Here is a 72,089-nt window from a genome sequence, read left to right as displayed (position 1 = left end):
ATGTTGAATGGAACTCTTTAAACCCCCACCCCTCTTGAGATGAGATGGTAATACAGATATTCCTATACTGGTATGGGACTTGCTATCTAAAATGCTCTGGACCTGGGAAAACATATCTTTCTGTAATTTGAATGTTCATTAAGTCTTATGTCTACTAGAAATTTATATAAACATTAAATAAACCCAATAAGCTGGTTTTTCTTCCAATAAGAATTAATTATAAGTTAGTTTGGAATAAGTATAGGAGTATAAGTATAAGGAGCTGCTTTATTATTACAGAAAAAATTAAATTTGGAGCTTTCTGGATGATAGGTTTCTGGATAATGGTGTGAGAAAAGTAACTCACCCTGGTGGTCCAGTGGTGCGGCGGGGACGCCTGCCGCGCCACTCCTCTTCGGCCGCCATTACGGCTACTTAGGGAGCGTGCGCCCGCGTCTTGGTGTTAATATTGACATCATCATGCGCTTAAATACATCATCATGCAAAAGCGCGCAATGGCGCAAAAATTTTAAAGTATAAATAGCTTATTAAAGCTACAGGACCTTGCCTGTGATAGGCTCTGCTTCCTGTGGTTCCTGAGCTTATTGCTATCTGATATTCAGTTTGATTCCTTCTTAGTGATGGGCGAATTTATTCGCCAGGCGCGAATTCGTGGCGAATTTGCGAGATTCGCCACCAGCGAATAAATTTGCAAAACGCCGCGAAAATTCGCCCGAAAAAAATCAAAAACGGCCGCCGGCGTCAAAAAAACGCTGTTTTGCGAATTTCCCCGCGAATCGAAACGGCGCAAATTCGCCCATCACTATTCCTGTTGTGACCCCTGCCTGGCTTTTGACTATTCTGACCTCTGGATCCTGACCCTTGCCTGAATACCGACTACCTCTTCTGCTCAACCCCTCTGATGGACTTCCTGGTTTGACCCCTCGTCTGCCTACGTTTATTCTCTGCCTTCTCCGACCCGGCCTGATCTGACTACTCTATTGACTAACGTCTTGTACCGCGACCTTCAGCCTAAGACTCTAGCTAAGTCGTGCCCCTCTGCCTATCCAGAACCTCTAGCCTTGCACCTCTCGTTTAAGTCCTGGTGGCATCCAAGTAGCCGAGGGCTCCTCCCGAGGCCAAAGGCGGTCACACTACAGGTGAAGCACGAGCCAAGACCAGGGTGCTTGGCATTTGTTCTGGTGTTGGGTGCCGACCGTGACAAATGGATCCCATACCTGTAATTAAATCTATAGGCAGTTGAAAGGTCTGGATAAGGTCAAGGCAGGACATACATTCATTCACAGGGACACAGGACATCAAAGACATCACCATTAATTACAAGACTGAACCCACACGGCCTCCTGTGTCTCAACACATATTACCCCACATGTGAATTTGAGGGTTGCTGAATCACTTGCACAACTGGAAAGGTCTATGTTTACCCCTTGCAATAACTTCTTCTTAGAACCTTATTAAAGTGCCAATTAATTGCATCCAGGTTTTGCTTCTCACTACTCTTACTGCGGAGACAATGGAGAAATGTGTATTACAATAATGTCTGCTAACATCTCAATCCTTAATGCTTTTCAAACGGGGAGTCATACATGTTGACTGTGTTGACCTTCTGAAACTACGATGAAAAAATATAAACTTGGTAAAGTCCACACTAGAAAAAAGTTAGTGGAACACTTGGATAGGGGTTGTGAAAATTGATTGATACAATTTCAAAGTCTGCCCCTTTGATGAACCGCGTTGTGTGCTTCATGTTAAATCATTTTATGATATTACTTGGTGGAATAAACATGTATGGAATGGAGCAAGTGGTGCCATGGAATTTAAGATACAACATATGGTTTTGATGACCTTTCTAAGCTTATTATATCACACCACAAACTATTAAATGTAGTATATAAATAAATACAAGATATTTTTTTATTTGTAAACTATACTGTACATTGTCTTCTGTACAGAGGTGTGTAACTAATCTAATAAAACTATACATTAAAGAAGAGATGGAGAACATTGGTCTTATTATTTTCAGGTTATGGAAGTACCCCCCCCCCAGTAAAAGTGGTCACATGCTTGTTTGAAAAAAAAAAAAAAAAAAAACAAGTTGATTACCCAAAAACAGAAGCTTATCTCCTGATGGTCATCATCTGCTCAGTCCTTGTTAGAGTAAATTTATATATATTGATATTATTTATATATTTTTGGTTTAAAATCCAACCTTTTCAAATAATTGAAGTTTTGAAGAACAGTTTTCGTTGTTTTAAAATGGCATTCGTCTTTAAGGTGTTTTAAAAATGCATTTTTTATTTGAACAGATGAGTATCTGCAGAGCATTCAATAGGGCCCATTTATCAACAGTAGGCAAATTTTCACATGGGCAGTAACTAGTGATAGGCGAATTTGTCCCATTTTGCTTCTTTGAATTTAGCAGGAAATTCACAAAACGGTGAAAAATAAGCAAAACACAAATTTTGATCACGTCTGAAAAATTTTGACGCGCGATGGTTTTGCCACTAACAACTTTTCCGACGTGTGTCCAAAATTTTTTGAAACGCGGAAATTGGCTGCAAATTTATTCATCCATCACTAGCAGTAACCCATAGCAACCATTAAATCATTGCCTTTTTTCAGCCAGCTGCAGGTAGAACAACGAATGATCAATTTGAATGTTTAGTGTAATACTTTTCTTTGCACAAAATATTAATTGAGTAAATATGTAAGCGCCTTTGCTTTCATTTATCCTTACAACATCAAGGTCTCTTTGTCAACAGATTTCCAGTAATCTCAACTTCCATTGAAACCTGAGAAAACATGTCAGGGCATAGGAGCAAATAACTAGACAGAGCTTTCCACATTCACAGTCATCTTATATTACACAGATAAATCCAGGCACTGCGTAACCTGCATAGACAATGGGGGTCATTTATCAACACTGGGTAAATTTGCTCATGGGCAGTAACCCATGGCAACCAATCGAATTGCTGCATTCATTGTTTGGCTATTTAAAGCCACTTGCAGCTGGCTTTAAAAACGTATTCACTGATTGGTTGCTTTGGGTAACTGCCATGGGCAAGTTTGTCCAGTGTTGATAAATGAGCCCCAATGTTTCTAAGAATCTTTTGTGACTTAAGGAAACGAGGGTTCATTTACTTAAAGGAGAAGGAAAGCTACTAGGGATGCACCGAATCCACTATTTTGGATTCGGCCGAACCCCCGAATCCTTTGTGAAAGATTCGGCCGAATACTGAATCGAATCCGAACCCTAATTTGCATATGCAAATTAGGGGTGGGAAGGAGAAAAACATTTTACTTCCTTGTTTTGTGACCAAAAGTCATGCAATTTCCCTCCCCACCCCTAACTTGCATATGCAAATTAGGATTCAGATTCGGTTCGGCTGGAAAGAAGGATTCGGCCAAATCCGAACTCTGCTGAAAAAGGCCGAATCCTGGCCGAATCCCGAACCGAATCCTGGATTTGGTGCATCCCTAAAAGCTACCAAAGCAGTTTATTGCCAATAGATTAGCCACAATAGTACAAGCTATAACACTATATTTTTCTGCAGAATGCTTTACCATAGCTGAGTAAACAGCACAAGAATCTCTCTCTGTTTGTTTAGGATAGCAGCTGCCATAGTAGATTGGTGTGACATCACTTCCTGCCTGAATTTCTCCCTGCTCGCTCACATCTCTGGGCTCTGATTGCAGAAGGGAGGGGGGTAAAGGGAGGGGAGAGAGGAGCAAACTGAGCATGCTCAAGCCCTAGCCCTGGAGGTTTAAGCTGAAAACAGGAAGTCTGATACAGAAGCCCATGAGTACACAATAGAAGGAAAGAAATGTGCTGTTTCTTTTGACAGAGGACTCAGAGCAGCATTACTTTGAGGGGTTACTGGTGTATTTATATAGACCTTTCTGATAAAGCTTACTTACTTTTAGTATTTCTTTCTCCTTTAATTTGCTAGTTGCAAATGCTGAAAAAGATCCATATTTCTTGCCTACAAAACACCTTTACCAAACATTGTGGTTACTGAGAAATTACTGGTGCACCCTTCCTTCCTTTGGAGGATTCATTAAATAAATTTTTAGGTTTTCCAAATTCAAATTATGAAAGAAAACTATGTAAGAAATAAAGAAAAGAAATATATTTGGCATAGGGTCAGGGAAATCACAGATGCCAGATTTATTTCCAAAAAACGCAGGAGAAGTCAAGAAGGCTGTTAATTATATTGAGTTGGCAGGAGGAGTCTTTGGAAAAGTAGAGTCTTGGGAAAAGTAGGAAATTATTTCTGAATGCAGAAAAGAGAGGTTGCAACTACCAGAGGTTGTCGTGAGGTTTTCGGCCCCCGTGTGACCCTAGTCTTGGAGACCTGTGCAGCTTGGACAGCCATTAACTACATATGCCTGACAATGGGATCAGTGGCTCACCATTTATTTTTGCCTGACCCAAGGCAAAGCTGTTATCGGGTCATTTATCAAGGTCCGAATATCCGAACCTCAAATAATTAATTAAAATTAAAAAAAAACTAACTACGAATTATTTGAGATTTATTTAAGTTCGATGATCTAAAAACTCTGAATCCGAAATCCCAGCATCTAAAAGCTCTCGAGGTCCTGTATAAGTCAATGGGGTAGGTCGCACTGTCTGCGCTGATGTCCGTACCGATATCCGATAAATTCGGGGCTGTAGAGCAAAAAAACTCCAAAAACTCTGAAAAGTGGAAGTGATGTCAGGACAGGAAATTCTCATAATTAAAGCATACTGATGCCAATGTTCCAGTCTGAAACAAATCTTAGTTTTTGTGGAAAACTACGAACAATTCTGAGTTTTGCCCTATTTTTTCAGTCTCTTTTTTTGCTCGGAGTTGGATATTAGAAATACTGAGATAAATTCAGACCTTGATAAATAACCCCCTTAATGTGTCTGCTTACATCATGAATATAGGTACATTTGTACAAACAGGTTCCTCCTTTCCCCCACTTGCTACCTGGCTTACAGATAAGCAGGAGCTGTCATACAAGGAGATTTAACTGGAATAGATTTGCCCCTTCATACAATTGTGTTGAAGAACCAAAGCGGTAGCATCAAAGTTAAAATGAAAGTGCTTTCAATCACGCAAAACAGAATTCATTTTCATCACAAGTTCTACTTATTGGGCTCACACTGAGAACACATTGAGAACAGTTGTATATTGCCCCTTTAACAAAACAAATGTGACCTTGGTTCATTGGGCTTTAGCTTTGAACATCTGTTGCATCTCACAGAGCTGGTGCATTGGAGTGACATTATTTACCTCCAAATATGACATTGTGAAACATTGGAAACATATTCAGTTTCCTCAGCATGCCTTTCTTCCATTCCTTGTTTTGGAAATCAAGTTTCAGGGCTGGAGCGGAAAATACATTATACTCTCAAAAGGACACCGGTGGCAGGATATCATTCATAATAACTGGTTTCAACACTTCTCCCATTTCAACGGGTTCTCATAATTAAGGCTTTATCACAAAACCTATTGTAATTGAATTAGTTCACCGTGAAACATTGATTGACTGACAAAAGGCTTTCATTCCTATGGAAATATTTTATTAGAAAGTGGCAAATTTGGATCTATTACAGGCTCAGTTAGTTTAGTTTTTTTCTCACATTCAAAGACAAATTATTGAATTGAATAAATAAGCATATATATTGTTTAATATATGGATTATATATTTTTTAAATACTTTTAGATGTACAACATACATGGTCACCTCTTCTGCTTTGCAAATTTGCAGTAAACAAGCACCAAGGTATTGCCCCCAAACTTACAATTATTAACCACTGGGTATTTGTAGTTGATCATGTGTATTTTGAATAAGTCTTAATGATTGAAACACTGAGGGCTCAGTTTTGGCCACATAAAACTTAAGGGATTCTTCTTTTGTAATCCAAGAAGACCAGAAGATACCTACAGACATACAGAAGAAAGATCCCTGCCCTTGTCCTAAGGAGATCATATTCTAAATGTAAAGAGGTGGTTGTTTAATTCTATTTCCTACTTTGTATTTAATAGCTTTTATGCATTATTTGGAAGGGTCTGTGATATATCCACCGGTCCGTGACTGTGAGCTCAGATTCATGGCATCAGTGCCGATATGCCACATGCCCCATAGACTCTAGGGCAGGGTCCACAACTTTTTCTACCTGTGAGCAACATTCAGATGTAAAAGGAGTTGAGGAGCAACACAAGCATGAAAAAAAGTCCTTGGGGTGCCAAATAAGGGCTATGATTGACTATGTGCTATATGAACTGACCAGACTTTTTATGGCAGTGTAGCTGGTTTTATGCAACCAGATCTGAAATTCAAAAATAAGCTCCTGCTTTGAGGCCACTGTGAGGAACATTCAGAAAAGGAGTTGGGGAGCAACACAAGCATGACAAATCTTCCTGGAGGTACGAAATAAGTGCTGTGATTGACCATTTATGAAGACTAACAGTCTACGGGGCCCGCTGTTTGGAAGTACATCTGGTTTTCATTCAACCAAAATTCACCTCCAAGCCTGGAATTCAAAAATAAGCACCTGCTTTGAGGCCATGGGGAGCAACATACAAGGGGTGGGAGAGCAACATGTTACTCAGGAGCCACTGGTTGGGGACCACTGCTCTAGGGATTTCCCAGGGATCATGAAAATGATGTCAGGAAAGGAAATTCTCATAATTAAAGCATACTGATGCCACTGTTCCATTTTGTTGATTCCATTCCCCTCTGGTGATTCTGCCCATGACAGGTGCTCCCTTACTTTTCTGTTCCTGCATTGACCCTTACCAGCCCAGACCTGTTACTTAAACAATTAACTTTGTTCTGTGGTGGGCCTTGGACTTTCTCATTGCCTTGCTTTGTTGTGCTCTAATTCAAGTTCCTACTTATCTTAGTCCTTTCTGTTCTGCTGAATAAAATCTAATTTCTGTCGGCAAAATTCCTGCCAACCTGCCTGCCTATTTCCCTGCCAGTCTCTACTCCAGTTATTGTAACCAGTGGCTCCTAAGACCCTGCTGAAGCCTCCTAGTGCTCATGTTAGTTTTATTTGGCCACTGGTCATGGCAGTCTTCTATTTCTCTCTATCTGGGTAACCACTACCTTCATTATGCCCTCCCCTAGTCCTCCTGTAGTGTTATAATATTATCACAGGAGGTCAGTAATCATGGGGTCCAGTAAAGCATAGCCTGCATTCGACTGGGGAATCGACAACGAAAAAGGATCAGTTATGAAAAACTTGGAGCCATAGCACAGAAGAGCCCTGTTCACTTGCTCAAAGCCTTTACTGACGGATGCTAAAAAACTCAAGAATTCTTGATGACTCTTGAGAATTCTTGAGAAAGTGCAGTGATAAAAATATTTCCATTAAAACAAAGATGATGGGTCTATTAGTTTAAATTGTTTGTGACATGTTTAAGCTACCAAATGTTTTAGACAAAAAACACAGACAAGAAAAAAACTTTAAAAATTGATAAATAGTATTATATATAGCAATATATGTTTTTATGCTGATAATTTCCATTCTGGAAAGTATCTCAATTGAACAATTTTTCCCTCTTAGGAGCATCTGTTCCACTTGGAGCCACTGGAGAGAGATTACAGTTGTAGCTATATACGGATGCCTGAGAGATTTGATAGAATGACATTGTTAAAACAAGTCTTAAGATTTGTCATATTGTTAGGAATACGGGGATCTATAGAGAACTCCCTATAACGGTCTACTGGATTAGTAGTATCCCTCAGTATGTTCACAAGTACTGTAATAAAAAGAGAGCTGATGGATCAGTTTAGTTGAACGTGAAAGGAACATACAACATTTGTTATATGAGATATATGGAATGCAAGATTATGACTACAAATCTACCATATGTGATATGGTAGAATTGTAGAATGTTACATGTAGTCTATCTGGGCACGTATGTCTGTGGGGCTTAATATGTGAGCAACTCCAAAGCAAGTTTCTAAAATAATTATGGTACATATGAATGGATTAATAAAGGATGGTGAACAATATCAACACTAAAAAAGCACATCCTAGAAAAACTTCAAGGTTCTATGGGGAAAATTCACTAAGCGCCGAAGCGCCGAACGCTAGCGTTAATTCGCTAGCGTTTGGCATTTTCGTTACTGCGCAAATTCACTAACGAACGCTGGCGTAGTTTCGCTAGTGTTACTTCGCACCCTTACGCCAGGCGAATTTTCGCTAGCAACGTAACTACGCAAATTCACTAACTTGCGCAGTGTACTGAACGCTACCTTTTACGCTAGACTTCCTTCGCCACCTCAGACCTGGCGAAGCGCAATAGAGTAGATAGGGATTGTTTCAAAAAAAGTCAAAATTTTTTCTAAGTCCCAAAAAACGCTGGCGTGTTTTCTACATGATGGGTGATAGGCTGAAAAAGATCGGAAAATTTTTTGGGGCTCCCCTCCTTCCCCCCTACATTTCCTGACTCATGGCAACTTACCTAGACAGTGGGCACATGTGTAGGGCAAAATAAAAATTTTATTTGATGATTTGAAGCTTTTCTTGGCATTTGTAGTGCTGATACGTATTCCTCCATTGAAATTTGAAATTGGCACCCTATGCAAATTAGCCTTCGCTAGCGTAACTTCGCTTTACATAGCGAATCAACGCTAGCGCAACTTCGCAACCTTACGCTACCCCTGTGCGCAACTTCGGATTTAAGTGAATTTGCGGAGCGCTGGCGAAACTACGCCTGGCGAAGTGCGGCGAAGTGCGGCGAAGTGCGGCGAAGTTGCGCCTGGCGCAACTTCGCATCTTAGTGAATTTGCCCCTATGTGTGTAACTAAGTCATATTGTTACCTAATATACAGAAATGCAGTATGGTAGGTCTCTTGTGAGATGGGTGGCCTACTGAATGTTTAAATAGGGATTTAGAAAATAGAACGGGAAAATTATAATAACGACAACAATGTGGTTTGATTTTTTTTAGAATTTTCTTTTTATTTTATGTCACACCTATGCAGTTGTGAGGGTATCGACAGAACATGCATTGTTGGTGAGATCTTTGGGAAGGCTTAGAACCTAAGTTTTTAAGAGACATTTCAAATGTAAGGGACAAATACCTATTTTTTCAGAAAGGCAGTTCCTAAATAATTGTAACATTTTGAGCTAAGTTTGAGCATATATAAGACCAGAAAGGCAAGTTTGAGCACAAAAAGTATTTTCTGATACTTTCACTGGTTCAACGAGCTATCTATTCTTTGATACTTTTATGTTAAAATGTCAGATTAGATCAGGGATCCCCAATCTTTTTTTTACCCTTGAGCCACATTCAAATGTAAAACAAAAGTTGAAGATCAAGACAAGCATGAAAAAAGTTCCTGGGGGTGCAAAATATGAGCCGTGTTTGACTATTGGCAACTCTTATGTGGACTGGCAGCCTACAGGAGGCTCTGTTGGACCAACAATCTGTTTTTTTATGCAACCAAAACATGCTTCCAAGCCTGGAATTAAAAATTAAGCACCTGATTTGAGGTCACTGGGAGCGACATCCAAGGGGTTGGTGAGCAACATGTTGGTTGCTCAAGAGCCACTGGTTGGGACCATTGGATTAGACTAACATGATAATGTAATTCAGAATTTTCATTTAAACCCTTAGAAGGCTGGGAATGGAGTTCCCTTTCAAGCTACATTTGTATTATTTGACTTTTTTTCTGACTGTGCAGTCAAAATTAGTGATGGGCGAATTTATTCACCAGGCGCGATTCGTGGCGAATTTGCGCAATTTGTTGCCGGCAAAAAAATTTGTGAAATGCCCAAAAAATCGCTGGCGAAAATTCGCCTGCGTCAAAACAATTTCGGAAAATTGCCGGCGCTGAAAAAAACGGACGCCGGCATCAAAAATGGACGCCAACATCAAAAACAAGACACCGGCGCCGTTTCGAGGATTTTGTGGAAAATTCACAAATTTTTCGGCGAAGCAAAACAGCGCAAATTCGCCCATCACTAGTCAAAATGTATAATATTGAGATCGACCCAATTTTAAGGTGGCCATGGGTGGAATCAGCAGCTTATCTGCCCTTGTATAGGACCCTCCAAAGGCCTGTCTGATAGATATCTACCCAAAATCACCATGTGTTGATCAGCAGGTTTTTAAAGTCAGGTTGGGATGAGGACTGCATCAACGAGCCAACCTCAAAGTGGGTATATTGGGGAGAGGTCTATATAATTAGCAATCTCACCAAACATGTGAATCTTTCAGTGTATGGGCAACTATAAAACAAACTATTTCAATTGGAACCACTGATAAATAACTATTGTTTTAATGTAAATCCCTTAGTCTAAAGACAGTGAATGCTGATGTAGCAATGTTCTATCAGCCTAGGAAGTCTGGCTGCTGTTCCAATGTGGTTGGATCACTTATTTCCTGGAAGCCACGGTTTCCTTCCCACACTGTGAAAGATTAATGGTACAGACAATGAGCCACGTTTCTCTTGGTTCCAGTGAAAAGGGGTTTAGTTTACGCTTCAAAGTACAGCACAAATAAATGAAAAATAATGCATAGTAACAGATTTTGGAACACATATCCTATGTGATCGATTAATATGTTTATAATTAATATTTTCAATATGTGGTGTTTCATTGAGTTGTTTTGGATGCTGTCATCAAAATTCTATGTATGGGTAAAGTAAAGCTAACACTTACAAATAAAGGTATGGGAAACCCATTTTGCAGAAAGCTCCGAATTATGGGAAGGCCATCTTATATAGACTCTATTTTTATCAAATAATTAGAATGTTGAAAAATGATTTCCTTTTTTCTCTGTAATAATAAAACAATAACTTGTTCTTGATCCCAACTAAAATAATAGTAATTGGGTTTAAATGATTTTAAATTATTTTTTTTAATAGACTTACGTTATGGAGATCCAAATTACAGTATGATACAGTAACGAGATCCAAACTATGGAAAGATCCCTTAACCCAGGCCCCAAGCATTGTGGATAAGTGGTCCCCTGTGATAATAACAAAACAATTACGTTCTGTCCAACTGGAAGACGAATGCAGGCCACTAGGGATGTTTATATCCTTCTGGCCAAGAGCTTCATAGACATCTTTGACTTAATAATCTATAGTAAGGAGCTTAAATACCTGAAGCACAGGGGCGATTCTAGCCATTATGCCGCCTGAGGCAGCCTTCTTTTGCCGCCCACGGCACTCACCTTTAGAGCGCCGGAGAGGGCAGGGGCGGTCCATGTCGCTTAGTGCAGAGAGCGCAATTGCGCTCTCTGCACTAGAAGAGCCGAATGTCCGGGTTGAAAACCGGAAATTCGGCTCTTAGTTACCAGGAGCGGCATTTTTGCTGCCCCTGGCAAACAGGGGGGCGCTGCCACCTGAGGCGAGTAGCTCAACTCGCCTCATTGGTGGAGAGCTCCTGCTTAAGTAACAAACATCTATGGTAATTAAAGAGGATTGGTTACTTTGCTCTCATTTCTCTTAAAGGAAAACTAAAGCGTAACTAAAGAAGTAGGTTAGAAACCACAGCCCTTTAGCAGGGAAGTTATTTGCCCCAAAGATGCCCCAGTAGCTCCCCATCTTCTGATTCACTGCACGTGCTCTGTGCTGCTGTCACTTACTGAGCTTAGGGAGCCACTCACAATATACAGTACACATAGAATAGAAATGTCACAATATAAGGCTGATTAGTAATTAATACACATAATTACTACATGGCAGCACAGAAACCAGTGCAATTAGCATCAGAATTTAATAATCAGCAAACCTGTAGCATCAGCTTATATTACAGCCAGGGAAGCTCATTTTCTGCTGGATAATTAGTGACGAGCCCTAAGCTTAGCTTCTCAACAGCCAATCAGAGCCCACTGAGCATGTGAGTGTCACAGACACTTTCCAAGATGGTGACCCCCTGTGACAAGTTTGAAGTCCTGGATCATTGCTGCTATTGACAAGCTCAAACTTTAGCCTCGTGCAATAAGTTCAGTATATAAAATATGTCAATTTTAGCCACATTCATTTTTAGGGTTTAGTTCTCCTTAAGGGTCAGGGCACATGGATTCAGGGAGATTTGTCAACAAATCTCCTCTTCTTCGGGGTGACTGATTTCCCAGAGTGCCATCGCCGGTGGGATGGCACTCGGAGTGCATCGTTTTACGAAGTCGCCCCAAAGTTACGGAAAACAAAGCGATCCGAGTAGCATCCCGCCAGCGATTTACATTCTAGCCAGGGGAGGCAGTTCGGGGAGATTAGTCACCCCAAAGAAGAGGAGATTTGTCGCCGGGCCACTGATCTCCCCGAATCTAAGCATGTGCCCTGACCCTTAAGAAGGTTATTGAATGGATTATAGGACCACTGGGTGTAACATAGTCTTTCGAAAGAAACTTCTCTCTGTATTTTATCCCATTGGGCATCTTTAGATTAATATAACCAAGAGGGGGCGCAATTTTAGCCTCAATATTTGATTTCTGCTTTTGGTACAGGAGATATTGTACTTTTCTAAAACATGTGCTTCATTTATCTCAGCCGTGCATCTGTTGCTACTTAAATCGTATTTAAGACCATTTTCCGACTGAAATAGAATTTTTCTCCCCCCTTTGTTTTCTCACTTTTAGATAAACTAAGACAATTTTCTCTCATTGGGGGCAAACTTTGTTTATTTATATTCCAATTGTTTGAGAGACATCCGTCATTGCTTGACACTAGTGTTTATCTGTTGGCAGGGAACAAAATACCGACATCACCATTTGTTTACAGAGTTTTTTTTCCCTTTTTTCAGAAGCAACAGGGAAATGGCAAGCGAGTTACTGTTCACAAAGGCCAAACAAAAGGCAGCCTGATCCATTCATTGTGCAGAAGGTATTCATTTACCTTTTAGAGCCGTAATGTTAATCTGTCGTGAGATTTGTTCCATTCGTTCCCCTTAATTGTTACACTTCTTAAAAAAACAATGGCCATCAATGAGCAGTCAACAGGTCTCAGCAGCTGGTTTTAAGTTACCTTCTAATTTCTCCAAAATGATACATAATGAGCTGGATGATTTAATAACCTAAGCATAAATCCAATTTAATATCTATTAGTAAAGTCTGTAGCATTTATCGCTTGTTGGTGGAAAGAGGAATACCATTGGCCAACATAACAGAGGAATTGAGTGTAAATATCTATTGTAATCATTTGTTTGTTGCTTGTTTGTAGCTAGCTGTGCAGTAAGATGTGCTTGAGTATATAAGGGGATCATATAATAATCTCTCTAATGCTTTATTTACCAGTAGGTCTTTCCAGCTGACACAAGGTCACCCATTCCAATTAGAAGAAAAGAGGTTCCAGCTAAATATTGGGAAGGGGTTTGTTACAGTGAGAGCTGTGAAGATGTGGAATTGTCTCCCTGAATCAGTGGTACAGGCTGATACATTAGATAGGTACAAGGAAGGGTCGGATGCTTTATTCACCAGTAGCTCCTCCCAGCAGACAGGAGGGAGCCAATGAAATTAGAGGAGGGAACGGGGTGTTACAGGGAGAGCTGGGAAGTGAATCAGTGGTACAGGCTGATACATTAGATAGGTATAAGAAGGGGTTGGATAGTGTTAAGCAAGTGAGGGAATACAGGGATATGGGAGATAGCTCATAGTACAAGTTGATCCAGGGACTGGTCCCATTGCCATTTTGGAGTCAGGAAGGAATTTTTTCCCCTCTGAGGCAAATTGGAGAGACTTCAAATGGGTTTTTTTTTGCCTTCCTCTGGATCAACTAACAGTTAGACAGGTTATATATAGACTTAAGGTTGAACTTGATGGGCATGTGTCTTTTTTCAACCTAACTTACTATGTTACTATGTTACTATGTTACTATGTTAGTTGATGTTTTGTCCATTAAAACATAAAACAAATATATATTACATGGCTAAAACAACACTTAGCCATTAGAGCTTTCACAGTTCCATGTAACAACCGTCTACAACTTGCAGCTACATCATAAAGTTTAGAGGAAAACTGTTAGAAATCCAATTCCAACATGCACCGAATGAATAAGCATCACTTGATAAACAGGGATCTGAGGAATTGAGTTCTCATGTCTAGTCTACACTGAATGGCTTAACTGTTGTATTGTTGCACTAGGGTTTCAACAGGTCTGGTTTTCTTTCTAACTCCACAGTTGTCCCTTCTCATGGTATATCATCCTAGGGCCATTATTGCTGGGGCCCCATGCACATCATATGGAAAGATAGATGGCAGGATCTACTTAACAACCTTACACAACTTTACTCAGTCCTTTACTCAGTGCCAGTTCCCAGTTCAGGTGTTTTGCAGGTGCTCCAAGAGGGAGTCTTTGAGTTTACTTCTAAGACATTGATAAAATCTAAGATATCCTAGATAGTTTAAAGGAAAAGACACATGGTCAGATTCGGGGAGCGAATAAATCTCCTCTTCTTCTGGGCGACTAATCTCCCCGACCTGCCTCCCACCGGCTAGAATGTAAATCGCCAGTGGGCTGGCAGTAGGTGTTTGTTTTGTTTTCCGAAGTCGCCAAAAGTTGCCTCACAAGGAAACTTCGGGCAACTTCAGAAAACAAAGTTCTCCAAGTGCCATCCCACCGGCGATTTACATTCTAGCCGGCGGGAGGCAGTTTGGGGAGATTAGGCTACTAAATCTCCCCAAATCTGAGCATTTGTCTCTGTCCTAAAGCATTACTTACTCCAATGTGGTATTGTGCACTTTTTACTCTTTCTATGGTGATGAGCATGAGTTTGAAGAACAATTGACGAAGAGTCCTGGTCCACCTGAACTTTAACAGATTATCCAACAAAAACCAGTGCAGATCACAATCTCAAGGAACATCTTCAAGGACACCTGCCTTTGACTTCTACATGACCTGCACAGGTTTGAGAAAGAGTATTTTCAGATTCAGATTTTTAGCAGCTTTGGGGTATAATGCATCTCAAATAATTTGAATTTAAAAACTGGAACAGAAAATCCAAACTTTAATAAATAGGTCCCATAAATTTGCAGCTTTACAGAGCATTTTTTATTTTTTACATGGGGGTCAGTGACTCCCATTTGAAAACTGATAGGAGTCAGAAGAAGAAGTCAAATAATCAAAACAATATAAAATTTAAATAATAAAGACCATTTGAAAAGTTGTTTAGAATTGGCCATTCTATAATATACTAAGGGGCAAATTCATCAAGGGTCGAATTTCGAGGGGTTAAATCCCTCGAAATTTGACTGGCGAATAGAATCGAATAGAATCGAATAGGCAATTCGGGCGAATTTAAGCGCTGGCGAATAGTCGAATTGGTGAATATTCGTGAGGCGAATAGGCGCTCGATCGAATATTCGCTCGAAGGATTTTCATTCGATCGAATGCCTTTTTATTTGATCAAAAACTTGGAAAACAAGACTATGGGACTTTCCCATAGGCTTTTAAAGCAATTCGGTAGGTTTTAGGTGGCGAAGTAGGCAGTCGAAGTATTTTTAAAAGAGACAGTACTTTGACTATCGAATGGGCGAATAGTTGCAGCGTTTTTGCGCTCGATCTATTCGAATCATTCTACTCAGGCGAATTTACGCCAATTCGATAGTCGAGGAGCACAAAAAACTACTCGAAATTCGAAGTTTTTTTACTTCAAATCCTTCACCCGAGCTTGGTGAATTGGCCCCTAAGAGTGAACTTAAAAGTGAACCACCGATTTAATCCGTGGCATCTACCGAACTGTTGCAGAGAAAGAAGTGAGGACAATATAAACTGTCAGACAGATGATGCTTTCAATAGCAATTTAGAATTATTAATAGCTTTAAAACCACTGAAAAACTTGCAAATTGGAAAGTATATTGGAATTCCATTTTCTTTTATTGTGCAAGAAACAGGTTTTGGGAGGAGACACATATAATAAATATAATGGCCATGACTCAATTTCCAGTCATTTCCTGAGGCACAATAAATCATTTGGTGTGTTTGCTAAAAATATTAGAGAATTGCATATCTAACAAATGTGTCAGATGCAGAGCGAAAACACCATCATCTGGTTTCCATTATCTGTGCATATGTTTTCTTATTATTCATATAAGAAGGTATTTCAGATTTTATAGTAGTAGTTACCCAACAGCCAAGGTCTGATCAGGTATCGTTTAGCAAATGCCGCTCTGGACTCACCCTCCCTTCGCCGAAAACTTGCGAAGCGGCAAAAATTTCCCTAAAATCCCTAAAGTCTGTGGGCGACAACATTATATTTGACGCACAGCAATTTTTTTCACGCATTGGAGTCTATGAGCGTCAATTTTGCGGCTAAACTTGGCGAAAAATTCAGCTCATCATTATTCGCTGATTCAATCGCTTTTGCCGCAGTCCGGATGCACATCTCCCAGCATTTCCACTGTCACAACATTGGAGCCTATGATTAAGGGCATGGCACCTGAAATGCGTTAGGTCCCTTTCTACCAAATAAATATGCCATTCTTTTTCACCGGAATTTTGCCAATTTTCCAATCTGATCACGTATACTCTGTGCACATTCAGTGGGTTATTTATTAAAGTCCGAATGCTAAAACTCTAAAGATGCAAGTTTTTTTTATTATAAAATCAGAATTTTTAGTGGAAAAAAAATTTAATTTTTCAAGATTTATTATACCCCGATGCTGCAAAAAGTACAAATCTGAAAATCCGCCATCTCAGACCTGCTAAGGTTGTATATAAGTCAATGGGAGAGGCCCCTATTCTATTTGGAAGTTTCTGTGGTCTGCGCAGGAATTAGCCCGAAAAAAAAATATATATAAATTGTATGATTCAGATTTTCTCTCGATTTTGTTGAGTTTTTCCAGATACGATTAATTTCAGCTTTTTTTAATAATAAATATGCATGATTCAGATTTTCTCTTGATTTTATAGAGTTTTTCCTGATACGATTAATTTCAGCTTTTTTTAATAATAAATAAGGTCAAATCGTTCAAAATATTTCCTACTGATTGACCCTAGTGTGTGTGTCTAAGGGCTCTTACACACGGCCGTTCCGACCTGCGCTCCCCTGCGTTCCGTTTGTTGGCGTTCAGCCGCAGGGGAGCGCAGGAATAGACGCAAGTAATGATTTGAAATGGGGCTGTACTCACTCAGGCGCGTGTAGGCGCCGAACGCAGGTTCAGACGCAACATGCTGCATTTTTCCTGCGTTCGGCGCCTACACGCGCCTGAGTGAGTACAGCCCCATTTCAAATCATTACTTGCGTCTATTCCTGCGCTCCCCTGCGGCTGAACGCCAACAAACGGAACGCAGGGGAGCGCAGGTCGGAACGGCCGTGTGTAAGAGCCCTAATAAGGGTCTTAGATTGTAAGCTCCGCTAGGGCAGGGACTTATGGGAACAATGTATAACCCAAGTGTTACAGAATATGTTGGCGCTGTACAGATATGGGACCTGTTATTCGGAATACCTGGGGCTTTCCAAATAATGGATATTTCCGTAATTGGGATGTTCAAACCTTAAGTCTACTAGAAGATCATATATATATATAAGTAAATAAATAAACCCAATAGGCTGGTTCGGCTTCCAATAAGGATTAATTATATCTCAGTTGGAATCAAGTACAAGTTACTGTTTTATTATTACAGGGAAAAAGGAAATACTTGTTTACATTTTGGATTATTTGGATAAAATGCAGTCTATGGGAGATGGCCTTTTCGTAATTCGGAGCTTCCAGATAATGGGATTCCAGATAACCGATCCCATACCTGTATAAGAAACGATAATAACAACGGAAGATATGGATAATATTGGCACAGTTGTAAAACAAGGAATGTCCCTTTGTTCCTCTAAACATTCCAGTGATGGTCAATGGCTGGTTTTCTGATCTCCAGAGAACACAATAGTCCTTTCTATGCCATCTCAGATTTATTATTCCTTGAGGATATTGAACTGAAGACATATTGTTGTCTGTAGGGCCTGCTTTAAAAAATCAGGGAGCCAAGAATCACTCAGCATCGTCTGGTAGTTTCCCTAAATCTTCTTACGTCAAACCAGGTGCAGACGGAGTGATGAAGATTTTTCTCAAAGGCAGCTTGGGTTCAGTCGCCCGCAGAAGCAGGTGTCCTGTTGAGTAACAGGATCAACGTTACAGAGGCCAATTAGAAGCTCCATGTAAAATTAGCATTCATTTGTATACAGTTTTTTTGTGCCTGACGAATTAAGTCGCCCATCGCTAACCACCATAGATCTCAGTGATAGCAATAACTCCATTGCATACCCTGGTGGAAATATTTACCACCATTAGTAATGGGCAAATATGTCCTGTTTCGCTTCAGCATGAATTTCCCCCGAAATTAGAAACTAGTCGCATCAAAATTGACACTGGCGCCAAAACCGTCGCCAGCGTCAGAAAAGCTTTGACGCTGGCATCAAAAGCAACACCAGTAAATTCTCAAATTTATTGGGTGGCGCAAAATGGGCAAATTTGTCGCAAATTCTCACCTGCCGAATTAATTCGCCCATCACTAACCACCATAGATCTCAGTTATGGTGATAATTCAATTTTTTTGCCTTCCTTGGCTCACACCTGTTAATCACCTGATCCAGCTGCAGGTAATTTACCAATTAAAGGGCTGTTTAAGCAAGCACATTCCTGCTCTCTTGGCTGGATGATTAAACTATTTGTGGTGCTCAAGTCAACACATCGGGACTATCCTGTCTGAGTATCCAAGTATTCTGTCTGAGTGCCTGAGTATCTTGTCTAAGTTTCTGAGTATTATATCTGGATATCCAAGTAACCTGTCTGAGTATCCGAGTATTCTGTCTGCGTATATGAGTATCCTGTCTGAGTATGCAAGTATCCTGTCTTACTATCTGAGTATCCTGTCTAAGTTTCTGAGTATCCTGTCTGAGTATGCAAGTATCCTGAGTATCCTATCCTGCTCCCATTTAGTGAGTGTTTGCCCTGTTTAATGCCTGCATATGGGCTTGTGTTTCAGCTTGCATTCCTGGCTTACTTGCTCATTTTTCCTTTGAAGTTTTTATTAAAATCTTTATGCACTTCAGTTAATTCCTGCTTTTATCTGGTTACCTAGGACAGCTAGGACTACAACTCTGCTTAATCCTGATAGCAACCCGGACACCTAAACAAGACAAGTTATATAGTGAATAAAGTACCCCCTCTTGTAAAATATATAAATATTATAAGTTACCGAGGAGTTTCATGACCGTATAAAAACACGGGGCCGAGTGTTTTTATACAGGTCATGGAACGCTGAGGTAACTTCTAATATCCTTATATATTGCACTGGGGGTACTTTATTTATTATAATACACAAGTTTCAGTGAGTCATGTGACAGAAATGACAAAACTGATGACATCAGAACCATTTATAAGGATATCATTTACAAGATATTCATGGCTTTTGTGTATTATATAGTATTATACCACTCATGGATCATATATAGTATTATGATCGTTCACTGGTTGATAAATGCTGCCATCTCAGCCTCTTCAGATCCAGCCAGCAGCTTATTGGTCCATGTATGGTGCTCATGGGAGGTTCTGCAAAAATCATGCAGATGTTGACTTTTGGGTGCGGGCTACAGTGGTGATTTGACACACTCTTCTCCTGACCAGTCTCTGTAGGCCATCACTATGATCTGATTGTTGGCTTGGGGTGGATCAAATGTTTCTCTTATATAATTAAGCATTAAAGAAGTGTACTCTATTAAATTATCAGCTATCACAGACTAGTGGCATGATAATAATGTAGAACACTGGCAAACACCTTCCCGATGTGTCTATCTCCACAAAGAATTAAAATAATTTATTAGCATATTTTCCGGACAGAGGAACATACATACTTGGTGCATTGCCACATGCCTTCATGATTACTGACAATCCATATTGCTACATATATTTAAAGAGAACGTGTTACCAAAAGAAAAAAAGAAGTCTGCATATTACAGTGATTGATTAGCACTATGCAAAGCTTTGACAGGAGTTTTCATCAGCCATATCCACTGCTAAACATTCCTTTCCTTGAAAAATCACTATCTTAACTGTGGCTGGTCTTGACTGTGTGACATCATATAAATAGAAAAATATAAATAGAAGCTCACCCAAGATGAAAACGTATGTAAAGTAGGTGCAACTGAAAGCTCCAGCATTTTGGAGTCCAGATACAACATCCCTAGAAGTCTTATGTTCTTAAGGCCTACAAAACTCCATAGTGAAGATCTTAAGTGCCTCGAAACACACTGTCTACACAGTTTTGGTCTCTCTGTTCATGCCATTTATTAAGTTGTCAAGAAGTCATGTAAAGTCACTGAGGTCATGACACCATCTGGCATCTCTAGAGATTTTTTAAAACAAAGCAAGTGCACATATTCAAAGCTCAAATAGCTTCATCCTTGTACTGATTATGAACATATTTCATGGTGGGGGCAGCAGTTAGCATTGCTATCTCACTGGGGAGTTTGGTCATGGGCTTGACGTGGCATTTGTACACTACAATTGAGTTTGGTGGCTTTCCACTAAGTGCTCTTGTTTTCTTTCACACTTAAAAACATCATGGTGGGTTGACTAGCTTCCGAGGAACTTGACCTTAGCATGTATATTGCCATGGAAGTAAAATTACTCTTTAAGACCCAATGGAGGGGGACTGAGGTGAATGTGTATTGCTATGTATGGATGATATTAAGGATAATTATAAGACAAAAATATGAAAATTTATTATATGTGAGTATTCTGTGTTTAATCATGGCTCAGGATCTCAGTAGAGGCATCAGACCAGGTAAATTATATGTACGGTTAAGGTAAAAGTAAGATAAGGTCAAGGCAAAACACATACTGTACACACGTCCCTTGATATCCCACCTTGACTATCTCTCTTAACTATCATTGCCCTTCCTACCATTTCATATCTGGACCTCACTGCACCCAATATAAAAAAACAATTGTTTTTTTTTCAAGGCTCTTGACAGTGAAACCCTTCCTACACCTCAACTTGCATCTCCAAATAAATTCTTTTCTATTCATATTCTTATTCCATTCTCACCTGAAAAGCTTCCTTCAACCATATGCTTTTCACTGGAATTCCATGTGACCTTAAATCAGATTATTCCCTTTTCGTCCTCCTAATGCTCTTCTTTCATGCTGCAACCTGTTTAGATATTTAATGATTATTATATATTATGATAAAGCTCTGTGTAACTTGTAGCCTCTAAATCATTGATGAAGGTGGACGATATTACTTACAACAGTATATTAAAAAGAAAATCCAAAAACTCCTGCAATGAGAGGTGTGCATTAGTAGGTCATGGATAATGTATCTTCTACCCACATAGATTTGTGTTGAACTTTCATGACCTTCTCAGCTTAGCATGTAGCGTCCACTCTTCCATCTAGGGTTTGTGCTTTATTGCTGAAATGATTTAGACTCAGGGATAGGCACTTCCCCTAGGGCCAAAGTAACTACCAAGACCAGCTGGGAAAGAATTGATCAAAAGGAAATACAGAACATGTAATCTGATGTAGCTGGGTCAAGGGTCACAGAGGTCATCATATCTGGAAACAGCCCAAAACATGGTGACTATATGTAAAGGAGGACAGATTGCTCTAAACACATATGTTTTTGAGATCTGCTTTGTTTTTAAAGAAGTTGGCAAAGTCCTGGAGAGAGTGTGTAGAGAATTGATTCTGTTGGGAAGAATAAGGATGTTGGATTTGTTATTTCTCAGAAGTATAATACAGTAGTCTTGTTTGGCCTTGCAGAGGGCAGAATTGAGGCACTACATGAGAAATTTATGTTCGAGAATGTCATCTTTTGTTCAATATTTCCTCCAAATGCATTCTGCAGATCACGTATAAAAAAACAGGAATAGTACCAGGCCAAAAGGTAAGGACACCCAAGGGCCCCATGAGGCCATTATTGATATAAGGGATGCACCAAATCCACTATTTTGGATTTGGCCGAACCCCCGAATCCTTTACGAAAGATTCAGCCGAATACCGAACCAAATCCGAATCCTAATTTGCGTATGCAGATTAGGGGTGGGAAGGGGAAAACCAGAGGTGGGCCAGGCAACCCGGGGGCCCAAGGCAACCCAGCTGCTAGCTCGCCGCCCTCCCTTCCCCGTCACACGTGCATGCTCAGTAACGACGCTGGCGCGCATGCGCAATAACGATGCAGGATTGATCTATAACAACGCTCACACATGCGCAATATCATTCAGGGGGACATAGCCTACACTAAATTCCAGGTGAGTCCGGTCTAGGGGTAGGCAGAAGAGGTATCTGCCCAGCGCCCCCTAATCATTGCGCCCTAGACAGCTGCCTCTTCTGCCTACCCCTAGTTCCGGCCCTGGGGAAAACATTTTTTTTTCCTTGTTTTGTGACAAAAAGTTGCGCATATGCAAATTAGGATTTGGATTCGATTTGGCCGGGCAGAAGCATTCGGTCGAATCCGAATCCTGCTGAAAAAAGGCTGAATCCTGGCCGAATCCCGAACCAAATCCTGGATTCGGTGCATCCCTAATTGATATCCAACTTAAAGAAATATTGGTAAAATATGTCAACCTCTAGACATTTTGGGGGTCTGAGACATAATTAGCTGGGAGGCCCAGTAATATCTGGTTATGCCACTGCCCCCCCACCTTTGCACCCTAGGCATGTTCCTCTTCTGTCTACCCCCAGCCCTACTTTGAAGGTTGCAGGCTGTCTATTAAATATTAAAATATCCAGGGTCAGACTGGGGGGCCCTGGGCCCACCGGGACTGCTGTCCAGGGCCCCCCTGGCCCCACTATAATAGTGGCGTGGATGTCCCAACGGAGTGGTTCCCATGTGGCGCCGGTGCGACAGCATACATGTGCAGCCGGAGCCGCACAGCACGCATTCGCGAAGTGCGCTGTACAGCGCCGCATAATGATGATTTTGAGGAAGGCCCAGGAGATTGGCAGAGGGGTCTGGCCCGGCGGGGGCCCATTAGGGCCGGGGCCCACCGGGTTTTTTCCTGGTCTCTCTCCAGTCCAGTCCGACCCTGAAAATATCATAAGGGATATTTATTCATGTTAGCAAACTTTTCCTAGCCCATCAATAAAATAAGCATTGCTATAAATATTCAAGATTCTTTCTTTTCGTTTTTCAACATTCTCGCTTTGTATTGTCCACTATTTATGTATGTATTCATATATTTAAACACATATTTATATGTTTATTCAATCTTGAAATTAGAGTAGAGAAAATAACCACACATCTGTAATAATTTGCATTGTCTTTTGTGCACAGGACAAAGGGGTTTGTGTTGTAAAAAAGAAAATTACCAGAGAAAGAATGTTGAGCTTTCAGCAGAGGGAGTCATTGACACACAGACATCTTGATGTTGCAAGGATCTGATGCCAAAAATGCTTTGAAATCATTCTCTGATCCTGATAGAACATCGACTGCTAAATTGCTAATTACAGGACCTTTATGTGAATGCAAATCTGATACAATCCCAGGGAATTACTTGTCCCACAAAAGTAACTTGTGTATTGAAGGCATAATGTGGCAGCAGCACGCAACAGGAGTATTGCATAAAAATGTCCTATGTTTGGCAATTGCAAAACTATCTTTGGTATGCACTGCACACAGCAGGTGCCCATATACAGTATGTAGTGAACAAAGTACCCCATATTATAAAAGATAAGGATATTATAAGTCATCAAGCACAAGTGCTTTTAGAAAGGTCATCAAAAAAGGTGACATCTATGGGATTACTTAATAAAATAATGAAAAAAAAATGGAGAGCCTTCCAGTGTGAATAAATGTAGTATTTATTGACGCACTACTATGATACTACTGTGGATGTGGCTACTCCACTAACCTGTTGATGAGCCTGACCATAAGTCATCTGGATCGGTTGGGAATTAATTGAATACATTGGATTACTTAATAAACTCCAGTTGAGCTTTTTTTGGGCATTTTTTTTATTTATAACTTGATTTTTTTCGAGACTTATTGAAGCTGGATGCAGCAAAAAGTCTAAATCCAAAAATCTTCCATCTCAGACCTGCCTAGGTTGTGTATAAGTCAACGGCAGAGGTCCCTATCCTATTTTGAAGTATCTATGGTCTGAGCTTGAATTAGCCAGAAAATCCAACCGTTTCGGGCTTTCCGAGAAAAGCCTGAAGAAATCGACACATTAAATCAAGCTTTTATAATAATAAATACGGTAAAATCGGGTATGGGAGTTTGGTTGTGGTTTTTTAATAAAAAAATTAGATAAATTAGGATTTTAGTAAAAAAAAAAACCTCCTAATATCCTAATTTTTTACTACAGGGGGGTATTTTATTTATTATAATACACGTTTAAGTGACTCACATGACAGAAATTACATCACTAAGCACTGATTATAACTGATGACATCACTAAGCACCATTTACAGGATAATTATGGCTCTTGTGTCTTGTGTATTAGAATACATTAATTAGAAGTAAGGCAAACAAATTGGTCCTGTTAGGCTACATACCCTCAGGGGTTTGCACAGAGTTACCATTATGGACATGAAAATAAGGACGACTGCCCATAGATGGTAACTCCCACCATAAAAAAGAATTTGAAGGTAGATTGGGTAGGGAATATAGGATAAAGAAGAGCAAGGTGGTATCAGAAGGGAAAAAATATGCAAAAATAACACTAGGGGCATATTTATCAAGGGTCGAATTTCGAATTGAAAAAACTTCAAAATTCAAATTCAAAAAGACCACCTGAAATTAAGGTTTTTTTGGTCGAATAGGTCAGTTTTCGATCGAATAGGTCTGTATTGATGGAATTAGAATCCTAGGAATCGAAGGAATAGCGCATTTGATCGAATTCGATTCAAAGTTTTTCCCAAAAAAACTTAGAGTTTTCAAAGTCCACCAATTGACTCCAAATAGGTTCTAGGAGGTCCCCCATAGGCTAAAACAGCAATTCGGCAGGTTTTAGATGGCAAATAGTAAACAACAGATGGCAAATGTTGCAGGAGGTGGGCTGGGGAGTGGTGGGGGGTACGATCAGCAACGGGACCTAAGGTTGCACAATTGTAAAGCCCAGCCTTGGCCACAGGTACTGTATAGGTTGTGGTTTCAGTTTGATATATTCCACATGTAAAGGGTGCCCACTGTTGCACATATTAATCAGTTCTATTCAGCCATTAACCTCTGTATCCACAGGGATAGGGACAAATTCTAAAATCAGGAATTTTATGCAAAATGCCCAGGATGGTGAATTGTCCCGGTGATGGTAAGAAAGAAGTAGGTAGAATATCTTTTATCACGCTGTACCATGCTAATAGTGACAGGGTATTGCAAAAACTCTGGTATATTTTGAAATCTGCCTACCCCCCAAGTGGAAGAGTTCAAACTCGCACCCCCGGGTAAAACTATGGATTCAATGGTACATTCCTCTGATTTAAAAGTGAAAGGCAAAAGAATGAAGAAATTCTTGGGTTGTACCAACCAACAGATGCAAGCTTCAAACACATCCTATTTAGTACACAGCTCCTCTTCCTCTTTGACTAAAGGTAGTTGTCAATCCAGTTAGAGTCCTACGCGGAACCAATTTCTAAGACCCGGACCGGACTCGAACCCGCAACCCGCATCCCACAAACCAGACCCACAACCTGCCGACCACCATCAAACAGGAAGTGGTGTTGCTGCAAACCAGAAGTGACATGATCAAAAGTGGATGGGGAGCGAAACAAGTTTTGTAAAACTTTAAAAGGAGTAAAATATAGACAATATAACAAAGATAAGAAATTTAGATGAGACCCACAGCCCACTTTTTTTGTGGGTAACCGCGGGTACCCGACCCGCTGCAGGACTCTAAATCCAATCATTTTCTCCTCAACCTCCATTTCCCACCATCCATTATTAATTATTAATAATCCATTCAATTAATTATTGAATGGACTGCCACAAGTATACATGCCCAACTCCCTAAAATGCATTGACCATTCAATTCATTGAATCAGAACTTTACATATGTAACTATGGGCAGTCTCTAGGTGAAGAGAATGAGTTTTAGCCAGAGGGTTCCTGGAGTGCCTGTAGTGAGAACACAGATGCCAGACCCAGTGGAAGGATGAGTATAAGAGAAGCAGCAGATTTAGAGCTAACATATCCAAACCTATTATTATCTTTGTCAAAACCTGCTATTTATTATATGTAGTTTCAATATTGTTTTGTAATTGTTATAGCACATAAAATGCAGGTCTGGGACCTGTTATACAGAATGCTTTGGACCTGGGGCTTTCCAGATAATGGATCTGTCTGTAATTTTGATCTCCATACCTTGTCTACTAAAAAATTATTTTAACATGAATTAATCCCAATTGAATTTTTTTTCAGGATAAATTATATCTTAGCTGGTCTCAAGTACAAGCTACTGTTTTATTATTACACAGAAAAAGGAAATTATTTTAAATTTTTAATAAATTGTAATTATTTAATTAAAATCAAGTCTATGGACAATGGCCTTCCCGTAATTCAGAGCTTTCTGGATAACGATAAAGTCCCCTCGGAGTTACATGACCCATATAAAAGCATTCAGCCTTTAGCCTTCTGCTTTTATATGGTCATAGAACTCCTCTGTGACTTATATATATATATAATATCCTTATATTTTACAATAGTGGCAGGGCTGTAACTACAGAGAAAGCAGACCCTGTGGTCACAGGGGGGCTCAGGAGTGTAGGGGGCCCAGTCAGACTTTAATTAATGAGCAATTTCAAAATATCTTGGTGAAAAAGGTCAACTTACCAATACGTTGGGGCCCTAAGATTAATTTGCTGTGGTGCCCAGTAAAAACGAGTTCTGCCACTGATTGTGATTAGTGAATCTGTCCCGTTTCGCTTCTCTAAAAAATTCACAAAACTGCAGAAAAATTTGTGAAACTCATTGAAATCAAAAGGCAACAATTTTTTTTGACACGCGCAACATTTTTTTCTCAATTCACTCAATGGACTATTTCTTGTGCTGACTTTTTTGTCTTGGTGACATTTTGTCCAAATGCATTAATGTCAATGGGAGCTTTTTCTTGCGGCAACTTTTTCTGCAACGTTTTTGTTTTGTGGCAGATTGTATGCACGACAAGTTTTTGCCTCAGTTTCACGCAAGAATTCACAGATGGCAAAATGCTGAATTTCGCCATGAATCCATGGAGAAAAAAAGCCACTGAATACGGGGTACATTATTCCCTATATATACCTATATACAGTATAATAGACATTTTACAATAGGGGGTACATTATTCACTGTATAAAGATCAATTACTTCAGACCTTTTGCCTGCACGTCTCAACTTCAAAAATGACACCGACCTACAGTTCTTCTCTTCTCAGCCGAGTGCCACCATACTTTTCTGGTGCCCAAACACCCTTTATGCTGGCGTGAATAAGCACATGTGACTCTTACCCCCTAATAATACTACATTTCCTTGTCCTTTAATATCTGCATTGTTGTTTGAACCTCAAGTGCATCTTTTTTATTCCCTCTACTGTGTTTACAGAAATTTGCAAGCTCATTTGCTCATTTGCTTTGTTACAATAAACACCAAACCTCCGTTAAAATGACACAGAGATCTTTAAAGATGCTGCACATGCCCCAACCCACATGTACAGGAACACAAAGTTCCGTATCCCCCGGCTTTAGCATTTTTGCAGCTACCTGTGAGAAAATATCTGATGCAAATGTCAAACCGCAGATCCTGTGCAACCATCCCTACATCTGACAGTTGCCACCTCCTGGGTTTATTGACGTAATGCAGCATTTACCACAAATGCAAAAAGGCGCTGTGTTTGTTCTTGAGTATTTCTTTGTGTGGTTGGTGCCATTGGTCCCCTATGTAGAAGGATTAATAATACATTGTTGATATTGGTACAATGAAGGTCTCAGCTGAGCGATGTAGGTCATCGGAATAAACATGACAAATGTGGAAGTGGGACGGCACAGCGACAGATTAGAAACAACCGGAGCATTTACACTTCTCTTTTTTTTCTATGCACTTTTCCTGTTCAGTCTTGCCAATATGGACTCATTTACTAAAGAAGTATACAGAAGTATATATATATATATATATATATATATATATATATATATATATATATATATATATATATTACGTATGTATGGCTAATGCAAGTTTTATTTTGTTAATTGAAAAATAAACTGAAACAGAAAAGCAACCAAAAAAATAATAAACTTCTTGTAAATCTCACTATACAAAATGCATAGTGTGCAGGGTATGAATGAACTGCCTGCCATTGCTGAGTTCTGGGTAAAAGTTTTAATACATGCATGGGATCTGTTATCCAGAAACCAATTATGCAGAATTATGGGACGACCGTCTCCTGTACGCTCTGTTTTATCCAAATTTTTCAAATTTTTAAAAAGATTATCTGCTACTTTTTCCAGATACAGCACTGTGTATATTCCCAACAGAGATGCTTTATCAAGAAAGGATTCCCATGATCACTATGGCTTGTGCAAGCAATATATAACACCATTCAGTGAATATTCCTTTAAGGAATTGTGACTCTTGGGTAGATCAGTAAGTCCAGCATGATTTCTTCTGCAAAATACATTAGTCATTCAAGCTGTTAGCGTTTGGGGAAAGAAAGAACATTTTTTGTTGCTGTTCCACATGTAAAAGAATATTATCACATACGTCATACTCCAGCGCTCCAGAAGGAAAATATCCTTTTGTACTAATTCCATAATGGACTTTCAAACTCTCTAGCCACTACTGAAAAATAAATACAAAAAAAAAATATGTTGATTCAGTTGCTGAGGTCACCCTATTAGAATCCATAATTTACTCTTCCCCAAAGTATCTATGTTGCATCTGTCCAGTCGACTTTACTGCACTGTTTGTGATGCCAGCATTTTGCTCATTAGTATTCAGTCCAAACAAGACTGAGACTTATTACAATGCACTCGAGAGCTCCTTCCGCCCAAAGGAGCTAGAGTAAGGCCAATTCCTCACTAAGTCCAGCTGCAAGAATTATGATATCTGGGTTAATTTTTACTGCCAATATTGCAGTGCTTAGCAAACCATTATGGAAACCAAAAGGCTGGTGGTCTTTGATACACGATGACCATATTTCTGACCCATGGCTCCCCAAGCCATTTCAACATTTTCAAATGTAAGGGTTAAAGCATCCTGGGACTTGTATTCCATTAACATCTGGAGACCCAAGGTTTAAAAATAGCTCAATGTAGTCTTCTGTAAAGGATAAAAAGAATCAATGGGTACTGTTGAAAGCTTAAAACCAGTTAAATATTTGGACTTATTTACTTTGCTCAAAATGCTATTATTTTCCCAGCTTCACCCCCATGATGGTATTCCACCACCATGGAACGTTCTACTTTGCACCCAAATCAGTGGCATAACTAGATGCTACTGGGCCCCACAGCACGTTCAATAAGGGCCCCCCAAAAATTGATAAGTTGGTCTATTTGTCTAAGATATATTAAAATTGCTAAATAATTATGGCTTGACTGGGTCTCATACACTCCTAGGCCCCTTTGCAACAGCAATATGTGCTTCCTCTGTAGTTACACCGCTGCACCCAGTTACAGAGACATAATGATTTGTGTCAGATTGTAAATAGCAAGTATTTGCAGCAATTCAGCATCACTTTGGAAGGCAAATAGTAAATAGTAAGTATGTGCAGCAATTAAGCAGCACTGGATGGTTTGAGGTGCCAAAAAGTGTGTTATTGGCTCACAGTGGCAGACAGTCAACATTTTGGGCCTCACAGGGACCTTGATTACAAAAGCATATTTCATGATGCTTTCATAAAGATAAATTACTCTTGTTCATGATATATTATATTATGAAATCTTTATTTTAATTCATTGGTAAGCAAAGTGTCACCCAGTAAATATTGCCAGGAATAACCATACAATGGCAAACTGGCCCTTTAATTCTCATCCATCATCTCTCTCAAATGCATTTAAGTGCTCAGCATAATATTTATCTCCAGTCTCTCACCTAGGATATTAAGTAATTTTCCATATTCTTTCTGAAGGCCATTGCCTCCTGCACTGTTTTACTGATATTTCAGCTTTTTATTATGTGGCGACGTACGTGGGCAATACTTTTCTTTCACTTGAGTTCCAAAAAAAAAAGGTGTTTGTTTCAGCTTATTCAGGAAGCAGAGATTTTTGCCTGACAGCTGCAGCAGAAGCAGATCCAAAGACTATTTTCTCTCCAAACTCACACAGCTAAGCTAATGCTGTGGAGGACACAGCTGGCCATCCTGGGGTTGTAGCCAGTGTTTCTTCTTCCCTTGTGTTACCTCACCAGCAGAAGTTTATACAGTTACATCTTTGATGATAGTGCATGAAATGTAGGGGGTTGAGATCATTTCCTATTTCATGATATATCCTCTTCTTTATACGCTTGGGGACCTTAGGGAAGGGTAAGTGTTATTAGAAGAGAGTTTTGGCATGGAGACACACTCTGACACACTTTTGGAATATCAAAGATTGAGTTTCTCAGCATTGGATAAATATTTATGCTTTCATTCCTTATGCAGATAGTAAATTCAAATGAAAGATCCCATGTGTGGGAACACATACATCTGTCGGTATTAACATTTTGAGTCCCGAAGGTGAGGATATAGACAATCTACCCTACCTAAGAGCACAGTGCTTTACACAATAAAATATGGTAAAAGAAGTGTATTGGTGAAGAAAATGTTGGATCAACATATAGATATATGAAACTGTTTTATTATTACATATTAATTAGATTAATAAAGAACCAATAAAGTGCATTGTACAATGAATTATGGGAGAAGTTCATATGGGGTTGGTGGGTGTACTGTTTAATTAGTTCAGAAATATGCCATGCATCAGTTTCTAACATGATGGAACATACAATAGTGGACCACAAGGTCCACTTCCTCTATAGTTCTGAAGAATCCCTTCTGGGGAGGGAGGATGCAGAGAGGTATCTGAATTGACAGGAGAGGCAAGGGGCGTGAGAGGGCTGGTGGTGGGTGGGGAGTATATGGGCAACCCCTGTGGACTTGCAGCCTACAGGAAGCTCTGTTTGCAATACACATGGTTTTTATACCACCAAACTTGCCTCCAAGCCTGGAATTCAAAAATAAGAACCTGCTTTGAGGTCAATTGGAGCAACATCCAAGGGGTTGATGAGCAAAATGTTGTTCACGAGTCACGGTTGGGGATCACTGGTCTAAGAGCATTTACCTTAGACAAAGCATTGTTTATTATTATTTGCCTCACTCACTTAGGGCAATGGTACATGGAGGATTTTGATAGTGGATCCCTTAGATTGCTCCCAAATCTACAATTAGATATTGTAGTCACTTGTCAACCCCCCTTTGAGATAATAGAGGATGTTTCATAAATATAACTTTATTTTTTCTTACAAATCAAGGTAATATTTTTGTATGTGTATGTACATATTCCAAAATGTCCTCTTTTTGTGCATAATCACATTCAAAATTATCTTTTACCATAATTTGCATAGATGAACCTCTTCCACATCTATAGTGGTCTTCATTTTGTAAAAAGGTGTCTCTACTTTCTGTTTACATTAAAATATTGACATTAATGATGTTTTATGTATATTTCTAAATCCAGCATAAACATAATAGCAGGAGATAAAGTAAAATTTAAACCTGTATAAATCATTTTCGAAACTTTAACCATAAAAACAGAAGGAAAAAAGTTTTAACTAGCAGATTTTTGAATAGCAAAAACATTTTTTTAAAAAAAGTTTTATGATTCTTTAATGAATCTCAAGATTTTTTTCTTGATTGCTAGCAAGCTATTTACAAAAAAACTCAAATTAATCAAATTAATTTGTGGAATATTTGGAACAAAAATTGTGTGGTTCCATAATTTTTTATGAGAAAGAATCAACAAAAAAAGATAGCTTGAACGTTGAAAATATACCTTCCACTATGCTATAGAATGCTACAGAGCTGGAAAAAAAATAATTTTTTTGAAAATTTGAGCTAACTCTAATTTGAAAAAATTGAGATTGCTTTTTCTCAAATTGTGGAAATAAATATGATCTTAAATATTAACAAATAGGCTCCAAAGTGTTTGTGTTTGTTTGGGTACTAATAAAAAAACATATCTTAAATTATAAACTACAGCTACTTTAGTTATTTTCCTGGTTCCTTCAGATTTCAACATTTCTCTTTAAAGGAGAAGGAAAGGTTAAAACTAAGTAAGTCTTATCAGAAAGGTCTATATAAACAAACCAGTAAACCCCCAAAGTAGTGTTGCTCTGAGTCCCCTTTCAAAAGAAACACTGCATTTCTTTCCTTCTATTGTGTACACATGGGCTTCTGTATCAGACTTCCTGCCTTCAGCTTAAACCTCATTGCCCTGGGCAAGAGCATGCTCAGTTTGCTCCTCTTCCCCACCCCCCTCCCTATTCTACTGTAATCTGAGCCCAGAGCAGGGAGAGACTCAGGCAGGAAGTGATGTCACACCACATTAATACTGCAGCTCCTATACTAAACAAACAGAGAGTTTCTAGAGCTTTTTACTCAGGTATGGTAAAGCATTCTACAGAATAAATATAGCATTCTAGCTTGCACTATTGCAGCTAATCTATTGGCAATAAAATGCCTCTGTAGCTTTCCTTCTCCTTTAAAAGACAGCTGTTTTTCTGTTTTACTCTATTTCTCTGTAACCCTAATATCCCAATTCAGCATACACGCACCGATTTGCACAGCTTATTCCTCAGTTACATGTGGCTTCTTGCTTAATCTTACCAACACATTGCTTAGATTGCACTTTGTCATATCTTAGCTAAAAATACTAGGGTTAGACTTCCTTCTTTGTTCATTTACTAGAACCTAAATATGTGCTTAACAGAATTGTTTGCTTCAAACAGTGTTGACTGTTAAAGAGAATTATTCACATTCTTTTAAAACAGTTATACAAGATGCAGATGGTTTCACAGAATTGTCCAACTTAGTAATCTTACTACTACCTTCTAACCATAAATCAGCTACCTCTTAGTAGTTAGTTCCTATTAATATAGAGAACACTCCCTAAGGCTAATTGTTAGAAGACTGGTCTATAAGGTTGTTTTAGGAATTATGTTAAGATGTTTATGGGGTAATTTTTATTTCTGCTGGGGGGAAAAGGAGAAGTGATATCACTCCAACTAATTTAGGGGCACATTTATCAAGGGTTGAATTGAAAATTCGAACTTCGAGTTTATTTTAGTTTGATTCGACCAGGGAATAGTCCAAATTCGATTTACATTTCAAAAAAAATTAGAAATTTGAATTTCAAAATGTATCAGATACTGTCCCTTTAAGAGTTTGAATTGAACTATTCACCATCTAAATTCTGCCAAATTGGTGTTTTAGTCTATGGGGGACCTCCTAGAATCTGAATTCTTTTGGTGGACTTTTGAAAAAAATTTGAATTTTTTTTTTTTTTAAAAGCTCGAATCGAATTCAATCAAACTCAATTCAGATCTGATTAAAGTTTGTGGGTCAATCCTATTCACCCAAATTTAAAAAATTAGATTTTACATTTCGATAATTTTGGTCGTTTTTTTCGAATTTTAAGTTTATGGGAGTTTATTGGAGTTTTTATAAACTGAGTTGAAAGTTTGTGTAATACCCCTGGTCCAACTTTATAAACTGCCATAAACTCTAAATTCGACCCTTGATAAATAGGCCCCTTAATCTACTTATTTTTCCTATCCATCTCATTATTTCTTCACTTTTCATGAAACATCTGGCTTGCACACATATAATAACATATTGAATGCATGTATATGAATGCTATTGCTGGCATTATGGGGCATATTTATCAAGGGTCGAATTTTCAAATTGAAAAAACTTCGAAATTTGAATTAAAAAAAAAACAACCGAAATTAAGTCGTTTTTTTTTGGTCGAATAAGTCCGCTTTCGATCAAATAGGTCCGTATTTGAATCGTACAAATCAAAGGAATATCCATGCGATCGAATTTGTTTCAAAGTTTTTCCCCAAAAAAAGTTGATTTTTCAAAGTCCACCAATTGACTCCAAATAGGTTCTAGGAGGTCCCCCATGGGCTAAAACAGCAATTTGCTAGGTTTTAGATGCTGAATGGTCAAATTTAAAATTTTAAAGAGACAGCACATGATAAATTTTGATCGAAGTACAAAAAAGTACAAAAAAAATATCTTGAAATTCTAATTTTTTTCATTCGAAAATTCACCTTGACCTTTAAAAAAATCTGCCCCTATCTGTTATGCTATAAAAGGCACTTTTCTTTAGCTACAGCTGTAAACTGTGCTGAAATGAAATATTTGTCACTTAATATGGGGGTAACTTCGACTGTCTTTGAAAATATCTTCTCTGTGGCTCAGTCTCATCACTGCCTACTGATTGCTTAGAAAGGGCTCACACACTGGCTAAACAGTACTGCTCAAGGGTTTTTTGGGGAAGAATGTTTGTTTTTTGTTTTTTTTTTTGCATTCCAAATACTTTGGTAGATGAACAAAGCAGATTAGATTATCCATTATAAATATTTGCTTGGAGGTATTAGTAGATTATCACAGACTTGGAGGCCAGAAGAATGTTCTCTCGTTCTTTAACATGTAATTTGTTTCGTCAATATGACTGAATTTTCCTGGAAGCGTCAGCTAGCATTTGTCATATAAGTATTTAGTGTCAGTAGGTTGAAAGAAAGTAGATGACAAAGAGAATATGAGATGGTATATTATAGAATGCTGCTTACCTGGAATTGACTTTCAGTTATAAAGAAGCAATAAATTACAGCAACTCTATGAAACCTACAGGCAGGTGTGTAGTAGTATAGTTTTCAGCACATGGTTGTCTAAAACTAATTTTAAATTGAAAAAACATCGAAATTCGAATTCAAAAAGACCAACCGAAATTAAGGCGAAGTTTTTTTTGGTCAAATAGGTCCATTTTTGATCGAATAGGTAGAATCATTTGAATCAAAGGAGTAGCGCATTAGATCGAATTTGATTCGTCGTTTTTCCCATAAAAAAACGTTGATTTTTCAAAGTCCACCAATTGACTCCAAATGGGTTCCAGGAGGTCCCCATAGGCTAAAACAGCAATTCTGCAGGTTATAGATGGAGAATGGTCAAAGTAAAATTTTTAAAGAGACAGTAAATGATAAAGTTCGATATTCAAATTTTTGCATTTTTTAAAAAAAAAATAGCTTGAAATTCGAATTTTTTGCATTTGAAAATTCACCTCCACCTTTGATAAATCTGCCCCTAGGTGCCTTAATATACATAAAACTACATCTAGTCACAGAGACCGTGGTTGACTACTGGTTGGGCGGGTTTGGGCTGAAATTTGGCCAACCATTGAAAGTTAGGTTTGGAAGTGGGTCAGACTGGGAAATTATACTCCTCCACTGCTCCCGAAGATTCCCTGTCTTGACACCAGACGAAGTAACGTACAGAGCAGGAAGACACGGATACAGGTTGGGTGCGGGTCCTACAATGGCAAAATTTTGTGGGCTAGGGTTGGGTGTGTGCTGAGTTTTTCCTGACCCGCACATCACTACCTCCTATTACACATGGGGATTTGTATCTTACACATTTCAATGAGTCATGTAACTAGTTTGTGCAGACAAAATTCAAATGTCCAATTAAAAGTCCAAAGTTCTCTTAATTTATTAGCCTGAATCATCTGAATCAATAGTTGGCAAACAAGAGCCTGGGCAACATGTAATAAGGTTTGTGTTTTGTTATATATTATCACCCATGGTTATGAAATGATTATTTTCAATTTATTGTCAAAATCAAATACACAGAGCATTTATTGGTCGGCGAAAAGGCAAAGTTCAGAATTCAGATTATGCAAATCTGGCCTAAGCCTAATGTCTGTAAACATTGGGAAAAACATTCTTTTTCTCTTTCAGCTTTTTTTTGGTTTGAAGAGCAAACTTGATATTTTATTTGGTTAGCAGGGTTGCAGCTAATTCTATAGGAATACTTATAAAAGCGGAACTGTTGTTGATATAGACGTGGACCCATACTGTGTTGGATACTTATTCATTCTTTTTCCCAAATACAATTTATATATATATTTTTTTTTAAAGAGATAAATAGTGATGGGCGAAACGCATTGAAGTCAATGGGCGTCAAAATAATTTTGATGCGAGCGACAATTTTGCCGCAAGTAACAATCTAAATAGGCGCGACTATTTGATCCAAATGCATTAAAGCCAATGGACTTCCGAATAATTCTGACAATTTTAATGCATTTTTCATGCCAATTTTGACTAGCGTCACTAATGACAAGAATTAGTGTACCCCTTATTCCCACTTTGCACCCCTACTCAATAATTGAACCATGACAGAAAGTGGGAAGAGAAGTCCACAGTCATTTTTTAACAGTGATACATAACACAAGTTGACGTATAAAACCAACTATCCAGAGTAGTCAATATTGTTTGTACTTCAACCACCTTATTTAACCTTGTGCGACGGGTGCAAAGCGGTCCAGATGCCCCTGGCAGGGGTTACATAGACATACAACCAGGCAACGTTTCAGGATTACTTGAAAAAGAGAGAGAGGAAGCCTGAAACGTTGCCTGGTTGTCTGACCATATAAAATAAATGTTTCACTTTTTGCAACAAAGAGGTGCTGCAGCGGTAATTTTTTTCTTGGATATAGCTAACTATAACATTGTTACAGGACTGTGGACATTAAACAGTAGTAAAACAATGCCACATATCCTCCAGTAGGAATGATCCTCCACCAACTGTCAGACTGACCTCCACGATCACATAGCGAAAAAGAGTTGCTGCTTTATTTCTGGTCTTCCTACACCTCTCACCTTATGTCCCTCACTCAAAAAACCCATAAAGACCAATCGCAACCCAAAAGAAAAGAAATGAAGGCCTACCCTCCTAGCACTCTCATGTCCTGCTTTGCTCTGCTATTCACCTGGTCATTGGGCACCTGAATACCTAGAGCAGTGGTCCCCAATGTTTTTTTTACCTGTAAGCCACATTCAAATGTAAAAAGAGTAGGAGAGCAACACAAGCATGAAAAAAGTCCTTGGGGTGTCAAATAAGAGTTCTGATTAGCCATCTGATAGCCCCTATGTGGTCTGGCAACCTACAAGAGGCTCTATTTGGCAGTACACATGGTCTTTATGCAACTAAAACTTGTCTCCAAGCCAGGAATTCAAAAATAAGCACCTGCTTTGAGGCCACTGGGAGCAACAGCCAAGGGGTCGGTGAGCAGCATGTTGCTTGTGAGCTACTGGTTGGGGATCACTGACCTAGTGGAACCCTACGCAAGTATGGGGAGAACATACTGTACAAACATCTTAAAGAGATACTATCATGGGAAAAAAACATTTTTTCAAAATGAATCAGTTAATAGTGCTACTTCAGCAGAATTCTGCACTGAAATCCATTTCTCAAAAGAGCAAACAGATTTTTTTACATTCAATTTTGAAATCTGACATGGGACTAGACATTTTGTCAATTTCCCAGCTGCCCCTGGTCATGTGACTTGTGCCTGCACTTTAGGAGAGAAATGCTTTCTGGCAGGCTGCTGTTTTTCCTTCTCAATGTAACTGAATGTGTCTCAGTGGGACATGGGTTTTTACTATTGAGTGTTGTTCTTAGATCTACCAGGCAGCTGTTATCTTGTGTTAGGGAGCTGTTATCTGGTTACCTTCCTATTGTTCTTTTGTTTGGCTGCTGGGGGGGAAAGGGAGGGGGTTGATATCACTCCAACTTGCAGTACAGCAGTAAAGAGTGATTGAAGTTTATCAGAGCACAAGTCACATGACTTGGGGCAGCTGGGAAATTGACAATATGTCTAGCCCCATGTCAGATTTCAAAATTGAATATAAAATCTGTTTGCTCTTTTGAGAAACCGATTTCAGTGCAGAATTCTGCTGGAGCAGCACTATTAACTGATGAATTTTGAAAAAAATGTTTTTTTCCCATGACAGTATCCCTTTAACTAAAATGCCTTGGCTGAAATAGGACCCCAGCCCTGCAAAGCTACCTGCTGATTGGTTAATACCTGGACAAATCAAGGTAAGTTTTATTACAACCCCATGGAAAAAAAATATAAGAAACATAAGGGAATAAATATAACTAAATGCATTTATTATAGAAGATAGATAAAAATTTAAATAAAAATCCATAAGATTCACACTGCCAACCCTTGTAGATTCTTATAACATCCTGTCTTACTGGCTTTATATTCGAGTGAGTTCCTAAATTTCAGAGTAAATAAACAGTGGGGTTTGAATACAATACAGCACTAATAATAACAGGATAAAATAATTAAACACATACAAGCGCAAGCTCAACCCACTGCATTTCTAGGCTCAACTGTTTGGTTTCAGTGGAGGCCAATGGCTGGTTTTCATTTTTTCTATATTTGTTTTTATACCAAGTAATCTTAATGCTTAAAATGTGTTTATTTCTTTCTTCCTCTCAATAAAGTTATTGTGTATCTTAGCCCAGGAATTAAATTAACAGAATGCTCTCTGGGTCATTTCAGAAAAAAGTTCTCCTTTTTCGTTGTGTGTTAACTTGTGGTTTTGATGAGCAAGCAAAATATCTTAGCAGGTAGGGATGGGCGAATTTTTTCGCCTTGTTTCGACAAAAAATGACGCCCATAGAGTTGTATGGCGGCGTGCGTCAAAATAAAAAGACGCGCATCTTTTTTGGACGCCCAATGGCCAAATTTTTTGCGAAACAAAGCGGGTCAAATTCGTCCATCGCTATTAGCAAGTTTACTCTTTCCCTCTTTATCTCATCACATATTGCAACAAATTATATCAGTTACTTTACAACTAGGGGCACATTTACTATTGGTCGAATATTGAGGGTTAATTAACCCTCGATATTCGACCCTCGAAGTAAAATCCTTCGAATATTGAAGTCTAAGGATTTACCGCAAATGCTTCGATCGAACGATCGAAGGAAAAATCGTTCGATCGAACGATTAAATCCTTCGAATCAAACGATTCGAAGGATTTTAATCCATCGATCGAAGGATTTTCCTTCGATCAAAAAAAGCTTAGAAAGCTTATGGGGAAGGTCCCCATAGGGCATAGGCTAACATTCGTGCTCGGTAGGTTTTAGGTGGCGAAGAAGGTAGTCGAAGTTTTTGTTAAAGAGACAGTACTTTGACTATGGAATGGTCGAATAGTCGAACGATTTTTAGTTTAAAACGTTCGATTCGAAGTAGCCAATTCTATGGTCAAAGTAGCCAAAAAACAAACTTTCATTCTAATCCTTCACTCGAGCTAAGTAAAGGTGCCCCCCTAGTGTCTATTGCCTCATATCAACAGTAAGCAAACATAAACACATCACTAAAAAACAATTATTTTTAATAAAGCCTTCAGCCCTTCACTAAGTTTCCCATCTATAGATCTACAATGGAGACATCCCACTGTAAGTCATTCTCACCTGCACAACATTGGGTAATCTATGCACATCTTGAGTTTGTGTATGATGTAAAATAAAGTTTAAAACAAGGTTCAGCCCCTCTATACATTGGAGGTCTTGTCCCATCTTTATAACTACAGTCTAGACTGCAGCTGCCAAGATGTTTAAAACCTGATGCATAATGGGGAATATTTACTAGTGTGAATTTTCTCCTCGTCTAGCTTCAACAAAGTTCCTCTCAATGGACAAGAAAATGTTAGTACATGTATGAGATCTGATATCCAGAATGCTCGGGACTGATCTTTCGGTAATTTGGATCTCCATACCTTAAGGGGCCAATTCATTAACTTAGAGTGAAGGATTCGAAGTAAAAAAACTTCGAATTTCGAAGTGTTTTTTTTGGCTACTTCGACCATCGAATGGGCTACTTCGACCTTCGACTACGACTTCGACTTTGAATCGAAGGATTCGAACTAAAAATCGTTCGACTATACGACCATTCGATAGTCGAAGTACTGTCTCTTTAAGAAAAATCTTCGACCCCCTAGTTCGCCACCTAAAACCTACCGAACCCAATGTTAGCCTATGGGGAAGGTCCCCATAGGCTTGGCTAAGTTTTTTTGGTCGAAGGATAATCCTTCGATTTTTGGATTAAAATCCTTCGAATAGTTCGATTCGAAGGATTTAATCGTTCGATCGAAGGATTATTCCTTCGATAGTTCGATCACAGTTTTTGCGCAAAATCCTTCGATATTCAAAGTCGAAGGATTTTCATTCCCAGTCGAATATCGAGGGTTAATTAACCCTCGATATTCGACCCTTGATGCATCTGCCCCTAAGTCTACTAGAAAATCAAATAAACATGAAATAAACCCAATAGGCTGGTTTTGCTTCCAATAAGGATTAATTATATCTTAGTTGGGATCAAGTACAAGCGACTGTTTTATTATTACACAGAAAAAGGAAATCTTTTTTACAATTGGTACTATTTGGATAAAATGAAGTCTATGGGAGATGTCCTTTCCATAATTCAGAACTTTCTGGATAATGAGTTTCTGGATAACGGATCCCTGTAATTGGATGCAAAAGTGGCTATTGCTCTATCTTTATATTGACAAAACGACCAAAAATTAGTTCAATAGTAATGAAAACTTTAGGGGGGTTACTTAAGAATACTAACATTTGCATTTCCTTTTTTCACGATTCATGTTTTTTTCTTTAAAAATGTGTGTTTTCTTATTTCTCGAAAAATTTGAGATTTATGAAGTGTAAAAACCACAAGAAACTCTAATACAAAACTTCTCCAAGTAAAAGCAGTAGTCAATGGGAGCTGCAAATGTCCTTTTGGAACTTTTTTTAACCATTCAGACTTTTAGCGTTTTTTGGATATTTTTTCACTTGTTATTCTCCAAACAACTCGAATATTTAGAGGTTTTTGGGGGTTTTTTTTGGATCGCTCTGCACGTTTTTCCTTCGTACTTTTTATATTCGGATCTTTTAATAACATTTATGGCATTTGTGGTTTCCGAGTAATAGAGTTTAATCGTGGTTTCAAAAATCTCTAATTCCATACATTTTCGACCTTTAATAAATGGGCCTCTAGGTGTTTTGCAACTCCATTTTAATGAGAGAGGTTTTTATCAGTGGCACCAAGTAATACTTTCATGAGGGTTTTGTGCAAAACAGCCTTGTAGGAAGGGCTGCTGAACCCTACATAATATAATACTAACCCAATATCTTGTATAATACAGCTTTGTAGGAAAGGAACTACTGAACTCAATACTCAATGATCTAATATGTTTGTGACTTCTATTAGTTCCTAATATGTTTATGAATGCTGGAAGTTCTCATATTATAGCCAGGGACAGAATATGTACTCAAATACTAATGACCGATAAGATCTCTGCTTCGGGTGTGCTTGTTGGAAGCCTGGCCAGCCCTTGATGAGAGCATGGGAAGTAAGATCTGTTGTTGGCCAAGTGGTTTATGTATGAGTTCATTGTTTTTTCGAGCATATAAAAACCGTGATTCCTATTTTGTTGGCTGAGACCTCTCCTGTGGGGTAAGAGCACATACTGCCCAGGAACCTTGGTGCACCGTTTGAGGATTCTCTGCCAACTAAGGTTTCTTCCCCTGAATCCGGATCTCCCAGTCTTGTTGCAGATGAAGGTGCTTGCTTTGTTTGCTCAAATGGTAATGGTGTGTATCTTACTTTCTTACAAACTTTGTCTGTAGTAAAGTTTTGCTCATATGCTATATATGCATAGATATATAGGGGCAGATTCACTAACGGGCGAATTTTCGCCGTCAGCTTCAGACCCCTCACACCACTTCGCCAGGCACAAATGCGCTACGAATACAGTAGCTGGCGACTTTTCGCTAGTGTTACTTTGGCTGTGCGAGCATTTTATATCGAAGATGCCCTAGCGTTCATTTGTGCCTAACAAAACGTGATCTTGCCCTTAGGTCAATTTGCATACGGCGGGTATTGTTGAAAGTTGTATAGAGGTCTTTATTATAAATGTTGGTGCAAATGCTTGAAGTTACCACTTTTTGAAATATATGTCCAGGGATCCTTAATAAAGACAAGAGAGTTAATATAATGCCCTACACATGAGCCCACTATAAAATTAATGTTCCATATGTTAGGAAATGTCTGGAGAAACCCGGTTACCCAAAAAAAGTTCAAGTCAGGACTTTTGCAGGCAATTATGCTTCAAAAAGGGAAAAGTCGCCAGCATTTTTGGAACTTTAATGCATTTTCAGCACACAGGATATGATGTAAGTGACAGAAGATTGAGGAAGATCTGGCTTCTTTTAAGCACGTTGCCTGGTCTGAGGTGACAAAGTCAACTCTGGCGAAAGAGGTAACGTTCAGTAAAATCCGCACTTTAGTGAATTTGCTGAGTAACGATCGTTCGCCAGAGCGAAAAGTCGCCTGCCGATAGAGTGCGAATGAACGCTAGTGACGGCCCAGTTCGCTAGCGAATTGGCGCCTGCGTCTGTTAGTAAATCGGTGATGTCCCAGTGGGTGGCAACACTGGGGATAAATCGCTAGCCTTAGCCACTTCACCCTTTAGTGAATCTGCCCCTTAGGTGTTGTGTGTCAATTATTTCTGAGAGACTCATAGAACTATAAGTAAAACATGCATTTAAAGCCAGGGAGATCAGTAAAACCCTATCAGATTTCTTGTACCACTGACCTTAGAATCAGAGCCTTATCGTCCTCTACATTATTATATGCATATACTGTATGTATGCTACTGAGGTAATAATACTTGCACCGCAATAAATATAGGAAAGAACTGATGATGATGCTCTTTTTTTACCCCAGACTGTTTTTATAGGCACTATAATACATTTTACATCAGTGGCCTTCACCTATTTTACATTTCTGTGAATTATTTACTTCTATTTAACCTTTATATCTTATTATACGTTTGTATTGATCAAAGTGTAATTAGGTAAGTAGTAAGTCGGTCATTTCCCTCTATACATGTAAAGCTGTAGAACACACACTAATATCCATCTCCAGGTCTGAATCATGGACTACAGAGAATTTATTAGTCTATTATCTATTTATTAGTCTGTTATCTATTTCCCCTCTCTTGTTCTCCTCTCTTCCCACACAAGGTGTTTCATAACCTATGGTTTTCATGGGATTTTCTAGGTTCTTAATAAATCCCTTCAATGCATTTATTGCAAAAGACCATGACAATGACAATTGTATAATGGATTCTAAAGCAAAATTTGGAAATGTTAAAATAAATGTTAAAGGGGTGGTTCACCTTCAAGTTAACTTTAGTATGTTATAGAAGGGCTAATTCTAAGCAACATTTAGGGGCTAAAGTAAAATTCGAAGTAAACATTTCTTAATTTTGAGCTATTTTTTTGTACTTCGACTATCAAATAGGCCAAAATTAGATTCAAATTTGAAAAAAAATGTGACTATTTGAATATCAAAATGTATCATGTACTGTCTCTTTAAAACATCAACTTCCACAATTCTCCTCTAAAACCTGCCGAATTACTATTTTAGCCTATGGGGGACCTTCAAGAACCTATTTGGAGTCATTTTAATCTAAGTTTTTGGGGTAAATGCTTTGATTCGAATCCGATCAAATGCACTAAAACTTCAATTTGAATGATTCAAATACAGCCTATTCGCCTGAAGTTAAAAATTTTGTTATTTTTAATACATTTCATTTTTTTTTTTATTTGAATTTCGAAGGAGTTCAAAAAAAACTCCCATTACTTCGAAATTCAACCCTTGATAAATCTGCCCCTTAAATTTTAATTGATTTTTTTCTATTTTTGAATTATTTGCCTTCTTCTTCTCTTTCCAACCCCTTTAAGAAACTAAATGCTATGTAAAAGAAATTTTTAAATTACAAACATTTGCAGGCACATGTGTAAAGCATTAGATTGTATTAAACCATAGGGTTCCTACATAGGAATATGTAGAACGTGTTGGCTTAGGCATGGCGGGAGAAGGTTGTCAAATTTGTCATTTAATAATGTATACACAACAAAATTGTTGTGATCAATTACCTCTATAGGCTCTGATTGGCCATATAAATCTGCTAATTGGTATATATACCAGCAGATACTGGTATTACTACAATAACATAGTTTTGCATAGCACACTCTTCTTGAATCCAGTTGTTAAAATGTGGAAGCATTTAAATCAAATGTCCACACAAAAAGTTATTTTATACTTAATACCACCATTTCCATTGAACTTTGCTTGGACATAATCATCAATTTCTCAACCAAAATCTACGTAATGGTGATTATCAAAATAAAAGAGATTTGAGTCATTGTTTATCATTTTAGGCATTCACTGGACCTAAGTGAATCACAGAAGAACATCATTGTGGTGGATCAAAACAGAAATTTATAGCACATAAATTATTGTGTTGTATATCACAATTTGTAAGGCGTCTAAACCTCTAGTTTATCCAGATCAGAACCTTGGGAATAAATATTGCCAGAGGTGTCCAAATATTTTCAATTAAGGCCAGATGGACATTAAAGCAATAAATGATAAGCCAAATACTAATGTTAAATGCCATTACCACAATACTGTGATAAAAATTGGATTTGGAAAATAGAATAGCTGATTCTGTCAAGGGGTTAGGCAGCAATATTTTCTTCTGCTAGAAAGATGTTTAACCCATTGGCAGTCAGATCATTCATTGCTATAATTTTGGGACTCACCGTTAATTATTTTTTTATAACATACTCGAGGGAAAAGTTGCCTAATGTGTGGGTTGTATATGATGACTCTAGGTTGTATATTCATAATTTAGGAAGACAATTGTGCAGAAAAAGCTCATTGAAGTTTCACAAACTGTGGGGCTGAACTCAGAGAGATTCTATGGGGCAAATGTATTAAAATTCGAGCAATTCACAGTTCAAGAAAATCACAGCTTAGCCTTTAGCCACATCTGAGGAAGGACCTCTCAAAAGTTGAAGATTCCTAAGGCTTTGCACCTATAATAATGGACATAGTCCACGTTAGTGATGGGCGAATTAATTCAACAGGCATGGATTTGCGGCGAATTTCCACGTTTCACAGCCGCAAATTTTTTCCCTCTTTCGTGAAGGTTAGTAGTCACCCAAAGTCTTAAATTGGCCATTCATTATACTAAAGGAGAGCTAAACAATTTGATTACAATGACCAGAATAGGGGATGTCGGGACAAGGACTACATTTATAAGTTGACGTGGTTCTCAATCTAATGTGAAATCCAACCGAGCCCAATCGATATCTGGCCAATATTTGGCCAAATACTGGTCAGGTAGCCCTGTTGAAGGACCCCATACATGCAGATAATTTAACCATCGACTCGGTCTAGACTAAAATCGGCAGTTTAATTCTGCCCATGTATGCCCACCTTAAGACCACTTCATTTCAACAAATGATGGATTAAATAGCTATAAATAGTGTTGGGCGAATTTGGGCCATTTCGCTGAAAAATTTGCGAATTTCCCGTGAAATTTGCGAAATGGCGAAAAATTTGTGAAATGGTGCCGGCGTCTCATTTTTGATGCCAGCGTCTCGTTTTTTATGCCGGCGTCCGTTTTTTATGCCGGCGTCCTTTTTTTGGACGCCGGCATCCATTTTTTCGCTGGTGAATTTTTACTGCTGTCTCGCGAATTTATTCGCCGGCGGCGAATCGTGGGAATTCACAGCGAATTTGCAACTGGCGAATAAATTCACCCATCACTAGTATAAACAAATTTTCTCATTGCAGTTGCATGAATGCATTGCAGACTTGTGATTTAAGCCGTCTTCCAACCACTGGCAAATTTAGCATATTCTGTTTTTAAATTTTTTTAATATAAATATAAAATGAACAGATTAAAAATAACTTGATGTCAAGGAGTGTTCCAAGGACGGAGTCAGTTCTAGAAATGCTAAAGCAAGTACGTAGTTAGAGAAAGTTAATTTTGACATTCAATTTGTATTCAATACAAATGCCCAAAGCTTCGAGCAAAACAGAGTTCTGTCTTCTAACTTTTAGAACAAGCACTTTAACCCAAGGCATGAATGAAGCACATAATGTACTTGTAGTAATTGGTTGAGGAACCATTCACAAAATAGGAGATTAGTAATTTTCCCCATAACAAAACAACCAATTAGCACTGTAAAAACTTCACAAAAGAGTGAAAGATCCAGCCTGTGTTTTCCAGTTAAACATGTGCTCTTTTCATTTAAAAATTCAAAAAACATAAAAATTACAATGGGCACATTAACTAAGCTAGACTTCCTGTTCTGAAACTCAAGAAACATTTAAATGGACGAGGATGTAACGAAAATAAGCAACAAGCGATTAAATGAGGTAAGGAAATTCCATTCTTAGTACTTAATAATAAATTAAATTGAACCATCAGCCATCAGACTGTATTCTAAGAAAACCAACTGTCACGGCAGGCACCCAATACCAGAACAAGTGGCAAGCACCCTGGTCTCGGCTCGGCTTCACCAGTAGTGTGACCACTGTTGGGCTTCAGGAGGAGCTCTCAGCTTACTTGGGTGCCATCTGGACTTTACGAGGGGTGCAAGGCGAGATGTTCTGGCTGGCGAAGGGGCACGGCTGTTAGCAAAGTCTTTTGGGCCGAAGGTCACGGTACTAAAGGATTAGGCAGAAGGATGGTCAGACAGGCTGGGTCGAGGCAGGCGGATATCAGAATCGTCAGGCAGGCAAGGGTCAAACCAGGTTGTCAATCAAGGGGTTAAGCAGGAGAGTTGTCGTAGGCAGGCTAAGGTCAGGATACAGAGTTCAGAGTAGTCAGGATACAGGCAGGGTCAAACACAGATCAGATGCACTAGGCTTAGGAAACCAAGAAACAAGTTCTATCACGGGCAAGGAACAGTACACTGAATGGGCCTTAAATAGTATTCAAAATTCGCGCCAAAACGTGTGCAAAAACGCGCTGGCGCAAACACGCCAGCGCCTTTAAGAGGCGCGCAGGCGCGCCGCGCGCGCCCTAATAACAAAGATGGCGCCTAGGAGACACACAGCGGGCGTCCCCGTCAGTGGAGCGGCGGCCGACCTCGCCGTGCAGGTAATTTTATTACACCAACAAAGGCAGACCATCTTAAGATGAAAGCTCATTTCTTCTCATCTGAATGGATGACCTCTTGTCAACCGGTGAATACAGTATCAGAGGGTTTATAGAACAGTCCCCTTTTATATTTATACATATTTATCCTACCTCCCCTTAAAGGGGTTACTCACCTTTAAATTAACTTTTAGTATGACGTAGAGAGTGATATTCTGAGACAATTTGCAATCAGTTTTAATTTTTCATTATTTGTGTTTTTTTAGTTATTTAGCTTTTTATTCAGCAGCTCTCCAGTTTGCAATTTCAGCAATCTGGTTGCCCAAATTACCCTAGCAACCATGCAGTGATTTGAATGAGAGACTGGAATATGAATAGGAGAAAAATGTGAGTAACAAAAAGTAGCAATAACAATATATTTGTAGCCTTACAGAGCATTTGTTATTTAGATGAGGTCAGTGACCCCCATTTGAAAGCTGGATAAAGTAAAAATAATTCAAAAACTATAAAAAAAGAAAACAATGAAGACCAATTGAAAAGTTGCTTACAATTAGCCATTCTATAACATGCTGAAAATGAATTTAAAGATGAACTATCTCTTCTCCATTGTAAACAATTGTGAGGAGTTTCCAATGGTGCTCCTCTACTCTTCAGCACCTCATCCAAGATGGCAGTGCCCATGAGTCATGTGCATTGTGATGTGGCGTAGTGACATCATCGAGCAGACATGTGACATCATCACATTGCAGTTTGGCACTTAATTCTAAATTAAAGGATACCAAGGACCTGGGTTCAATGTCCAAATATAGGTTCTACTCCTAAGTGTTCATGGTGTTCTACGATTCCTTATTGACTGATTCCTGGATCCTGACTTTCAAGCTTCGACTCTTGACTTCGCTATACGCTGCCTGCCATGATCTTTTGCCTGAATATGACTTTCAGCATACAGCTTCCTCCTTGGTCCAAACTCCAACCTTACAAGAGCTGCTAGACAGTGACAACAATCCCAACCTGAGACCTTCCATAACTAACCAGCTTGGTCAGTCTTCTTTGAACTTTATCTTTCATTAATATTACTTTGAAGCGCCTTGAAAACTGATACATCTCAATACAAAGAATAACTGATGCAGAAAATTGTTCCTCTTTGTACTGGTTATCTGTTGTATCTTTGTATGTAATATCTATGTTCAGTGTATACAGTACATCAATTTATCGTACAATATTGAGGGATATGTTGCTCATTTATAAATACATGTTAATAATAATTATAAAAAACACAAAAATATTCAATATTATTATAGGCCCCTAGTATTTCTAATTATTGAATGTTTTAAAGGAGAAGGAAAGGTTAAAACTAAGTAAGCCTTATCAGAAAGGTCCATCTAAATATACCAGTAACCCCTCAAAGTAATGCTGCTCTGAGTCCCCTGTCAAAAGAAACACTGCATTTCTTTCCTTCTATTGTGTACTCATGGGCTTCTGTATCAGACTTCCTGTTTTCAGCTTAAACCTCATTGCCCTGGGCAAGAGCATGCTCAGTTTGCTCCTCTCCCCCCACCCCTCCCTTCTCTACTGTAATCTGAGCCCAGAGCAGGGAGAGACTCATGCAGGAAGTGATGTCACACCATGTTAATACTGCAGCTCCTATTCTAAACAAATAGAGAGTTTCTAGAGCTTTTTACTCAGGTATGGTAAAACATTCTACAGAATAAATATAGCATTCTAGCTTGCACTATTGCAGCTAATCTATTGGCAATAAAATGCCTCCGTAGCTTTCCTTCTCCTTTAACAGTTGACATTTTCAACATATATGCATTATAAATATGAGGAGGGCATCTAAAGGCCTGGTGCCTTGGGGTTATCCTAGATTCTGCCCTGTCATTCACTCCTCATATCCAGTCACTTATTAAATCATGTCACTTCCATCTAAGGAACATATCCAAAATACGATCATTTATCACCCAAGATGCTGGCAAAATTCTTATTCACTCTCTCGTCATATCACGTCTAGACTACTGTAACTCTCTCTTAATTGGCCTACCCCTCCAGAGACTGTCACCTCTCCAGTCCATAATGAACACTGCTGCGAGGCTCATACACCTCAGCAACCGCTCCTCCTCTGCCTCGCCATTCTGTCAATCCCTGCACTGGCTTCCACTACCTCTCAGAATTAAATTCAAATTAATGACCCTGACATTCAAAGCACTTCATAACTCTGCCCCACTCTATATCTCTGAACTGATCTTTATATACACACCAAACCGCTTACTACGCTCCTCTACTGACCTGCTACTCAACTCTTCTCTCATTACTTCCTCACATGCTTGCATTCTAGAATTTGCAAGGGCTGCGCCCCTACTCTGGAATTCTCTCCCATGGTCTGTCCGACATTCTCCCAACCTTTCTGCTTTCAAGAAATCTCTTAAAACGCACTTATTTAGAAAAGCCTACCCTCACTCTTAACTACCAAATGCAATACCACATACAGTACCACATCTCTCGCCCACTTAATTCTGATCTTGCCCACTCCCACACCTTGTGTATTATTTATTTCCCTTTAGATTGTAAGCTCTTTCTGCACAGGGCCTTCCTCACCTTTTGTACTGGTATTGAGTGTGATGTATGTAACTCCATGTGTTCTATGTATGTAATTCATGTGATTTAGTTGTATAATCACATTTACTTTACAGTGCTACGAAATATGTTGGTGCTATATAAATACATGTTAATAATAATAAGTATCCCTAAAAAATGCAATAAAACTGATTCCATGTGTGTTCTAGGGATGCACCAAATCCACTATTTTGGATTGAGCCAAAACTCCGAAACCTCCATGAAAGATTAGGCCGAATACTGAACCCGAATCTGAATTTGAATATGCAAATTAGGGGTGGGAAGGGGGAAAATTCTTTACTTCCTTGTAAAAAAAAGTCACGAGATTTCCCTTCCCGCATATACAAATTAGGATTCGGATTTGGTTCGGCCGGGCAGAAGGATTCGGCCGAATCCGATACCTGCTGAAGAGAAGAAGGCTGAATCCTGGCCGAATCCCAAACTGAATCTTGGATTCGGTGCATCCCTAGTGTGTTCCTAGGCTAAACTAGGCTGTTGCACTAAGAAAGCTTCACCATAAAGTACATAGATTATAAACTCTTAGGGACAGCAAATACATATGGCCAATAGTGTGCACATTACTAAGGCTACATAAGAATGAATATAGAAATCTAATAAATGTTATGTCTGTATTCTACTATATACTATAACTTTAGGCAAGTCTAGGTGACACATATATATTACACATCTATTTGACCAACTCTACAATACAAGCCTTTTACAGTCATGTTATAGAACAGTACATGCTGTAAATATTTGAACTGTAGGCGTGAAATAGGCGTGTATCTACAATCACTATGTTTATTGCACATGCATTTTGGTTTATAGCCCCTTATAATGCAAACTGATAAGACTTAAATTGTATTGCGAAAGACCAACTCTGTATAGTTTCCTGTTTTACATATTGTGGATAATTTTTTTAGATATTTTGGTTTCTAAAATAATATTGTATACTTAATTTGTTCTTAATAAATGCCTTAACCCTTATAAGAGGATAAACTTTATGGTATGCTCATGGTTGATGTCACTAACTAAGGCCAAAGTCTGTTTTTCTAAGTGGGATGAGAAGTTATGCACTCATGGTGGCACCAGTAAGCTGCCCGGCTGCCACAGTACCACATATGGATTTGCCGTTCACAGTAAAAGTATACATACATGAGCAGACATTGGCTGACTGTTGAGTTATCAGCCTTTATACCCATGAAAAAGTACAAAAAAAATTCCCTCCCCAACTGATAACTGATTCAAGGGCCAGTCAAATATTGGTCAAAGAGGGCAGAACATGACATGTATTCAAGTCAATGGATTTGGTCTTTGGTCAGTTGCCCAATACCGAAATGTTCTAAACAGAATGACTAGGCCCACACTTCACTGACCAAATCAGGCAAAGATCAAATGGACAAATAAGTGAATCTTTTTGTGTCCCTGTGTTATAAACAGGAGCAGAATGATCAAGTGACTTGCCCAAGGTCACAAGAGATATAAGCAGTAGGTACCTCTTTAATAATTATGAAGGATTCCTTCTCTATTATTATAATTATTGCAAGTAATTTGATCTGCCAGTTTATGGCAGGCTTAAGGGTGTCATATATGTTTGAGTCATATATTTTACCCCTGCCATATACTGGTGGATCCACTTACTTGGAGAGCTATTCTTTCTTTGACCTTTTTGGTGAGCCATGTATACATGGTTCGTGGAAGCAGTTGCTTTGGTTTGATACACCAACTTGCTGAGCTAAGTTGGCAGAAAATATCAGAGCTTTATTATCGAGCTGTGGATAGTGATGGGCGAATTTGCGCCGTTTCGCTTCGCCAAAAAATTTGTGAATTTCGCAAAATGGCGAAAAATTTGCGAAACCGCGCCTGCGCCCATTTTTGAAAAAATAAATAAATTTTGACGCTGGCGAATTTTTGACGCTGGCGAATTTTTGCCGCGAATCGCGCAAATTCGCCGCGAATTCGCGCCTGGCGAATAAATTCGCCCATCACTAGCTGTGGACAGTGTCGGACTGGGACACCAGGGGCCCACTCTCAGTACTATTATTCTTTCTCTCCTCACTCAACCTCTATTCTCTTGGTCTCTTTTCTATACATACTATAATCTAATATTCCATCTATTTAGCCTCTTTATTCTCATAGAAATAGAGAGTGGCCATGAAATAGGGCAAATGTTTAGCAGCATGAGGGGCCACTGACACCTGGGCCCACCGGGAGTTTTCCTGGTATCCCTGTGGGCCAGTCTAACATAAAATCCAGCAGCACTCCGATAAGTGATTCAAATATTTATTCGTGCCACTAGCCAAGCGACGTTTCGGGCTATTCCAGCCCTTTATCAAGCCGGTGGGCCAGTCTGGCACTGGCTGTGGATGAAATTTTCTGTCTGGATCTTGACTTATCTTGGGTATAAGATGATAGGCACAAGCAAAGATGACCTAATTAGCGATGAACAAATTATTTCAGCAGGCATGGTTTTGCAGTGAATTTCTGCATATCGCCATTTGCAAGTTTTTTCTTGACACTTTGCAGTGAAAAATTTGCAGAGACAAAAAAGTCAGCACAATGGCCATTGACTTTAATGCATTTGGAATGAGAACATTTTTTTTGCCTTTTTCAGCAGTTTCGCAAACTTTTCGTCAAAATGAAACAGGACAGATTCACTAATCACAAGTGCTAATGGGTGTAAGTGCTGCCCCTTATAAAGTGGCGATACAAATTGTGCTTTCCAGCTCTCCAAGCAGTGTAAATCTTTGCACTCCATGCTGGAGACTGGGATAAGGTTCAACATGGACAAAACATGGGCTTTGTGTTAGTTTTTTGGGATTTTGCATCCTCTTCATAAATAGTATGAAAAGTGTTTATGTGTTGTGTCCAGGTGCTGAGGTGCATTGTCTGTTTTATTGTTGTTGTCATAGTCACTTATTGTGATGTTCTCATTTAGTGAATTTATATTTGTAGTCAGACTTTCTAGAACTACAAAAACTGACATACAGTTCATCTGCGCTTGGGAATTCTTCAGCACATAACTAATGGGGAAACAAAAAACGAAATCATTACGATGACATCAAAACAAGATGCTATGACAACTGGAAAGACAACAAACAAACGTTACACCAGCATCTGGACCAGGCCTCATACTGGAAAACAATACAGGATGTTTCACACTGTGAAATCCATGAAAAAAGGATTAAAAATAAACATAAATATTACAAGCCTTGTCAAGTGTAACAATTATTCTAAAGTAACAGCTGTTTTGTCTTATTTGCCACTTCCAACTCAACTGTATGTTCATATGCACATGTGTTGGCAATCTGGAGATCAAGCTAGCCTCGACTAACCAAAATGGAGAACTGTGCTATTGAGTGTCACTAGAACCCAGAATGGAGACCCCCCTGACCAGCCATGCAGCACTTGGGGAGTAAGGTTTTGATACTACCTAGAAAGGGGGCAGACTTACCGGCAGAAGAGGAAGTGCAGAGCTGGAGATGTGGTCCAGCATCATTATAGGTACAGCTTGGAGAACACCCAACCCAGTAATATGATAAGACTGGAGCTTTGTTTCTTAGGTATGTAGTTTAGGAGTTTCATTTGGGCATGCTGATAGCATTGTTACAGTGGATGGGAAATGCTTACTATTTTGGAGTTTAGGCCCAGGAGTTATTAGCAGATTAGTCAACTGGAAGTTATGGGGTCTCTGTAGGTGTGGAAACCACAAGGTTTTGACAATCCAATACGGAAAAACTATATAGTCTTACAGTCTACAAGTGGGTGCTGGGGGCACCAAACCTACAGCTCCAGGTGGAGGTATTCAACCATGGAAGAAACAGCAGGCACTTCCGCATCCCATGGACAGGCAAAGTAAAGGAACCGCAGGAGTGATGACTTAATCAGAGGCTTTTGACAACAGCGGCTGTCAAGACAGACAGCCCATAGGTTGAAAAAATGGGTGAAAAAAAGTGTAGTGAAGTGTAGTGTAGCGTAAAAAAAAAATGTGTCGCCCACAGACCAATGCATTTCAGCAAATTTTTGCCATTTTGCGAATTTTTGGTGAAGCGAAGGTGTTGTGTGTTGGGTAACAGTGGCAAAGTCAAAGTTTACTGCCTTGGATTTGTCCTGCATTCTACCATATTTCTTTGATCGTGGCCTTCTTTATCCCAAGAGCTGGATTCTCTTCTTGTCTCAAGAGCAATAGGGCCAAGAGTGTCTGGGAAGAATTCTGACAGCTAAAAATTGTTCTAGGATGTCTATGTCAGCACCCTACTCTCCATAGTTTTCCAATCGATTGTCTCCCAACTGACTTAGGGATATTTCTATAAGCATAATGGGGCTAATGGGGGAGAAATGTCCCAGCAGGCAAGAAGCATTAGGAATGTTATACCTGAAAACATGGACAAAGATTTCTAAGAGAGCTGTAGCATCTCCCCTACAAAACAAAGTCCCAAAGAGCAGATAGAACGTCTTGTTTTCTGATCTACACTTTGGTACAATTTTTTGCACTTTTGTCAATTAATTGCTTCCCTAAATGAATATAAACACTGTTGGGTTTTTTTGTTACTTTTTCTGGTACAGCACATGTATTTTTAAACCTTGATGTTCACATAAAGACGTTTGTGTAGAGATGGGGTCATCCTGGCCATAGTACTTACAGTTTGTTACAGCAGCAAATTTTTGTGGTACGCCAAGGATGAGTATTTACTCGAAACGAGATTTGCACTTTCCCAGACAAGGTACAAACTGTGCATTTATGGTGCCTGTATGAATAGATACGTAGAGCACTTAACATGAGGCAGCTGGATACCATCTGTAAGAGATACCTAAGTTTATTAGTAAAAACAGAATTCCCTATCCCTCTTCCAGTATGTATGGATATCCAAGACTATAAAAATAGAAAGAACTATAAATATTGGTTGGCAACTTGCAAAATTAAGCAATCAGATATTCCAGATGCCCAGATTTATTTCCCACAGGAATCCGTGATCTGCACTAAAAAAGAACAACAATATTTTGCCATTCTGCTGGTTGTGCGTCCTTGATTTATACCAAACACGTTCATGTATTTGTGAAACAAATCTCTCCAGCATTCCAATGAGAATGAAATTACATATTTTGGTGGGCCCTACCACACACATACACATTACTTAATACTATGCGTGCCTTCGATTCCTTGCCGCCAAATAAGCACTTATTAAATCATTTTAAAACCATTTCATAAATCTAGTCCTTGAAAAGGGATATTTGTTTATAACATTAAGACCACAGTAAATTCTTTCCACTAAAGAGAGCTCTGCTGCAGGCCAGGTCGATGCCGGTGGAAAAATTCGAAATCAATAATGAGAACACAGGAAAATATTATGAACCCAGTCAACAGAAACTAAACAGGATCCTTCGGGAAGTACCTTTAATACAGATTAAAGGAAACAGTTAATATATTCAGATAATGAATTATTGCTTACTTTGCGATCAAGATTGTTAGAGGTATCGGTAGTAATAATATATGTACAATGTAAAGCAGTGATCCCCAACCAGTGGCTCACAAGCAACATGTTGCTCACCAACCCCTTGGATGTTGCTCCCAAAAAGCATCAAAGGAGGTGATTATTTTTGAATTCCAGGCTGGGGGGGGCAAGTTTTGGTTGCATAAAAACCAAGTGTACCTCAAACACAGTCTCCTGTAGGCTGATAGTTCATATAGGGGCTTCCAAATAGCCAATAACGTGCCTTATTTGGCACCCCAGGAACTTTTGCATGATTGTGATGCTCCCCAACTCTTTTTAAGTTTGAATGTGGCTCATGGTTAAAAAAGTTTGGGAACTCTTGGTGAAGGAGAGCATTAGTTATTCAATGGATCTCTTCTTAGCCATAATCAAGACTAGTTAGCATTGCAAAGATGGAGTTGAATCTGTCACAAAGAGATAGATGAGGTCTACCTAATAGGGGGACACATAAAGATTAACATGATTAAATCCTTCACCATGCGTAGCCTATATGATTTACCAGAAAACAGTCTAAATACCCCTACACCGTAATAAGTAATTTTCAAAATACACCTAAAATGATCTCGATCATTATAAAAATAAAAAAAACATTCTGTATATTCTATAACATATACTCTATATATTGTCTATCACTATTGGTCAGGAGCACCATCTGTTGAGGGAACCCTGTAGCTACTGCCATTTTCAGTAGTTCTTGGGTTCCCCATTGTCAGTAGGTGCATTTGAGTGCATTTCTTCATGGGGGGGCAGGACAAACTAACAGACAATTAGAACAACTATGCAAGGAGTATCTTTTGCATGAATAATGTCTAGCTTTCATCCATCCATCTATCTATCTATTGCTAGATATGTAAATATCCATCTTCTGTCATCTATTTATCTATCATTTATCTCTCTCTCTATCGATCTATCTATCTATCTATCTATCTGTTTTCAATCTATCTATTATCTTTATATCTATTATCTATCTATATATTATCAATCTATCTATCTATCTTCTATCTATCTATCTATCTATTATCTATCTCTCTCTCTCTCTCTCTCTCTCTCTCTCTCTCTCTCTCTATCTATCTATCTGTTTTAAATCTATCTATTAACTTTATATCTATTATGTATCTATATATTATTAATCTATCTTCTATCTATCTATCTATCTATCTATCTATCTATCTATCATCTATCTATCTATCTATCTATCTATCTATCTATCTATCTATCTATCTGTCATCTCGCTCTCTCTCGCTCTCTCTCTCTCTCTCTCTCTCTCTCTCTCTCTCTATCTATCTATCATCTATCTATCTGCAGAAAAGGGAACAGGGTTGTGACCCAGTTTTTATATGTTTAACTATATATTTTTAAGTAGCAAATTCTTGCATTTTTGTTGTTAGAAAAAAAAATGTTTCATTGCCTTCGGTAAGACAAAAAAAAAAAATCACAGGTAATAAAACCAATCCAACTGAAAAGCAGATAAATATATATTTCACAGATTTGATGATGTATGATAATTTATATAATTGTAGGCTGTATATCACTGCAGAACCGAATCCTTTACGTCACAACCATAATAATTACCCATCCAAGTTAGGCTTCTTCCCTTTTTTCTGATTTCATGGAGTTGCTTGAGTGAGTTAAAATAAAACGCTGTTCTTGACAGAGACGAGCAATAAACAGATTGATACAATCACCCAACCACATATGCAAGCGGTGAGTGTGCAATCATAGTTGGACACATCTTAACAGCTGCTGGTTACCTTGAAGCAGAAACAACATTTACACGGGCTAGAATTCTGTGGTTTATTAATAAATCAAGGTTTCAGTCACATACTGTGACCTTTATCAAGATTTGTATAGCCAGGGAGAGAAAAACATTGGTCAGACAGCCAATTTCAATAATCCTGTGCCTTGAGATTTGTTTAGAGCACATGTGGTGGTCTGGGAGCATGTTAAAGGGAACTTGTCCTAGAAACTACACATAGTCCCTTTTTTTCTTTCTTATTGGTATATAGCACACTAATACTGATCTAGTCTTCAATTATACTCATTTTAAAAAAAATAGAAATATCAATAACAAAAATCCTCTTTCATAGTGGACACTGTCAACACAACACAAAGCATCCCAAGTGAGTGACATCCCATTGATGGTAATCAGAAGAAGCCCAGGTAGCCCTGAATCATCAGTTGTTAACTGGGCTGTGAAACAAGAGTACAGGTATTGGATCTGTTATCCAGAAGCCCGCTAAAAAGTTCCAAATTACGGGAGGGTCGTCTCCCATAAACTTAAATTTAACCAAATAATCCAAATTTTAAAAAATGATTTCCTTTTTCTATGTAATGATAAAATAGTAGCTTGTACTTGATCCAAACTAAGATATTATTAATCCTTATTGGAGGCAAAACCAGCCTATTGGGTTAAATTCAGGTTTAAGTGATTCTTTAGTATGGAGATCAAAAAAGATCCCTTATCCGGAAAACCCCAGGTCTTGAGCATTCTGAATAACAGTTCCCGTACCTGTACCAGTTGCATATTATCTTACAATTGCTACAATGTGGTACAATTCTGTTTTGTGTTGTGAAATCTATTGCCTCCATATTCTGAACCCTTTCTCTCCTTTCCCCTCTCTTTTATTTTGATTATTTCCCATAGACTTAAGTGTATCACTGAAACATAGAAACTGTGCCTCTTGCATGCTGGTATTTCAAGGTCAGCTCCACAAATTTTAATTAGCAAGAAAAGCTCAATAAAGTATAAGAATATTGCCCCTTGACTTCGCTGCGGAAACAACGCCAACAGACTTGTATGGCATCGTGCAACAAAAAAAGACGCGTGTCATTTTTTTGCCGCCCATAGACTATAATGGGTGTCGGCAACATTTCGCTGGCGGCGAATTTTTGCCTAAACGAAACAGGTCAAATTCGGCCATCCCTACTCTGAAACAGCATTTTTCAAAGATACCAAATATGTTTGAGGGTATAAAGAGCAATGTGGGAGTGGGTCAGTTACAGTTGACATTGAAGCAGATTGTCCTACACAACAAGAGTCATTTTTGATGTTGTGGAGGCAGATATCAAATTGGAACAGAATGATGTAGAGACTGTCATGGCCTTTGAAACATAAGCCACTGGCCCATTATTTTGAAATAGAAAAGCTCCAAGACCACTTTGAGAAGCATCAATAGAGATTGTCACTGTTGAATTTACACCTAGAATTTAAGGACTGGAGCTTGTGTCAGCAATATTTTTAGCTTGTTGCATGTTTACTGATGTTCTTCTTCCCATGTCCATATAACACCATTTCTATTAAGTTCACAAACGGAATTTACCTTATAAAAAGTCACCACATCTGCTTTACATTCTGGAGTAGGCATCTGTGTTATAGCTTTCACTTTGCTTGGGACCCTCAGTTGACAAAATATTTCCCGATATCTGATCTCTTTTCGACCAATTCTACATTTGTCCTTGTTGAATTTAAAATTAAACTAAATTGATTAAAATTCTTTAGCTTAGACCTCTCCAGCACTTGTCTAAGTGTCTCATCATGTTGTTCCTTTGTCTCTGCCCAAATCAATATATCATCAGTATTTGTCTCCACACTTTCAATACCTTCAAACAGTTGCTTTACAGTTTTATGAAAAACTTCTGGAGCAGATTTTAAACCAAATGGCACCCTGATGCATCTGTAGCGCCCAAATGGTGGGTTCAATGTACACAAACGTGAGCTATTGACGTCTAGCTTTATTTATCAAAGCCCAGAACTTGTATCCAGTACTGAAAAGAATTTTGCTTTGTGGAGTTTATGTGTGATTTCCTCAACTTTGGGAATATGATAATAATCAATATTGCTATGTTCAAGTTCCTGGAATCCAAACACACACTCAAGCTACCACTGGGTTTTTCTACAATTACTAATGGATTCACCCATTTGTTGGCTCTTCGATTCTTGCAATTACATTATGCACTTGTTATGGGGTCCCTGACAAAATGTTATGCTGCAAAAAGGGGTGATAGAACCAAATATGAAGTGTCTCCTTAAGCTTTTAACTCAGGCTCATCAATATTAATTGATTGATTAATTCAATCATTTTAAGAGCTCAAAACCCAACAACAATATAAACAATATCTCACCTAGGATCTGTTACCACTGTGGCATGAATGTTCCTTAGATAAACATGGTTAGACTCTCAGTGATAAAGCCTGGCAAAACTACTGAGTAGAAAGGAGGCCCTATGTAAATGCAAAAGTAATTATAATTTTAATAGTTACTGCCCATTGTTTTTAGGTACAAATGAAAGAGTTTTTTAAAGACCCCTTAAACTGAAGAAAGGACCCATGGTCATCCACCAAGAATAGTGTTTAATGACACTTTAATGTCTTTTAAAAGCTATTCCCTTAGCTACATGAAATGAATCTATAGTAACAACCCATGCAGAAGAGGAAGATATTAGTAATAATCTTACAGTCTTCCTTTCTCTGGTTTGAATGCGAGATTAAGACTACTCAACAAAATACGTCATGAGTCATAAAAGCACACAGACCTGTATTTATCAAGACTGCTAAAGTTTAACCCTCCTTATCTCCTGTGTATATAAAAGGCAGGTGAGAGGTGCTAACCTTCAATAACCATTATAACATGTAGGTCATAGTTTATAAAAAAAAAAATACGCAATTGTGAAACCGGGTGTTTGCGATAAAACTAGGGCTATCTGCAGTGAGTAGATTTATTGTATGTGTGGGATTTAAGGCAGCATAAATCAATGAAATTTGATGATTACTGTGTTCACCATCAGTAGAAACAGCTTGGTAAATTCACATAATAAATACAGCCCTGTAACAATAGCAGCACATCACCTGGATGACAAGATAAAGACGATAAGCAGCATCATACCAATCCTACTACAGCCTATTCCAGATAACTTTGAGAGGAAAAGAAATGTTGTTTATAAAATCTTGTCTCGGATTATTGTGAAATAAGTGAAATATTACTTGCTAATTCTTTGATAATGATAAAAAGTGTAATAATGGCAATGTTGCTAAAGGTCAGCCTTAAGGTTGCTTGTGATCCTATTTAATAGCCACTGGTAGGCTAAACAATCTCAGAGACATAAGAGGAATGGGAACTTTTCCCAGAGATAGACAATCTTTGGCACTTCATCTGTTACAGAACTGCAATTTCATGCTGAGAGCAGGTGGAGTGTCTAGGATTGTCTGTCCTTGCCTTAAATATGTAATTACTTGGGCAATTAAATTCCCTGGTGCAGTCCTCATGGTCCTCGTGAATGCAGCTTGCTTCAGAAAGGAGCAGGCCAACAAGGATATAGTTAATGACGTGGATGTGTAGCTTATGATGACCTAGTAACCTGAGGTTCTGTTGATATCTTTGCTTGGAACTTTGGCATACTTTAAACTATCACTATGCAATATCACCTAAACTGGCCAACCTTCAACCTTTAGACAAAATTGGAGAATTGAGTCAGCCACCCTAATTACCTTACTTATACTCAAGCTGAATTATATTTAAATCTTAAAAACAGTATATATAACCCTATCTTGGCCTAAAAGTACCTTTTCAGCAAGTGATGGTAGAACATGGGTCACATGCATCTCCTTTACCTGAATTATCCGAAGCCTGACTTGATTCCTTCACATTAGGCCTAAGGAGAGCTACCTCCTGCTACAATCCTATGGTGGAGCACAAAGGAGATCTTTCTAATTTGCTTTAATAGCTTACTTTCCAAGAACATACTCTTGACAAAACTAATACTGTATTTAACTATACCTTGTTCAGATTGTCCCTCTTGGACAGAACTGGACAGGACACCAGGTTCCACAGACACATTAACCTAGGTCAGAAGACAGGGCTAGAGAGGAAGAACCACCTCTTTCCAATCATTATATTACAGTGTGCCAGGATGGGTCACTATCCTATGAGCCAATAACATAGATATCTAAATAAGATACAAGATAGATACAAAGGCTTCTGCCTAGCAACTAGGAGATTAGCATTTATAGGAGATTTCCAGCCATAAGGACTGTTAATCCTATGGGCCCCTACATGGACAGTATATACAGTATTACCCTCTGTACTCATGAGAAGACATTATAGAGACCTTCATGAACAGCCAACCTGGACCTGCCGATCATCTAAGGGGTAGGACATGGAGAGTTGCTAAGCAAAGTAACCATCATGTTTAGGTTGAGAAGTGCTTTAGGTAAAGAAATAGGTAAAGAAATCTTCTGTATGCAAAACATACAGTGAATGCCTTCTTAAAACAGGAAGCATTCTCATGCATCACACTTTCCTAAATTCTCATTTATTGTCCATGAAGGTACAGTCTCCGGGCAAGAGAAGGAATGACTTGTAGTCATTGTAGAAAACTTTTTAGTGGGTTAATGCAACAATTAGGACCAGAGAATTTGTAATCATTTTTAAAAAATTAATTAAATATAAGGGCCAAATGAATCTTCCCCTCCTGCCCCCCTCCCACACACACACATGTCAGAATGAAGTTCTGCAGAGAGCTTCCTATTTGTATGTTTTTGCATTATCTGTTCTCTCCTGGATGTGTGTACTCCCTTATTTGTGTAGTTGTCTTCTGACTGTGTGGCATCACCTCCAGCAAATACTACTGTATCTATTATACTGATACTCTACCCTTCTCCATTCCATACTTCTCCAGGTTATTCTACTGTAATACACTTAACTCTATTTCACTCTTCTCATATCTATCATCTTTATAAAGAATGTAAACTTTATTACTCATGGATTCTCATTATATCTAAGAATTATATCTGAAAGGCTTCAGTTCTTTATTGTGATCATGTGTATTGTCCTAACATTACCTTGTAATTATAGGTTCCTGTCCTGCCCAACTAAAAACCACTTATATTTGAGGTTACCTGCTGCCCTACATTTGTACAGTAACTATTTCCACCTTATGATTCAGTTTGGAGGACCAATGTTCAAAGAACAGCATACAGTTGTCCAAAAAGTATAAAGATGTAATAAATCAAGTGTAAGACTGTCATTAATATAATGTGTTACATATTACCTTTATATCACCTACACATGTACATAAATATACATACTTTGCATCACATGTATTAGTAAATATACCCCGTATCTAATCTTACAGTATATGTATATTTACCCTGTTTTTCTTGTTCCAGAACATTGAACTGCTGCTGTTTTACAGTTTCACCTGACTGGGACTTTTGTATTTGAGTTTCTGACGCACACACCCTGCTTCTCATTTCTATTTATTTCTATTTTCTCGGTTAGTGTTATAATGCAGCCTGTAGCTTATTGTGAAACTGATGATCGATGTTGGAAGGTATGTATGGCATAGACTGTGTTGGGTAGGTGCTTTCTTTGTTGTTCTTCAATCATATCTGATTCTGCACTGACATCATTATGTTTAAAGCTGAAAGTTTGAGCTCAAAAGTGAAACTTTGTGGAAAGGTTTGTCTTATTTACCAGTGAGGGATATTTTCACAGTTTTTGTTTAGATGATGAAGCTCTTCTTTCTCCTTAGGCTTACGTTTTTGTATCAATGTCAGCTTGGTGGACTAGTTCTTACAAATGCTCAATACTGCATTCTAAATAATAACAATTTTTTACTTTATGTCAGGTAACAATAACAGCTCAAGCTGTTGGAGAACAACAATTTAAAGAGCTCCTCTCTATCCATTACACATATGTCCACCTAGTTGAAGAAGACCTTCAAAATGGAGTGCAAGATTTTTGCAACTGTCCTTTTGCCTCTAATATATGGGTTGAAATAACTCTGCATTCATGCATTTTTCAGGAACTACATAGGGGGTAGCATTGAGTACATTTTGTTTGGCTGTAGAGGAGATGAGTAGATTGAATTAAGTCTGTAACTTCAACATACAATTTGTGCTTGACTGGCTCAAGTGTCACAAATGAAGAAGAACTCAGGTTTGTACATTTTGTTATTATAGGAGCCATTGGTTAATTATGTGTTTCTGTAAGATTACTGTATGTCTAATTTGCACTTGAGTAGTGCTATGTAGCTGTGTTTTAGAAGTATCTCAGTTTAAAATTACCCTTCTTATCTTTCCTGAAACTGTTCTTAATTAACAAATGCAGGGGTTCCTAATCTTTTTTATCCATGAGCCACATTCAAATATAAAAAGAGTTGGGGAGCAACACAAGCATAAAAAATGTGCCTGGAAATGCCAAATAAGAGCAACATCGAAGGTTCAGTGTTGCTCATGAGCCACTAGTTGCAAATGACTGAACTAAGGCCTTTCTGTGCTCTGTCCATGTGACTCTGTCGCTCATGCTCAGTAATATCATAAATCCATGTTATAAAGTACCAATCGTCTTTAACTGTTTACAACTAAAACACAGTTTCTGTGCAATGATGGGAAGAGGGAGACAAATTCAAATTTCAACAATGTCCAGTACCAATGATGTTAGGGGTCTCTACTCTCTCTTTATCAGGGGTTCCCAACCTATTGAGCCACATTCAAAAAGAGTTGTAAATGTATATTTGGTAACTGTATGTGGACTGGCAGCCTACAGATGGTTCTGTTTGGAAGTTTTTATACAACCAAAGCTTGCCTCCAAGCCAGGAATTCAAAAAAATAAGCACTTGATTTGAGTCCACTGAGAGCAACATCCAAGGGGTTGGTGAGCAATATGTTGCTCACAAGCCATTGGTTGGGGAGCATTGCTCTATATGCAAAAGTCATACATCTGTAGCTGTTGATGGTCTTCTAAAAATATAAAAACTGAACCAAATCGGTAATTTACTGTTTTACTTTATGTAAATACATTTAGGGATAATAACCTAAGGTTATATTGTCCAAAAATGTATTTGTAAATATAAATTGCATTTTCAGAATTTTATTTTAAAAGAATGTAGTAAATAAAAGTGAAAAATGATTTTTTTTTCATGTAGCCACAATATTTACTGATTATCTGATGTTACTTTAAGATATAAGTTCCATGGGTGGCCTGGAAGGAAAACATGTTCAACATTGACATGCAATGAGCCAAAATCAATCATCAAAATGAACATTGAGGGAATACTTGATATGAGTTAGTCAAGCCACAGAGGTACATCAATTAATTCTAAGAACATTGAACAAACACACTCATTTTGTAAACAGTTGCCTTATTTTAGCATTGTCAGTTATGATTTATGAAACTGAATTTGAGTTTAATGCTGTTTAATAGTGGGAGGATTGTTTAAGATTTTGCATAAATAAATACCATTGAGGATAAATATCTTAAAAGTGAGTTCAGAATGCTTTCAGAGGCCAAAGATTACAAATATGGTACCAAACATGCATTTGGTTACAGTAGCTCTCCTTAAAAAGACATGTACATTTCTACTAAAAGTTACCTTTTGCACACCCTAGCTCTGCAAAGTAGACATCCCAACAGACGCAAAACTATTGTCCATCATCCCTAGTAAAGGTCCATTTACTATATGAAGTTTCTTTGCAGTTTTTGTTTGGCAACATCCCAAAAGTCAAACTTTAGAAACGTACTTATAGTGTTGATTAGGTGTTAAGAGCTAGAAAAAATATGTGTAATACATTTGGCAATGATTTATGGAACCCAGAGCAAAGCACCTCCTGCTACTCCATAACTTGTAGGTGTGGGATATGAGGCAGCACCCTTATCAATGGGATAGCTGCAGATTTTTGGCCATGTGGTCATACACGGGTCGATAAAAGCTGCTAATGTGGCTCTTCTAGAATCTAGATCGAGATGATTATTGACCTGTGTTTGGGGTTCATCAAACTGAACAGATATTGATTGAGCTGGTTTAAAAACCCTGTCTTGGTGAGGACCACATCACCTCCTTGTCCTAGTATAGGTGCACCTTTTTTTATGTAAGCCAACTCAATGAGCTCATGTTAAAAAAGACAGAAGAACATTTACCTAAAATGATGTGCAACTTGATGCTATGTTCACACAAGACACTTAGAACTGTTCTATCTTGCATCTGATTTCTGTAATACATTTTGAAACACTCACTGACTTGGCAATGGTAAAGCCAGAAAGGTTTATGCGAGGTGGGCTTAAAAGGAGCCATCTCATGCTAAACATATATTATTGCTTTAAATCCTTAGGTTTACCTTGGATGAATGGTGAAACATTATCAAGATTACTCAGCAAGTCTTGTTGCTTTAGACTTTAGACTCTAGAACTTAATAGACATGCATGAGTCTAGAGATAAAAATAACACCTTGAGTTAGATGTATCTCTTGCTCCTGCAGGGACATATGTATATTTATACAGTAATGATAGTTTCCCATTTACTCCAGGCTTTGTTGTTTACCCAGAATTCCACACACTGGGAGGCCCATTTATCAGCATTCTTGTATTAGTTGTTTTAGAGGATTGTGAAACCACTAGAAACTAATTTTCTCTAAAACCACGAATACCATGTCATTTATTCAAATATTCAAATATAAAAAGCATGAATGAAAGAAATGCCGAACTCTGCACTTAAGGGTACAAAAACCTTGAAAACCTTTAAAAATGCAAGTTCCTCACCAGCAAAAGAAAATCTGAAATCCTATAAAAGTCCGAATGGCTAGAAAAAGTCCAGTAGGATCAGAGAAGCTCCAATTGATTTCTATAGGACCACGGCTGCTTTTACTTGACAACGTGTTATATTTGAGTTTTTTGTGGTTTTTAAATTTTATACATCTTGATTTTTTAGAGTTTTAAAGAAATTTAAAAACAAATATGAATTTTTAGAGAAAATAATTTATTTATGAAAATAATAGAGATTTGAATGTTAATAAATAGACCCCTTAGTGACGGTATAGGAAGAGGCCATTACTAAGCTGAATCTGGCAATAGTAGCATGTTGTGACTGGTATGATCTCTATACTAACACAAAGGGGCAAATTTACCTAGGGTCGAATATCGAGGGTTAATTAACCCTCGATATTCGACTACTGAATTGAAATCCTTCAACTTCGAATTTCGAAGTCGAATGATTTAGCGCAAATAGTTCGATCGAATGATCGAAGGAATAATCGTTCGATCGAATGATTTGAAGGATTTTAATCCATCGATCGAACAATTAAATCCTTCGAATCGAGCGATTCGAAGAATTTTAATCCATCGATCGAACGATTATCCTTCTATCAGAAAATTGTTAGAAAGCCTATGGGGACCTTCTCCATAGGCTAACATTGGCCTCTGTAGGTTTTAGGTGGTGAACTAGGGGGTTGAAGTATTTTTTAAAGAGACAGTACTTCGACTATCGAATGGTCGAATAGTTGAACGATTTTTAGTTCGAATCGTTCGAATCGAAGTCGAAGGTCGAAGTAGCCCATTCGATGTTCGAAGTAGCCAAAAATAAACATTCGAAATTTTTTTCCTCTATTCCTTCACTTGAGCTAAGTAAATGGGCCCCAAAATCTAGACTGTAAAGGTTCAGTATATACTTGAACACTAGACAACAAGAACAGAGGTCTTTTGTAGCCTTGTAGAGATCTGTTTTTTAGGTAAAGGGTTGAATTTTAAAACAATCAAGGTATTTTTATTTTATATAACAATCTCTAGGCATTTTCTATTCTCTATACCAGTGATCCCCAACCAGTGGCTCATGAGTAACATGTTGCTCCCCAACCCCTTGGATGTTGCTCCCAGTGGCCTCAAAGCAGGTGCTTGAGGACAACTTTTGGTGCATAACCAGCTGTACTGCCAAATAAAAACTCCTGTAGTCTGTCAGTCCATATAGGGGCCACCAAATAGCCAATTGCAGCCCATATTTGGCACCCCTGGGACCTTTTCTCATACTTGTGTTGCTCCCCAACTCATTGTGGCTCATGGGTAAAAAAAAGTTTGGGGACTCTGGCTTGATACAATCTGGAATTATTTTAGATTAACTTGGGTAAACAAAACCAGTTTTACTGGATTGTGTTGACTGGAACATTACACTGCAGATTTTCTTTTTTTTTCCCCCTTCTTCTGCCTTTTATCTTTTGCCTCTGACACTATTTCCTGGCAGAGTAAAAACACTGTCATCACAATGGAATAATTCCCACTTGGAGGCATTTCTGCAATATCATGAATGTTTGCATTTGCACACAAAGGGAATGGAGGCAGCAGAATAAACATTTCCGTGTTCCCCTGATGCATGCATCTAGTTATGTAATACATAAAAAGAAGTGAGGTTTTTTTTTTTTTTACGTGAATCTTGCTTATGCTTTAAATTGTTCCCTGCTTTAAAAAAAGAGAACACTGGGGAAACACAATAATCAATGCATTTATCTCTTCATTATATTATTAAGCACTGAAAAGACATTTATTTAAAGAAAATAAGTTGTTTTTCCCAGCTGATATATAATATATATGCTATATAATTGTATATACAGCATATAATAAACATAAAGCACAGACCATCTAGAGCCTATATCCTTGTTGTTATGGTTTTTTTTTATAATCTCAGATTTCAATCAGTTTAAAAGAGCCCTGCTATAGACCTGAACAGATTGGTATGGATTGTGTTGATTCTTCCATTTGTTTCAACTTTATATTTGCACCTAGGCCATCAACAGATTGCATTGAGAGAATTCCTTATGCTTATATATAATCATGTACAGGTATAGGACCTGTTATCCAGAATGCTCGAGACCCTGGGTTTTTCGGATAAAGGACCTTTTTGTAATTTGGATCTTCATACCTTAAGTCTACTGGAAAATCAGATGAAATAAAGCCAATAGGCTGATTTTGCCTCCAATAAGGATTAATTATATCTTAGTTGAAATCAAGTACAAGCGACTGTTTTATTATTACACAGAAAAAGGAAATCAGTTTTATCAGTTTTTTTTTTTTTTGGATAAAATGGATTCTATGGGAGATGGCCTTCCTGTAATTCTGAACTTTCTGGATAACGGGTTTCCAGATAATGGACCCCATGCCCGTATAGGTTTCTTGTTTAATATTGTAAAATCTTTCGAGCAGGGTCCATTTTACATCTCGTATTGGTAAAGTAAGTAAAAATGTGTTACTTAAAAAAAAAAAAAATAGACACATAGGGGCAGGTTTATCAAGGGTCGAATTTCGAAGTACAAAAAACTTTGAAATTCGACCATTGAATTGAAAAACTTTGAATTCGAATATCGTATTTGAAGTTTTTTTACCGAATTTGGCAATCCTACGATCGAATAAAAGTCCTTCAAATCGAACGATTCAAACGATTTTAGCGTACTTAGAAAAATTTTGAAGAAGGTCCCCATAGGCTAACATAGCAATTCGGCAGGTTTAATTGATTAGTATTGAAGTGGAAGTTTTTTTTAAAGAGATAGTACTTCGATTATCGAATGGTCGAATAGTCGAACGATTTTTACTTTGAATCGAAGTCGAAGTAAATTTGAAGTCATAGTATCCTATTCGATGGTCGAAGTATCCAAAAAATTACTTCAAATTTCGAATTTTTTTACTTTGAAAATTCCCTCGAATTCACAGCGAATTCGCGCAGTTCGCCGCCGGCAAATAAATTTGCGAAACCGCTGTGAAAATTCGCCAGCGTCCAAAAAAAAGGTATGCCGGCGTCTGTTTTTTTGGACGCCGGCGAAATTTCGCCAAAAAACGGACACCAAAAAAACGTCATGAAACGTTTTGCGCATTTTGCCGGAAATTCGCAAATTTTTCAGCGAAATGCCCCAAATTCGCCCATTACTACTTGTTCACTGATCCTACATTCAATTCCAATCAGTCAACATCTGCAAGAAGTTTGTGTATTTTTCCTGGTACTTAACTGCCCAAAATCATACAAGAAAGTTAAATGGCTCCTGGTGACATAGTAAATAACATAAACTATGTGTTGTTTTTTAAAGGGACCTTAGATTGCAAGCTCCACTAAGACAAAGGTTCTAATATAAAAAGGTATAATAACTATAAAATTCTGCAGAATTTCAATTATGCATATATATACATTATGTTATATCTAACATAATATTGATATTGCCTACAAGAAAATAGGGATTTTAGAATGTTCTTATTGCTTCCATGCTAACAAATGCAATTTACAAAACATGCCTTTTTTGTATTCATCTGTAATCTAAGACAATTATGTAGTCTAGACAAAGTATTTATCTGATTAGTGTGTTAAAATCTAAACAGCTTCTACAGGAACAGGAAGGGCATCTAATCGCTCGGCCCGTGTTTTCAAAAAACTGGATTGGCACACAGACAAAGTGGAAAAACTAAGAGGGTAAAATTAAGGAAAATTGGTCAATTTAAACTTAAAAACGAAAATATGTTTATAAAGAAGCCACCAACATGATACGAATGTTTGGCAGTACATAAGTTGATTCATTTAAAAAATAAGACGTACATGGGCTTCCAAATACCAGATCTATAACATTAGACTTCCTTTATTTGTCGGTTTGAAACTTTGCAATCATATTTTCCTTATTTTATCTTGTATAATATTTTAGCGAAAAGTAATAAATAGTTCTATATTTTACATGAATACTGAGAAACAATCTAAAGTAATAGGCAGCTCCCTTCCTGTGGTAATTGCCTCCTGAGGCGGCTCCAGTAATGGCGACCCTCAAAGCCCGATTACATTTCCGGGTGGGGAGGCAGCAACGCTATTGCGCAGAGCGCAATTGCTCTCTCTTGCACTAGTAAAGCCGAATTTCAGGTTTAAAAATTCCTTAAAGGCACCAGGAGCGGCTTTTTGCTGCCCCTGGAAACCTAGCTGGTGCTGCCACCTGAGGCGAGTGCCTCAGCTCACCTCATTGGCGGAGATCGCCCCTGGTAATAGGCAAGAAAAACTCCACATACAAATAGGATCAACAGAAGAGAGAAACTGGCACCTGTGGTACAAGTGAAAATGATTTGACAAGAGCAAGACACAGGGGGTTAGTTATTGAAGTCCGAATGTTAAAAACTTGAAAAAAATTGTTTTTTTTAATTATAAAATCTGAATTTGTGGAAATTATTTAAGCCTGATGCTGCAAAAAGTCTGAATACGAAAATCCGGCATGTCAGACCTTTCCGAGGTTGTATGTAAGTCAATGAGAGAAGTTCCTATACTATTTTGAAGTTTATGTGGTCTGTGCTGCAATTAGCCCGAAATTTCGGACTATTCGGGCAAAAATCGGAAAAATTCAGGCTGTTCAGGAAAAAGTCCCATGTATATTTTCTCCCATCCTTCAATGACTAATGGCATTATCTAGGTATTTTGGCAGAAAAAAAAATTCTTTTTACATTATTACAAATTATTTTGACATATCTGATACAATTTACAGAATCCAAATGTTCACTGCCAGACAGTAATTTAGGAGTTTATTTATATTTTTGTTGTAATGAATAAAATGTATGTGTAGAAGTTAACAACAAAAAAAACATGTGTCGGCATCACTCATCACTGAAAAGATTCTATTGTTAAAAGCTACAAAGCTAAAAGCTAACATCAGTTTGAGAGTAACTGACTGAGTATGGTCTGTAGCTTTTTTGAGAGACCTTGTGACAGAAGAGCATTTGTATTAATGTCTGAGACAGACCAGATGTGACATTAAACCCCAGTGGGAAACAAACATCTTGCCCCGCATTAAGTAAAGATGTCTAGAGAGCAGAAGACCTTCTTTATCTGGGATTCCATTTGTTTTTAATACAAATTTCAAAATGTTTACTACCTTTGTCTGCTGTATAGGTGTTTATTCTCAACTATAGATCTGGATTGAACAGGATTTTGAAAGCTCTGGTTATAGTCAATAAATTATCATGGCATCCACCATTATTTGGGCAAGAACAAATATTATCCCAAACAAATTAGTTTAAAATGCAGTTTAAGGTGAGATCCTAATTGTCCACTTTTGGGTTTCTGTATCAGACCTTTCAACAAAGAAACATAGAATGGTTCAGTTCAGTAGTAAAATTACATCTAATTGTCCACTTTTGGGTTTTTGAGAAGATGTTGCATCAGACCTTTCTACAAAGATAAATAGAATGGTTCAGTTGAGTAGTAAAATGACATCGTTCTGATAATAAATTCATCTTGAAAAAGGGGGAAATGAAGTGTCTTAGAATTGGACCAAGCACAAGAAATAGAACCAACTGTCTTGTGTGATGAGCAGAATACGAATGCAATATGGCCATATACATGAATGGCCAACTTGTGCATATCTGATGAACAGAATAACTGGTCAGATTACTTTTCAAATTAGACAGCACCAAACAAGGTAATTTTTCTTAAAAAGCCTTTATTCCAAGGGCTTCTTCTCAGACAGAAATAAAGGAAAGCAACGTTTCAGGCTTACACTAGCCTTTCCTCAAGATGGCCAGATTAATCAGCAAAAGGGCAGGAAAGTGAAGGCCAGTGAATATACTGTATGGACCAACATCTCTGTGGCCAACGATGTAAGCTATTAAGTATTTTATGGTCCAGAATCTAGATAAGGGCTCCATACAGCTAGCTGCATGATATCATTATGTTAATATAACCTTACCTATGTTGAATAATCAATGGAAAAGTTTCTGCACCGATAATGAAAAATGGCTGGTTTGCTATTATGTTTTTAAACATATAATGAATTATATTTAGTCTAGTTAAGCCAAAAGTCTACTAAGGATAATTTTACAGGATCAGAGATTTCTTTGTTTAGCACAGTTATAAAAAAAGATGATGAGCAAGTTCATGTTACTTTTCTGGCTCTATATATGTTTATTTATTGGATAACTAGATGTTGTTCAACTATGTCTTTCAGAAGACAGAGGGGATAATAAAGAATGATATTGGGTGTTTTGGCATTGGTCCTTGGGCAAATTATTTCTGGGAAGGAAACCCACTATCATTAAAATTCCATATAGGTTTAGGAAGGGCACTATAAATTCTTCATAATCAAACACTATAAGAATCAAAAATGCTCTGAAAGCTTTATTCAATAACTATTTTAAAAAAATTAATTTGCAACACATTTCTTAGTTTTTCTCATTCTATTTGTAAAAATGTATTTTACTTTTCTTTTTGGTAAAATGCAATTCCCAATCCAGAAAATGTATTGCCTATGGAATGCTAAGGACAAAGGTTAAAATTATACTTG

Source organism: Xenopus laevis, chromosome 5L (assembly GCF_017654675.1).
Source record: "Xenopus laevis strain J_2021 chromosome 5L, Xenopus_laevis_v10.1, whole genome shotgun sequence".
NCBI classification, from domain to species: Eukaryota; Metazoa; Chordata; class Amphibia; order Anura; family Pipidae; genus Xenopus; species Xenopus laevis.
Note: the sequence above shows the minus strand (reverse complement) of the source record.